Genomic DNA, 72,089 nt, shown 5'->3' on the forward strand with positions numbered 1-72,089 from the left:
AATAGTAAAGATAATAGTTTAAATCAATGAAATTGAAAACAGAATAATAAAGAAGATTCATAAGACATCAAGATGGTTCCTTGAAAAAACACCAATCATAATGACCAATCTCTAGCAAGACTGACCAAAAAAGAGAAAAAATGCAAATTAATAATACTAGGAATGAAAATTTAATATCTCATATCACTACAGATCCTGCAGACATCAAAAGAAAAATAAGAGAATATCAAACACTTGAATTTGAAAGCTTAGATAAAATGAACCAAATTCTCCAAAAACACAAACAACCCCAACTCAAAGAAGTAATCTGAATAGCCCTATAACTATTAAGGAAGTTAGATCTATAAGTTTAAAACTCCAGAAAAAGAAACCTCCAGGCTCATGTTGTTTCACTATAGAATTCTACCAAATATTTAAAGAAAAATTAGCACCAAGACTAATGCATTCTCTTCCCTATAACAGAAGAGGCAGAAATGCCTTTTATTATCATGAATATTAGAATATTATCCTGATATCAAAACCAGACGACAATACAACAAAAAGCAATAAAGAAAAAGAAAACTACAGTCTAATATCCCTTATGAATATAAATCAACAACCGTTAACAAATTATTAGCAAATACATTTTACCACTATGTCAGCACAGGATAACATGCCATAATATACTGATGTTTATTCCTGGATACAAGGCTAGTTCAATATTTAAAAATCAATGTAACCTATCATATTAACAGGCTAAAAAAGAAAGATCACATCATTCTATCAATTGATGCAGAAAAGTGCTTAACAAAATTCAATACCCATAAAAATTCTCAGAAAACTAGGAATGAGGGGAACTTCCTTAAATGGACAAAGAAAAATAAACCTGTAGGTAATATCATACTCACAATGAAAGACTGAATGCTTTCCCTCTACTATCAGGTACAAAGCAAGGAAGCCCCACCTCATCCTTGCTAATCAACATAATACTCGGAAGTTTTAGCCAGCACAATAAGGCAGGAAAAAATGAAATAGGAAAAATTAAAACTCCCTATTTGCAGATGACATGACTCTCTAAATGAAGATAAATAAATCCCAAGGAATCTTAAAACAAACAAAAAACCTTCTAGAACAAATAAGTGAGTGTACCAAGGTCGTAGAATATAAGCTCAGCATATAAAAATCAACGAAATGTCTATAAACTAGCAGAGAGTACATTTAAACAAATTGAAAATATAATACTATATGCATTGAGGCAACAAAGTGAAACACTTAGGTATAAATCTAAATATGCTCAGACCTTATACACTAAAACTATAAAATGCTAAGGAAAGAAATCAAATAAGATCTAAATAAGTGCAGAGACATACTATGTTCATACACTGGGAGACCCTACATGATATTCAGTAACACAATTCCTACCGAAATCCCAGAATGGCTTAAAAATGTGCAACAGTAAAAACAATGGAGGAACCAGTCCACTCAATTTCAATGGTCATTATATAGCCACAGTTATCATGATAAGGCTGTATTTATCAAGAGATGAATATGTAGATCAAAAGAACAAAATAGAAAAGTCTCAACTAGACCCCCACAAATACTGCCAGCTGATATTTGCAAAGGTACAAAAGCAATTCAATGGAGGAAGAATAGTCCTTATCAACAAATTGGGATATCTACACGTGAAAAAAAAAAGTATAATCTAAACTTCACACTTATATAAAAGCTCAAAATGGATCATAGCCTTAAATGTAAAACCATGAAACTTTTAGGAAAAAAGCAAAGGAGTAAATCTTCAGGACCTAGGAGTTGGTAGAAAATTCTTAGACATGGCACCAAAAGCATGATCCATAAAATAAAAAACTGAACATTTGGATTTCATCTATCTTGTTAACAGAATGAAAAGATTGGGATGAATTACTTGCAAACCACATGTCTGATAAAGGACTCATCTAAAATTCATAAAGTCTCAATACTCAACGGTAACAAAAAACAATCCAGTAAGAAAATGGGCAAAAGACATGAAGAGCTATTTCACTGAAGAGGATATGTGGATGACAAATAACAAAATTAAAACATCACTAGTCATTAGGACAATGCAAATTAATACCATGGTGAGATATCACTACACACCTATCAGAACAGTTAAAATTAAAAATGTTGGCAAAGATGGTAGAAACTGGCTCTCTCATGCATTGCTATTGGGGAAAGTAAAATAGGATAGCAAATCTGGAAAACGGTTTGACAGTTTCTTAAAAAACTAACCATACACTTACCATATGAGCTAGCAATCACACTTCTGAGCATTTATCCCAGAGAAATAAAAACTTATGTCCACACAGAAACCTGTACACGAATATTTGCAGCAGCTTTATTTGTCATAGCCCGCAAAAGGGAAACAACCAGCATGCCCTACAATAGGTGAATAATTAAAAAACTGTGGTATATTCATAGGATGAAATCATTGCAGTAATAAAAAATAAACTATTGATACATGCAACAATTTGTACAGATTTCAAGGGCATTGCGCTAAGCGAAAAAAAGCCAATTTCAAAAGGTCACAAGCTTGCAAGAATCAATTTACATAACACTCTCAAAATGACAAATAGAGATGGAGAATAGATTAGTGGCTGCCAAGGGTTGGGATGGTATGTGTGGTGGGGAAAGGGGCAGGTGTGATGATCGTGATGATTATAAAGAGATTACATGAGGAAGATCTTTGTGGTGTTGGGACAGTTCTGTGTGTTGACAGTGCACAGGTTTCAAGAAATCTACATGTGATGAGATCACAGAATTATAGAAACACTTTATAGCAATGCCAATTTCCTGATTTTATCCTACTACAGTTATGTAAAATGTAACCAGTGGTGGATACAAAGTAAAGGATATGAGACCTCTACTATGTTGCAACTTCCTGTGAATCTATAATTTAAAATAAAAAGGTTAAAAAAATAGACACCTGGCCACAACCCAGACCAAGGAAATAAAATCTCTACAGAAGGAACCTAACCAACCACATTTTTTTAAAGTTCACAAGATACTTCTAAATTGTGGCTAGGGTTCCAAACCACTGGCAGCTAGTACTGTTACTGACACTACAGGTGAGTGGCACACCTTGTAAGTGCAGTGCAAGGTAGAAGAGGAAAACTAAACATTCAAATCAAACCTATTTTAGGTCTCTTGAGGGTTTTTCCTCCCCTAATGTTGAAATCTAGCATTTATATGAATGCAGACAATGAGGATGGGATGATTAATCAGTCATCATTATGTTATAGACCATTTTACACAAAATGTTAACCCTGACAGACTGTTCTTTGGGTTCTAAAGCATTTGGCATCGGTGTTATAATTTTAAAATGCTAAGGAACAATTACAATCACATTTAAATATGTAGCAGTTTTAGAAAATTAATGTTTCATCGAGTCCTCATTTTTGATGGGTAACAAAATAAGTTCGAGGGTTTAAAAAAGAAATTAACAAACTGCTGACTAGCAGTTTCCCAGCAGTATCCCTGGAAAACATGTGAATGGTAAATATTCCTCTCTCAACCATGTATTCTAATGTATTAGTTATTTTTATTAATGATCATCAACTACTATCTAGTAATGTCTCTTTTTATTGAACTGTTCAAGTGTGTTGAAGATGTATAAGCCAGGGATTATTATAAATCGATAAATGATAACTCGACCAACTAAATACTTTGGTTATTAATCATTCCGTAGCACCACCATCAAGATACTCACTGTTCATCTATTCAGATGGGCCAGAAGACTTTAAGTTTAAGGGAAGAGTCCTTTTCTGCCTTCAAGGGTTTTAGGTCTGCTTGAGGACAGGACAAATATATGGACAGTAAATAACAAATCAGAAAAAGGACACGCTGAAATGTGGACCAGTAGAAAAGGGCCAAAGTGCTTGTTTTCATGGAGGTATTTTTGCAAGAGCTGGAAAGGGAGTTTGCATCATCTGGGCTCATTGATCCTGCAGATGAGCAGTGTCAACAATGCAGATTTATGCTATCCATGGGAGGGTTTCGCCTAGTTCTCAGTTGTGGACTTACATCCAAAAATGCAGCTGTTTTGAAGCAAGAGATTTGGCAAAAATATGAGATGATGCGTACGGAATTACCTCCCAACAAACTCTAATCAATGGCTATGTTTTCTTTTCCCCTCACTTCCAGGGCTTCAAGATCTTTAGATGGGGGTGAGGAGAGGGTGGGAAGGGGTCGCGTTCTGCATTTTTGCCCTAGTAGGGAAAAAAACCTCCAATCAGTACGGTCTCTCTTCTCGCCCCTCCCATTTCCTTTCCCTCTCTCCGACTGTGATCCTCACACACTCTATTCTAATTTACAAAGTAACTTCCCAGATTTGTTTTGTTCTAGAAAGATTTATCCGTTTAGAAGCGTTAAATTCCCAAGTATCGTGAAAAGCAAAATAAAAACCACCGCGTTTTAACGGGATGGTGCGAATTCTTTTAAAGAAAGTTTTGTGATTGTGGGAGGTAATCAACACCTACTCAGACATTCTTCTCTAAGACAGCTGAGGTTTACCATTTTCGCTATTATGGCAATGAATTTTTCCTCCTCTGCTTTACGCCTTTTGGCAGGAGCCTCGACTCCGCAGGTGTTAGCGCTGCAAGGGCTGAACCCAACTGCCAGTAGGCCTGCCGAGCCCAGCATGGGATGCTGCCCAGCAAAACACAGAGCCCGGGAGCCCGCGACCGAGGAAGGGCGCCTACAAGCACGCTTCACAAGAGGCCGGGACCAGAGCCCCAGAAAACTAGAGAGAGTACATTTCCCGGCAGGGGGAACCCACAGGAGCCTGAAAGAAAGAAAGACAAGACAGGAAAGCAACCCACCCCCAAGCTCTTAAACCCAGCGCGAGCAAGCGAAAGCGAGGGCAGGCGAGCTGCTCCAGCTGGAAGTCATTGTGCCGGCTGGCGTCTGCGTTGTCAGGGCGACCGCCCGGCCGGCGCCAGCGGAGGGGGAGGGCGGGCTGGGTGAATGGGTGACGTCACGCGGCCGGCGCCAGGCAGTCTGGGCGGCCGAGCCAATGAATCAGCTGTCGGGGGAGGGAGCGCGGGGCGCGGGGCGCCGAGCGCGGGAGGAGGGCGCAGGAATGCGCCGCGAGCCGCGCGGCCCGGCGGGCGGGCTGGAGGCGCCTCCGCCCCGCCCTGCCCGTCCCTGGAAGGCGGGCGCGATCTTGGCACAGTCGGGCTGGGGATCGCCACTCCTCCTACTCGGGATGTGGCTCAGCCTCGCGGTCCTTGCGTTCTGCCAGTTACCCCACGGGCGTCCACTCTACTGGGAGGCCCGGGACCGGGTCGTGGTTCACTTTGAGAGGGAGGGCTTTTCATTTATTGCGACTATGCAACTTAAACATTTAAAAAAAGGAAAACAAAACTTGTTTCTGTAGATAAGGTGGACTTTGAAAGTGCTGAATTAATTCACAGCGGCCTTACTGTGTGCTCTGCATTGTGCTGGTATCACGCACACAAAGGAATCAGGGCTTGAAAAAGCTCAAAACTACTGGAAAGAAAGAAATGTAATGAACATATGATGCGGTCATTTTATTCCATTATTCCAGTGTGCTGTACTGCACAGTGCTTTTAAGAGTCTAGAATCCAAAAAACTTCAATTTTATTGCTTTATGTTTTGATTTGTTGTTTTTTCCTTTGTCCTGTCTTGCTGTCTCTTAGACCGTGACCTCCAGAAAACCAAGCACTTAGATCATGGCCATTTCGGTATCTCTGGCATTTACCGCCCTCTCAGGCACGTGTTTAAGGACCCTAAAATATGACGGGTAATCTACAATGCAAAAGCAATCTTTGCGTGAAGACTTGCGTAAAATAAAAGTAAACATACTTGGATCCCTAAGCGTCAATTTTTGGTTGCTTCGTCATTTTTTTTTTTTTTTTTTTTGGTGGGGGTAGGGAGAGTCAGTGTTCCAGATACGCCCTAGCCACTGAGTCCCAGTTGCAGTGCCACACCAAAAGGTTTCCGTGTCAGGGCACATACCTAGGTGAGTAGTTCCAGGAGCGTGGGTATTGGAGGCAACGAATGGATGTTCCTTTATCTTTCTCCTCTCCCCCATACCACCTCTGTACAATCAATAAACATATCCTCAGGTGAGGATTAGAAAAAAAAAAAAGATTGGCGATGCATTGTTACTAAAACTGGAAAACATGAAGATTACAGACATCAAGTGTACCCTCCCTGCTGCAGTCATTTCCCTCTCTGGGCCTCCCTTTCCTTCATTTGTAAAAGGAAACTTGGTGAGATGTTCTCTTAAGACCACTAAAATTCTATAAAGCCATCATTATATTTCTCAACCTTTAAAACTAAATTTTGAGTTTATTATTTCTATGATTGTATTTGGTGAACGCAATGATCATTTATGCAACAAACAGTTCATGTGAACTGTTATGTGAACAGGAAATACTAGAAATTTTAGTTATTTTTTAAATTAGAAATAGGATGCCTAACTTGGAAACCTTTAAAGATATATAAGTAAGGAATAAACTAGAAAAATTAAAGAAGATGCTAATAAACTATTATTGGCCATGGCCTCTCAAAGTTTGATGTGCACCTGGTTGAAATATAGACTTGGTGAGGGCTGGGATTAGGGATGTATAACAAGTGATTCTGACCCTGGACCAGACCTTAAGTGAGAGGCTACACTACAAAGTAATAAGGAAATATAGTAAGAATATGATGGATGTAAAGTGGTTTCATTTCCTGAAATCCTGTAGAAGAAATCTCTGTAGAGGTGAGCTTGAGCCAGGTGACTGGGGATACATACGCTAGGCTAAGGGAGAGCAAACAGCATAAATGAACAGCACTGGAGGGAAAAGGACCAAGAAATAAGGAGGGTACTGGAGACGATTTTGTTTGACTTCAGAAAATATTTGGAGGAACTACAGAAAACAAGATTGGATCTTTACTGGTGGGGCGGGTAATATGACAACCAGGGAACACAACATTTTTGAGTTGAAAAGTACCTTAGAAATTACCAGTCCCACCACTTTGAAGTCAATTAGGAAACTGAAGAGAAAAATGATTTCATTAGGCAATGACAGAGCTCAGAGTGGGAACCACGCTGAGAAATTTAGATTGCATACATTCTGTAGATAGCAGAGTAGTTGATAGAAAGAAAACATTTGGTACTGTTACGCAAGGTAGAAACATGAAGGATGAAAGCCAGAGAAACTGAACTATAGGGAATAATTGAATAGTCCAAGCATGGAGTTTTGGGTAAGGTCTGGGTTAGGGAGATTAGAAGTAAAGGGCAGGGCTTAATCTAAAATTTTTTATTTCTGAATATGTTATAATGGCTGGAACAAGCTGATTAAGTCATTTTTCCTGTGATATAATTCCCTCCATCCTTCTCATATTCTAATTCAGTGTTTTTCAACCCTGACTCCACATCAGCATCACCAAAAAAATAGCAATGCTCAGACTCCACCCCTCACAAATTTAATCAGAGTCTCTGGGAGTGCAGAGCCCTGGCATCAGTATTTTTAAAAGCTCCCCAGGTGATTATAATGTGCAGCCAGTGTTGAAAATCACTAATTTAATATATAGTCACCAGCTCATTCCATAGACTGCATTTCTGCCCCTGAACATTCCCCCTAGTGTTAACTATTACACTAGCACTAGGTCATTTTTAATACTTGGTCTCCTTTGTGGTGGATTTTGATGGTTTATAGCACATATTCTAAGCTCATTGTCTTCTATCCCTCATTAACTGTCATGGCTGAGTTGTGAACATATCCTGATATCCCTCATTGGCAAGAATTGGCAAGAGAAGGAAAAAAGATTTGGCTCATTATTGGATGGAAATGATAAGCCTGGTTTATGAACCTATGTGGTACCATAGTGGAGCAGTCTGTTGCCTTGCAGTTATTTCACTTGATTTTATCTTAGCTTTAATAATCTCTATGAATAGGCTCCTTAGGATTAGAGCTGGTAAGAGTTAAGTATTTAAAATAGCACTTGGACCGCTGGAACTTGTATTTTCAATCTTGTCTCAAAAATCATTTCACTTTTTAATGTAAAAAAATTCTATAAGTGAGAATTCCTTATGGCTTTTTTTCCTTGGTGACTAACTTAGCTTTTAAACCTTCACTGATTTATTCATTTCTCTAAAATTGAGTACCTATTATGTGTCAGGTACTTTTTTTATGTGAGAATGCCAAGAAAAGAAAAACATTTTTTCCGTTCTCAAAGAGGAAAGATAAGCACAGTTAATTTCAGGATATTGTATTTATTCAGTTTGGACATTTAAAAAGCAGTTGGGGTACTGTTGCTTGGACACAGCTCAGTGGCTGGTCACAGAATAAAGGACAGATGGATCAGAAAAAATAAATAAAATGAAAAGTACTTGGTTTATACACTACCTTATAACTGCATTCTGTGAATATTATTTAAAATTCAATTCACTCATTTTTTATAAAATAATATATTCACATGTTCAAAAACCAAATAAAAGAGAATATTCTTCCTTTTATTCTTGCTCCACATCTCCCTAATTTCCCACTCATACCCCGCAGAAGTCCTACTCTTCATTTCTTGGGTACCCTTTCAGAGCACTTTAAAATAAATACTATATAAGCAAATAAAAATACATTCCCATTTCCCCCATTTTATGCTATTTTATATCTTTAAATTTAAACATTAAATTTTAATATTTTTCTATATAATCACATTCTTTTTCACTTTGTTATTCTTCCACAATATCCTGTTGACGGTGACCTAGGTTGCCTCCAATCTCTTATTACAAAGCTGAAAAAAATAACCCCACTTCTGTCATTTTACATGTGAGAGGTTTTTTTTGTAGGTTAAATTCCTACCAGTGAAATTACTAGATCTTTAAAGAGTATATGTTCATATTACTGACTGCTTCTAAGCATGGGATTGCTAGGTTGAAAGTTATAAATATTCTTAAGGTTTTGCTATGTACTGACAAATTACCATTTACAGAGTTTGTACTGACTAATTTTCTCATGTGCATAGCATATAAGCACCCATTTAGCTGAAAACTTGCCAGCACTGGAAACTGTCATTTTTCTTTTTTTATAGTTCTTTGTTTATGTGGTAGGTAACAATATATGTATAAATGATAAATATAAGTATATGTTTATAGAAGTGAATGTGTTTATTTATATTATATAAACCAATATATTTATTTATATTATATTTTATAAGTATATAAAATACATTTATTTATATATGCACATACATTCATAAATTGTATACACAGAAATAATTTTAACATGCATGTCTACAACCACTATTAAATAGTTTGAACTTGAGTCCATATGTTTATTATCCATTCATGACAAGGAAATTGTTCGTTCATTTTGATTGTCCAACTTTGAAAAATTTTTTTTCTTACCAATTTGCAAAAAATAGATTATATCTATTAATATAAATAATAATGACATATTTATTACATCCCTTTCTTGTTACGAGCACTGTGCTAAACATTTTAAATTGGTTCTGAATATTGTAAACATTTTATCTGAGTTTGGTGTCTGTCTTTAATCCTTACTGAAACAGTATTTCCACTTTAAACCTTATAGAGGCTTTAAAAATTATGGGATAAAATTAATTAATTTATTTTATTTATTAGCTTTAGATATTCAAAAAGTCTATGCCACTCTAGAGTCAGACTAGCATTTATCTTTTTTCCTAGCTCCTATAGGATATTAAATATTTTAATAGCCAAATCAATCATATACACATATATAAATATAAGTATTTATGATTGGCTAGCTACCTACAATATAACTATCTTTTCTGTTTTAAAAAATGTGTATCCTTTTATAACAATTTATTTTAAATATATAGATAACTAAAAAATGGGAGCAGGGGCCAGGATTACCCACAATCCCACCAACCTGAGACAATCCCTATTAACATTAGAGAATTCCAGCCCTGGCTGGTGTAGCTCAGTGGATTGAGCATGGGCTGTGAACCAAAGGCTTCCAGTTTGATTCCCAGTCAGGAAACAAGCTTGGGTTGTAGGCCAGGTCCCTGGTGGGGGCCACATGAGAAGCAACCACATACTGATGTTTTTTTTCTCTACCTTTCTTTCTCCTTCCCTTCCCCTCTCTCTAAAAAGTAAATAGATAAAATCTTTTAACAAAAATTAGAGCATTCCAGATTATATTCTATATATAAATATGTAACATGTTTTTATACAAAAATAGCATTATACTATGCATCTCTTTTGTAACCTCTCCCCACGCTTTAGCTACAGGGAGTGAATTTCTTTCTATGTGGGCACTCTATATTCTCATCATTAGTCATTCATTTGGATGGAGGAGACATCACTAATGAAATACTTTCACTTCCCAGAGAAGGAAACCTCTACTGAATCATTCCAGGAAAAATCTCACCTGCCTGTTTGATGTTCATCTGGTCAGAATTTCCTAAGGCAATTTAATCTCATTATTTCTCAAAGATTTTTCCCTTTCTTCGAGAGCCTGCCAGGGGAAAAAAAAATGAAGAAAAAAAAAAGAAGAAAAGAAAGAAAAAAGGCTATCTAGTGGTCAGTCATTAGCCTGCCCCAACAAGAAAACAACTCAGAAACAAAATTAAAATCACTTTCTTAGCAAGGCATGGTTCAAAATATTCTTCTAAATTAGGTTTCCTTAATTTGCTTTCCCTATTCTTTCCCACACCTCATTCTCTTTCCCCTACCCATTCTGCATGCAGGTCTCCTTTCTTTAGATAATTTTCAACGTGCGCCCCTTATATATTTCTCAACAAATACAGTGATATGATTTGCTCTCTCAGATACCTGACCTTAGTTAGGTCTGTTGTAGCTGCAACACTAGTACAGGCCATTCCATCCATTATGAATGCATTCATGTGTGTGCCGGCAACAGTAGGCCGGTGGTAATGTTACCTTATTCTGGAGACTTACCTTTATGAATAAATAATGATATGTTTCTGTAAAATGACTTTAGCAAAAGCAGAGAAACCATTTCTTCTCAAAAGACTGAACAGTTTCAAAAATAAAAATTGATACCAAAGGTTTATTAATAGGATAGACACCATTTATGTGGAAAAGAAAAAAGACAAAGAAAGAAAGAAATGAATTGGAAACTCTATAATGCTTAATTGTGTAGCTGGAGTTCTTCAGATGGCAAGTGCAAAATCTAAAAGAACAGATAAAAGAGCCTAAAATAGATTCTTGCATATGCAAGGACACTTATCTCTCTATCTCCAAACATTGTGAAAAATAATTAGTTTACTACTCTTAAAAATCTTTGATAAAGATATATTTCTATCTATTAAGATAATATTGAAAAGCTGTAATAAATAATGTCAATGAGAGTGATAATAACAGTATTATATATGATAGATTTTTATTATTTAACATTATCTTTTTTTTCTGTCTTAACGAATTCACATTAGACTTGTGTATTAAGCTAGATATTCAAGTCTTGGTACTAATTTAAATAGCTTCATGCAGTATAGTGAGCTTCTTGAGATGATCCATTCTGTACTGTATAATCTAGTCCAATTTCCAGCAATGTAGAAAGTGCTTTGTGGTTGCCACTAGAGGGCAAATAGCCTTCTGGACTTCTCTTTGACCAAAGAGCGTCTCAGTCCAGGCAGCCAAAGTTTTAAGGTCTCATATACCTAGTCTTAAACCTTGGATTGACAACTCCTAGTCAACCCACAGGCTCAGCAGGCTAAGAACATTTAAAGTGAAGATTTAAATGTGCTCTTTTACCATTTTACCAAATGGTCCATTTGGGATGATAGACATCTTCCCGGTGTGTACTAACTCCTGACCTTCTAATCCTACCTAGCCTTTCTGATCTAGATCTTAAATCCCACCACACTGCCAGCAAAATTATCTAACCTCACAGCATTCAACAGAATTCTTAGAACTTAGAGTGACATAAAAAGTACTTTCCAACCTCATTAATTTCTACTTACATTTCCGGTCTCACCTCCTACCACTCTCATATTCCCTCTACTCTGCATTACTTCCTTGCAGTTCCTTAAATATTATGTTATTTTAGGTACCCTGTCTTTGCTCCATCTATTACTTCTATCTGAGATGCCGGCACTACCCACAATACATTATTGAAGACACAGTTCAGATATTAGCTGCGAGAAGCCTTCTGGCCGATCCTGATTTCTTTCTTGCCCCTCTTCCTGTTCCTAAGCAATAGATTCAGTTTCTCCCTTCTCTGTGCTCCTCCAGCATTTTATACACACCCATTTACAATGCTAACTCTGGTACTGTGATTATGTCTAGCAGAATAGGAACATTCAATCTGTTTTGAAATGTAAACTCAACTGTTTTGTCTTTTTTTTTTCCCTGCATTAGATATTGTTAGTTCTGGAAGAAGGATGGAATGCAAACAACTCCTTTCCACGCCAGGATGCAGAGAGCAGGCAGTTGTGGTATTTGAAGACTGACTTCTCACTGCCCTTGAGTAAGCAGGTACAAGACTTCCACAAATAATAAGTTGGACTTCACTGCTAGTTAAAAGAAGCAAGTAGGACTTTAGGCATAAAGAAATATCTGGAATCTGGAGAGACCAGGTAGACCAGAAAAGGGTTGGAAAGGCCAAACATCACTGCCCAGGGTCAGGAAAGTCGTCTGAAATAGGGCTGCTGCCTGGAGGTGCCCCTGAGTGGGCTCCAAGCAGAGCCCTGGGGGAGGCTCCATTGTAGTGCTCAGGGGCTGTGCCCTCAGCACAGGACCATCTCAGTCGATGGAAGTCCTGCCCCAACTGGGTGAATGATCATGAGGTATGATTCTCACCCTGTGATAAAATCTTCTTGTCATTTTTAGAGAACAACAAACTACTCCTTAAAACTATCAAAGAGCATTAAAAATAAGGTGAGCCTGAGAAACTGTCACAGCCAGGAGGAACCTAAGGAGACACGGCAACTAAATGTAGTGTGGTGTTCTGGAAGGGATGCTTTAATAGATAGAAATGGACATTAGGCGAAAACTAAAGGGATCAGAATGCAGTGTAGACTACTCAATACAGCGTGTCAGGATTGGTTCATTCATTATAATTATATATTTATCCCACCAAGGTAAAATATTAGTAATAGTGGAAGCTGCATGTGCCATATATGGAATCTCTCTACTATTCCCAATGATTCTGTAAATATAAAACTGTTCTAAAGGCAAAAGTTTATTAAAAAGAAAGAGAAGGAGGAGTAGAAGAAGGAGAGGAGAAAAAGAACCACAAACAAACTAACCTGCGAAAATACCTCCTTCCAAGTCCTCAGGACACTGGAAGTGCCCAGGGCACAGGGACCGCTCAGCACACAGGGACTGATGACACTGATCAATATCCTCAAGTGCCTGGTTTTTTAATGTCACTAAATACGTACTTGGGGGATTAAAATTTCTTTCCAATAAAGAAGTAACAAAAGGTAGTAAAACATGTTGTTCTTCTGAGTATGTATATATACATAAACATATACATATATATAGTTTTCTTCTAAATACATATAAAGAGGTGTGTTTTTTTGCTTAAATTGCAAAAAATGTTATTGGAGTTCAACAGAGTTTAGCTTAGCATTTAAAAGCATGCTGTGAGATAAACTGTTATCTTAGTGCACAAAATAATGCAAACTCCATTCTTTAATAATATTGCCACTTTTCTGATGTTAACCTGGAGGTAAACCATCTTTATAATAATGAGATGTTAAAAGTGAGGCAGAAAATACTTAAGGAGACATCATGTCGAAAATCATGTCTAAATAGTTTTAAGTAAAGAAAAAAGGTTCAATTACTTTTTTATATAAAAAAGAAGCAAATGTATTACAATTCTCCTAAGTATTAATATTTAAAGTACATAGTCTAAAAATAAAAGGTGCTCTTCTAATGAATTTTTAATATAAAAATTATTCTCTATTTTTTTTAGTTTACTGAAAGTCTCTTGGTAAATGATATTTATCAAATAGCATTTTATCCATGAGGGGTATTTCAAAATAATTTGAAATACAGACATTGTACTTTTGAATCTTGCATAGTTCGGGATATTTGTCTTTCAAAATGGTAAGGTATGGTAGGAACTTACACTTAAAAGAAGAAGATGTCAAAGAAAGGAAAGATGACCCGAATATAAAGGCTTCAGATAATGAATTTAAAAGCTTTTCCTCTGCCGGCGTCCTGTGCATTGACCAAAGCAGCTGGGGGTCTTGCTGATGACTCAGAACTCTGCTAAACCATCTTGCTTATCACAAGGGAGGCTATCAACCACACAAATATAAAGCTGTAGCCCACTCTCTTTTTAGTTTGAACAGACAATTCATACTGATATTTTATTCTGGACATATTGTGAGAAATGTAAAAAGGTCATTTTTGATACTTTCAGAATAAATTTAAATTAATGCTGTTCTAAAATATACTCACTATCAGATATATATTTAAATGTATTCCAGATAACATATTAAAATGTATTAATACCAGATGGTGGTAATTAATTACAGGGAATAGGCCCTCTGTTTCTTTCTCAAAATAAAGTACGAGGAATGAATACAAGGAAAGAGTGAGGAAGTGTATGTGGTTGGAGGCAACAGGGTGGGAAGAGCTCTAGGTGATGTACAGAGTTGAGAAGACTGGGTGGAAACCCTCTCTGCGCCGACAACTCTACGGGTGAGCATCCATGCCTACTCTAGGAGCCTACTGTGCTTAGAAACTTGATGCGGCATTTTCTAATTTTAAAAACTTCAACAAATCAACTATGCATATTTCAGAACTCAGGACTCTGATGTTCAGAGAGTTTGGTAACTGGTCCAAGGTCATCTACCCAGTAGAAGCAGACCCAAGTATCAAGCCTAGATTATTGGATTCTGTAGACCTGCTGTACTATCACTTGGCATATCCCTGTCAAAAAAATTTATACCTGATTTTGGATTGGAGATTTTGGTAGGTTAATTCATCCCTGTAGGAGCTACTAAAGGTCAAGCTCATTGTTGAGGCTAATTGAACCTCATCAATTTTCTCAACTTCTTTTTTGATATCTATAATCTTTGCTCTCTTTTGTGGACCATAAAAAAGGATATCACTGCTTTTGCCAAATGCTTTATGCTGTACTACGAACCAGGACAATACTGCACCGGTGCCCCTATGCTACATCTGCACTCAGAATGTCTAGAGCAGGGTTGGAAATCTGATAACCTGCATATGTATTTTTATGGCCCAGTAGTGCTTTAATTATATAAATTGGGGGGGGGGGCTCATTATTATTGTTTCTAGTTCTCTGTAGACATTTTCCACCTTGTCTTTTGATTTTTTTAAATATAAGTGGTGGGGGTTTTAAAGTCTGTGTCTGAAATCTCCATTATCTGGATTACCTGTGAGTCTGTTCTTTTGTCTGTTCTCTTTTTTGTTTGTCTTCTGGATTTTGGCCACATCCTGTCTCCTTGTTTGCCTGATCGTTATTGATTACCAGACATTATATGGAAATTTTCAAGGGACTCTGTATAGTTTCATACACCCCCAGAGAGAATGTAGGTAGGCTTGGATCAGGCAACTAGGTTAGGGGCCCTATAACGCCTAAACACCTTGACAGAATCAGCAAATGGAGATTATCTGAGGTTGGCTTTCAGTCCTGTGAAAACTGATCCATTTCCAGTTCACTGTTATTGCTAACTATAAGCCTCCCCCGGGGCAAACTGACTGCCCGAGGTATGCACCAAGATCCTTACACTTTGGCAAACACTGACCTCCAATTTTCAGTGTCCCGCCTCCATGAGTCTGTCCACGGGTCTCTTGGTTTTCATCCTCTCAACCACATCTTTCAGAACCTGCCATGACCTTCAGGAGAAAAGTGGACCCAAATATCAGGTTCACCTCATCCTCTCTCAGATCTTGACCGTACAATTCTTCACAGCTGTGCTGGCTTTGCATGACTTTACATTTTTATTTTTTTAATATTTAGTCCAGTTCCTCTAGCCTCCCTCAGCTGGTCCAAAACAACCTAGGCTGTTAATGCTGAGAGAGCACTCATACATATCAGTTATTTTTAAATTTATCTCACTATAAAAATACGGTTTCCATAAAAAACTGAGATATTTGACTTCTCATAAAAAAAATTATGCCCTGGCTGGTGTGGCTCAATAGATTGAGAGCCAGCCTACAAAGAAAGGGGTCGCTGATTCAATTCCCAGTCAGGCCACAAGCCTGGGTTGCAGGCCAGGTCCCTGGTAGGGGAGGTGTGAGAGGCAACCACATATCGATGTTTCTCTCCCTCTCTTTCTCCTTCCCTTCCCCTCTAAAAGTAAATAAATAAAATCTTAAAAAAAAATTAGATATCAGGGCATACTGACCCCAAGTTTCTCCATGTCAGCCATCTGTTGAATCAGAGTAAGGGCTGTCACTTTCAGATAATGTCAGGCATGATTCTAGTTCACAAGTTTTTCTAATGTCCCAGTTTATCATACCAGTTGTCTTTGTTCATTTCTGCTACTTGCCTGGCCCCTATAGCCATTTGCTTTTGTGACCCCTAGTTCAAATGACTACAAGTTAGGCAACAAAAATCCAAATAAGCTGAACTGAGTTAACACCCAGCAGCAACAGAGAATTTGCTTATTCTGATTGACAACCCTCGGAACTAAAGAAATTCCTGTACACATAATACAGTGGAGGTAAGTCACAAAACATCATTATTTACATTCTGCAATGAGTTTTTATCTATAAGCATTTCTCATTTTTACTTGCTAACTCACAAGTTTTGATTATCCAATCATGACCAAGCAATTCTTATCTATAGCAATTGCTTAAAGACTTATAGTTTCTTCCTTAATTGAATCTCATTTCCTTGTTTCCTCAATTGAAATAATTAAATGATTGTCCATGGAATTTTGCAAAAATTAATTTGAGTAATAATGAATATTCAGTTTTGGGGGAGAGGTTAACTTTCTCATGCATTACATCCATGACTGGAAGATGCTCATTTTGTCTCTCACTTGCCGAATATTTAAGCAGACACCCTGTGTCAGGCACTATCCTAAATGCTGAAGATGCCAAGATGAATAAGGCACAGGCCCTGACCTAGAGAAGCTCACTGTAGTAGGGAAACAGACACGAAAAACTGTCCTTACAACAATTCATAGTGAATAATGTTAATTGAGTTATGAACAAAGAACAACAGAAGTGGTTAGGTATGTCTCGGGAGTAGAAAAGAAAGGCTTTCAGAAGGAAGAGTATTTCCACTTGCTCTTAAGAAGATGATTTAGTTGTTGGTCAAGTAAAAAAGAGGAAGAATGTCTTTTTGGTGTCTTGAGTAAACATTAGTTCCCCCAAACTCCCTCTAGTTTCCCTGCCTCAAATTCTTTCCTCTCTACAACAATTGTTTGAAAGCAAAATCTGATCATTGGTGTCCCTCCTCTTCATGATGAATTTAGACCCCTCAGCTGAGGCCTTTGTCATTCTGACAAAGACATCCTACCCCACTTCCTGTCCTGGTTCCCGGGCAGGGTATGAACACTCAAAAGAACATGTAACTTCGTGTGGGGGCAACTTTTCCCACGTGTCCCCCCAGCCACCACGGATGAGAGTAAACATGACAGAGACATGATGTGAGCTGCTTGGGGAGGAAAGGTGGCAGATCCCTCAAAGGGGAAAGGCCAAGAGCCCCCTGCTCAAGAGGCTTTTATTGGGTTCATTTGCACAAGAATACAGGTAAGGATCAAACAATAGATAGCATTCAAAGAACTATCAGGGCTTATTCTCAGTCAGGGTCAGATAGCTAACAAGCCATAAAACTTTGAGGAACAAACTTCTTGCTTGGACCCTTATCATTTAAATGACAGCATTCTAAACAAAGCAGGTTTCACAGGATTTTTACATAGTCTTTCTTATGCCTGATTTACTCCATACCTGCCCTTTCCAGCATAGAGCTGCACCGCCCTCCCCATCATAGGGTTTTAGGCTTAAGTGGATTAGAGCCAGGCAGCACTTCTCCCAGACTGAAATGGGGATTCGGACTACGTCACAATAGCCAGGGGGATGAGGGTCCGTTGCTCCCTCTTTGTCGTAGCCCCCCAAGTCCTTCCATGATGGCCTCCCAAGTGATTATGTCTGGCCTAGTGATACAGGGTGCAGCCAAGGCGGGGGGGGCAAAAAAAAGATTTGGAATGGTGTCCAGAATTCAAAGTGTATAGGAATATTGGAGAGACATATAAGATGTCCTCAACCCCCCCCCCCCACCAGCAGGGGGAAGTGGAGCAGGGCCATTGAGAGCTGTTTTGCATAGCAACAGTTTTGAAGCTAACCTCTGGAATGGCCATTTAACATATCTATAACCTTTAACTGGTTTCATAGATATGTTAAATAGCTGTGACCATGCTCTGTGCCAGAAAGAAGGGAGTGGCTTCTACCCAAGATGTAACTAGGGGGGCAGGTCCCCCTAGTTACAGCACCTGCGTGAGAGCTTGGAATTGATTGACTCCAGGACATGGGGTGATGGCCCATTAGTCCTGCCCAGACTAATGATGGCAGCCCAGTAAAGCTGGGAGGGTATGAGAGTCCTGGCAGGTGTAACTGATTGTAGGAGGATTCGGAAATGGGGCAGCAAAGGAGGATGGGTGCGGAGATTTAAACCGAGGTGCGGCAGCCATTGGAGGAGCGAGTCACAGGGTCTCAGTTGAGTTAAGATCCCCTGTTGCCGAGGTGAAGAGGAGAGAGAACCGTGTGGTTTTGGCCAGAGTGCAGACCCCTGCGGCCAGATGCAAGGGAGAGCTACCCGGTTTCAGCGGAGTAAGGATCCCCTCTTGGCCAGGTGAAGAGGGAGCCATGTGGTTTTGGCAGAGTGCAGACCCATTCTTTCCCAGGTGAAAGGGAAAACCATGCAGCTTTGCCAGAATGGAGATCCCTGCAGCCAGGTGAAGAAGAAAGCCACATGCTTTTGGTGGAGTGTGGACCCCTGCAGCTTTGGTAGAAGAGGCCCACGCAGCTTTGGGGTGCTCCCGTTTGGCCGCGTGGCCTGGAAAGCAAGAGAGACTTTGACTGGAACTGGGTACAAAGGACTCTTGCCAGTGGACCGTGAGAGGGTACCACAGTACTTTGGATTAACTAGAGAGAGATCCTGCCTGCAAGGTGACACAGGTGACGGTGCCAGCGGCCTGCAACACAGACATGTGCTCTTTTCCTGATTTACGGTACCCAGAGTTTGGACAGTGGGAGAAGGGAGCGCTGTGGGGGTGTAGGAGTATACCCTAAAGGACTTTGCTATTTTAGTGGTGGTGTTAGGCCTGAATAGCATTAAATAAACATTTTCTTTCCTTTTCACAAATCTCTGGCATTGAGAGATGTCTTTCCAATTGGTGGCAGACAGAAGAGCCCAGTAGATTTTAGTATTCTGTCCTTGGGAGGGGCCCCTGTTGTGTAGCAGTTTTGGTATCCCTAGATGGGCCAAATATTATATTGCCCCCTCCCCTTGGACCTCTTGTTCGGTAACGATAACACTACAACCCTTATGCCTTCAGCACCCCCAAAAGGCAGAGCACTGATGACTTCCTGTGTAAAACCTCCTGCTGCGCTACACTCAGCTCCCAGACTGACTGAATTCTATATGTGTATTTGTATTCTAGAAAAAATTCACATGAATCTTCGATTTTATGTTTATTGTCTTGAACCAGAACTGAAATTCCTAGGATCCCTTATGAAGCTAGAAAAGTTGCTAGGAAGTAATTTTTATTCTTTTCAATAACAACATTAAACAAAAAAACAGTTAAACTAGAAATTCTTTGGTTGTGTGTTTTCTTTTTTCCTTCCTTCATTCCTTTTTGTACCAATAATTCATGTTTATTGTAGAAAATTTAGGAATACAAAAATCTTCTTACTTTTATTGTTGTAAATCTGATTCTCAACTGAGGTGTCACAAGAATTTTTGAAACTTGCAATACCTTACTGTTTAGTCAGGGGCACTGACTTCTTTTTCCTTAACTTGTCCATTAAAAACTGATAATAGCCAACGTAACAATAGTTGTCTGATGTAAGGCTCTGCCTTGAGTCACACATACATAGGTCATATAACAGAGTTGCATCTTTTTGTTCCCATCACATAATAAAGATACATCTGATTGGTTAATTCTTTGTATCAGAAATCCTTACACACAAGTATAGGCGCCTGATTTTTTTAGAAAATCCCTCTGGAGCAGAAAGGCTACATAATTACTACTACTATTATTGTTGCAAATCAATAAAAATTATACCCCTTTTTGTCAGATTTGCAAAAATATATTTTCGTTGTGCTGCAGAATTTTAGTAGTTAGTTTACTTGTGCCACAAGATGAAAAAAGTTAAAAATTGCCATTAGAAATTAATACTTAATATGATAAAAAAAGGAGTAAGAGAAACATTCAATAAATTTTCATTTCATGACATTAAATGTGACTGGAAACAGTGAAATTCTATTTTATGTTATGATAAACATGTTTCTAGGTAATGTCAGTTAACTGTAACAGTTTAACAAAGCAGGAAGCATGTTTTACCAGCTACTTCTATGGTTTGCAGCTATACAAACACAATCTACACAATTAACCAAAATTTTAAAATATCCATTGACTTTAAATATCAGATAAATAGGAAAACTAGCTGCATACTTTATACTATAGAGAATCTAAATTTAATAATAAAATTGTTAAGCAATTCACTCTTCTGCAAGACCACAGGCCAGTAAAGGGGCCTCTTCTCCCCAAAGCCACCAAGAACAGTGCTCTCTCTGAGAATGTGAGAGATATCATGGGTACAAATACGATTCTGAAATCCATAGGCAACAAGGATCAAACAGAGGAGAGACCAGAGGGCATGACCTAACTGGGAAAAATTTGCTTGACTCTCACAAAGCAACTGGGCACATGAGGAGACCAGACTCATAACCAGAATTTCTGGGTAGCTGTCAGAGCCATTTCCTGCTAACGACTGAGTGTAAAAATACAGGTTGACCTCACAGACCACCTGATCTGGGGTAGTCAGAGCTGAAAAGAGAGTAGCAGATAAGAGGTATTCTGCCTGACAGTTATTAGTGTCAAAGTATGCTGGCTGAAGAGAGTGCTCGGAGAGCCGTGGGCATGCCCCCAATATCTGCAAATGAACAAATGCGTTAATGAAGGAATGAATGAATTAGAAGCATGAGTTGGTGGAGTTCAGCAGAACCTCATAGACCAATCAGTTCCAGATGCTCATTGCATTGACAGGCAGGGAAGCTGCAAAGAAGATCGCACTAGATTTACCCAGTCAATGGCAGAGGTGAAGACAGATTAGGATGCACAACTCATCACTTCTCCAGACCTGGGATTGAAAAGTTTTTTAGAATATCTTAAAAATGAGACATAATGCAGATTACGTCACATTTTCCCCAGAGCAGATGATTTTTTTTCTGTATGTTTAATGTATACAACTTTATGAGTTTGGTGATAAACATATATCCTTGAAACCATTACCTTCAAATGTTTATTCCTGCTTTATTTATTTATTCAATCATTCATTTGTTCATTTATCTTTGATAAAAACACTTAAGATCTACCCTCTTAGCAACATTTTAAGTATTCAATACAATGTTATTAACTAAGGGCTCTATGCTGTAGGTTACCCACAGGTCTCTAGAATTTATTCATCTTGCACAACTGAAACTTTATACCTTTTGATTTTATCTTCACATGGCCTAATTACAGAAGCTACATAGTTCATAAAAGGATATGTTTTATGTAACTTCAGCTTTAAAATAAAACATGAGAATTAACAATGTTTTTCATGACTTGTAATTCTGTTGAATCTTCAGATCTTTGTTAGGGAGTGAGCTCATGTTGCTCTAACCCCACTCTGTGGAGTCTTCATTGTCAGAAGCTGGGCTCCACCCTCCCCTTTGCTGGATGTGATACACACTAGTGCCAAGCCTGCCGTGGTGGTTACACTGCACTGGGAGTTCTCCAACGTGAAACTTGGCTGAGTGACTCTGCTTCTCCTTTTACTCCTGAGAGTCTGTATTTGGAGAACCAGTTTACCCTGCTCATCTTGGTTTTTCTGCCTTTATTTGTTGACAGTATCTCCCTCTAAACCTCCCTGGCTTGATTCAAAGTTTGAAAATATAGTATCTACATTAACACTAGGATTTAGTGATTAGTGATTAGACTTCTGAAAGTGAATTTATATGTATACTTAGAGGCAGAGATATTGATATAGATTATTAATCTCTACATCTGATTTATTTCTTTTACTCTGTTACAGTTCTTCATCTACATTTCCTCTGCCTATTGCAACTGCTAATTTCACTCAGTCCTTCATTTTTAGATGATGCCTCTGAGGACTGAGAAAATTAAATGATGTACATCTAAAATGTGGAGCCATTTCACAGTGCCTGGTCACAGTTCAGTTCATGGTAGCTACTACAAGCTGACACTCCATCATCGTCAACATCTTTCCCCACTATGTTCCCTCCCCAATTCATTCCCATTCCTAGTACATCAGCTCTTGAAATTTCTGTACAAATAACTCTCCAAAAAAAACCTTTCTTGAATCATCTACCTTTACCTATAGGCTCAATGAAATTCCATATGCATAGTGTTTCCTTTTAAAATTTATTATACTTACTGTTGATTAGACCAGTATTTTTAAAAATGTGGCCTTTGAATCACTGCATTCGAATCACCTGAAGCAAAATAACAGGGTGGGTACCAGATATCTGTATTTTAAGCAAGTACACGGAAGATTGTTTTGCACACCAAGATTTGGAAACCAGTGTTAGTCTATTTCCAATCCTTACCATTTTATCAATGCCATCACTTTTGGCATGGTTTTTAATATAGTGAAAGAGAGATTTATTTTACTACCTTCTTAAAGTAACCCATATTTGCAGAGTATACTTCTCTAGAATTTGTTGGGCAGAATAAATAAATATATATAACAATTATTATAAAGATTTAAATCTCCAGAGGAAATAGAAGGACCTAGGACAAATTGGTAGATAATGAATGAACCATAATACAATGGAGTCAAGCCTCCTCTGGGTTTAAGTATCTTAGGTATTTGAAGAGAGGAATGAGTGAATGCAAACGCTACCCCAAATTGCAAGCATCAGGTAATGTAGTTACAGGGGAACTGGCTATTTATTTCCCTTCTTTAATTGAAAGATTGAGTTTGACAGTGCACTGTTGCATAGGAGGTGAGCTGTCGCAAATTCTTTTTAGAACTATATAGACTCCACTTCCGAGAAAAAAAGTCAATAAAAATGTAGAAGATGACCAGAATTTATCTGTGCAATAAGACTATTGCATAATGTGACTAGTTTTCTTGGATGACTCAGGGAAATCAGAATTGATAATTTACAGCCATACTTTATATTTCAAAAACACAGCCACTACATGAATATAAATATTTTCTGAGTTCTAGATGAGTTGGAGATGAGACTCTTGTGTTAGATGGTAACGTACAGGGCATGCACAAAGCAAATGAGATGCTTTAAAATAAGTGCTGAATCTCTTGCAAGATGAAATATTAGCATTATTGACATAGACCAAGTACCTTCATCACCAAAGTGCTGGTTCAACAGTGCAAAGTTTCAGAAGAAAGATAACCTTTTTTTAAGCTATTTAAGTCAGAAGGAAGTGATGCAGACATCGGCCCACAGTGTCTGCATCATTATGGATGAAATGAGACATTCACATGGACTACCGAGTCCGGTGGAAGAAAAGGGACAGCATGGCTTTTTCTCTCAAGGGGAGCAAAAGCCACAGCCCTCACCATGACAGACCTTTATTGGGTTTCTCGGCACATTACATGATGGTCCTCACTTACTATGCATAGGTTGCTTTAGGTGGTTACCTTTTACAGAAAACAAAGGAGCCAATGCCACTAATTACATTACAGAAGAGGGATGTTTGTAAATGAAAAGGTGAAAGTGGTTGAACCGGGTTACACTTGTCCTTGGAAGGTTTAGCATGGATTTTAGGAAGTTCCTTTGCAGTAAATGTTTGCCACTGGGGACCGGGCCCACGTAGAATAGTGTCCTACATGCCCCCCCTTGTTTTATAGTTAGGACCGCTATGAATCTCACAAAACTTGCTACTTGCTGGTCTCTCACAGGACCCTGGGAAAATAATTCGCAAATGCGTCAAAGTACACAGAACATTATTACAATCCATGAGCAACCAGTGGTTCCAAAGACCCACATTCTCAGAAAAAGCCCATCGATCATTGTCAGGCAGTAATGATCAAATGCATAACATTTAAAGAACTCTGAGGGCCTATTTTTAGTCAGGGTCAAATAGCTAAAGGGCCATAAAACTTTAGGGAAACAAACTCATTTCAGGTTTGGACCCTTATCATTTAAATTGAGGATATTAGCAAAGTAGGTTTCATAGGATTTAATGCTTTCTCTCTTAGGCCTGATTGCCCCAAGGAACCTACCCTTTCCAGCACAGGGCCCCACCCACCTCTGGCATTGTTTCAGGCTTAGGTTGAGTAGGGAAAGTAAGGCAGCCAAGAGATTAGGAGACGCCTTGCAAACAGGAAAAGGACTCAGGCTATGTCAGAGCTGAGGGGCGAGGGTCCATGACGCTCTTTTTCTACAGCCCCCCAAGTCCTTCCCTGAAGGCCTCCACGTGATCGTGCCTGTCTTAGGTCACCCCTCCCTTGAGGGATCTTAACTGTCATTGATTAACCAACCAAGCACTGGGGGCCAGGCAGGGTGAAGTAAAGCGGGCAGAGGCAGTGCTCCTGTCAGGAAGATAGGCTTGTCTCCTTAGTGGTTCAGGTCCTCATGGCAGAACAGACCCAGATGAAGCAGGTCCCTTGGGCTCAGCTTTAGCCATGGTGGGTTATAGCTCCTGAAACCAGGCAGGGAGGTTCCCAACATCTAATCTCCCTCCTTTTTTCTATTGTAAATGCAATTGTAGCTGTTAAGCCTGTGAAACCTATGTGCTGTTCCTCAATGCGATCTCAAGAAAACATCCTCCATATATATATCATAAAGCACAAATAAGGGTTAAGACAAAGGGGCATCCAAGGGCTGCCAAGACCCAAACTCATAAATTCAGTCCATTGAAACAGTTTTTAGGGTTCAACCATTCAACACTATGGGGCACCGAGGAGTTGTTACCCTCTGCAGCAGGCATTTGAGCCTTGGCCCCTGTCTTCGGGGCAGGCTCCATCCTTCTCCGTTGGCAGACCCAGCCTGTGGGTGATGGTGCGAGTGTCCCTTTTCCTTCTGGTCGTTCAGGGTCAGCTGGGCCATCTGGTCTGTCAGTCGATTGGTTCTTGGCTTCAGGTAGCAGAGCTTGGTGACTGTCCCGCTCATGATAAGGCTTTACTCTTTTGGCTGGTACCCAGACAGGACCTGTAGGGATGGAAACACACACACACCCTCTTCCCCAAGTTAAGAGGTCTACAGGGCCTTGCCAAGAGCCATCTCCCAGCGAATCTCTATATAAAACCTGAGGATAAGATGACTTTGGCTCTTTCTTCTGAAAATGTTTCTTAATTGGAGTACAAAGTGATTCATCACAATTTAGAAAATTATAGGTAAATAGGTCTAACATAATCAAATTTTCTGGGGGGAGGACTCATGACTCCCCTTTTTCTGTTTTTTAAGAAGATTTCTAAAAGTATAATGAGCCCATTCTACAATTGCCTGACCAGTTGGAATTTAAGGTATTCCTGCTTTATGTTGGATATTCCAGTGCTGAGGAAAAACCTGATTAGAATGGGCAAGGTATCCAGGGCCATTATGAGTTTTAATTTGCGGAGGCCGTCCTAAATGACTAAAGGCCTCAAGCCAATGGGCTTGTATATTTTTAGTAGATTCTCATGTTAAAGCAGATGTATGTAGGGCATCAGAGTAAGTATCAATGGAAATATGATCGGATTTGAATTTTCCAAAGGGAGAGTAATGAGCGACACCTGTTTGCCAAATTATTTGAGAAGTTAGTTCTTGAGGATTAACTCCTGTAAATGGGGGTGCCTTGCTAAGGGCTTGAAAAGACAGCCCCCCTGCTGTTTCTGCAAGCTGCAATGAGTTTAAGCAGCAAGTTAATGGTCCTGCTGTTCTCAGAACATAGTAGCTCCTAGGTTCAGAGTTTTCAAAAAAAGTGGGAAAGATGTGGGGGATGTGCTCTGAAAAAATATGTCTTAGACAAAAATAGTTGCACGCCAAGGGCCTTTTGTGACTCGATTGACTAACCATTCCCTCTGGGAGAATAGCCAGTTCTTCCCCAAAGAAACGATCAGTGTTTATAGGCACTGAGTTAAAAAAATTGTACTTTGACTTCCGTGGAGAAGGGCTAGTTCTCCCCGGGAGACAATATACCTATATTTCATTTTTACAATAAAGGTCATGGCTCTGGCATAAACAAGGAGTACTCTTAATATTTCTTTAATACATCACACCCCCCCGTTGCACTTACAGCACGCTTTAGATGGACAAACATGAACACATCCACAACTTTCAGAAAGTTTTTTCTCTATTGGCAAATACATTTACTTTTGTAAAATTGGAGTTTTGACCTTCTCTGTTTCCTACCTGGGCCGGTTACCCCTCATTAGGCGACCTGGTGAACCCCCACTTTTGGGAAGTCACCATATGGATGCCGAACTTAGTGTGGGCACCCAATCGCATAGCGCACTGCAGCCCAGAACTCCTGGGCTCAAGCGATCCTCCTGCCTCGACCTCCCAAGTAACTGGGACTACAGGCTCTCGCCACTGCAACCAGCCAATTGCAACTGTGCCGGCATGTCTGGGACTGCACCCAGCGCTGGGCACAGGGAAGGGTCTGCCCCAGCACACACTGAGGAGAAAGGGTGGTGAGGGCAACCAATCTTCCCTCCGCGCCCCTGCCAGTCCCCCACACAGAGACCCAGCCTCCACTCAACTCACCTGGACCGTGCACACTCCAGCGGCTGCAGCCCTGCTACAAGCAAATGCACACCGGCGCCGCTGTTGATCTCGCCCGGCTGGCCATGAGACTTGGGGCCTCTGGTGGGAACCACCAGAAGGGCCTAGGTAGTGCGCATGGGTCCTTTCTGTTCCATATTTCCAAAACTAAAGATACCTAATCTAAGAGACATTCAGCAGCCCCAGAATGCTGCTGAACCCAAAACACTACTCTTGTTCTTTAGAGAGCCCGTTCCCCATAATTGAGGATTCGAAGAAACCTTCAAAGAAATTTTTTAACAAATAAAAGAACCTTTTTCTGAAATTCCCCCCAACAAAAGCACAGTGATTACAAAACCAGTCTCGATTTTGCTTTTTCTCCATGTGCACCTTTAAATCCTTATGCAGGCAGATGGAAGGAAAGGCAAAATTGGAGGGGCCACAAGAAGCGGCTTAAAAGAAAGAATTTGCTGAGAAGCCTGTAAACTGTCCTGTAACTAGTTGATGTTTTTAAAGCTGATTAAAGGGAAAATATTTGCTCTTTCTCCCAAGCGCAGACCTAGTTTGGGGTTGCCTCCGGCAAAAGCTTGGGAGAGGGAGCAAGGCTCCTGCTTACTAAAGAAGATAAAGTTGCAAAGCAGTCACAAGAGAGAGCGACCTAGGAAGAAAACTCTTTTCCAACACACCCTACGACATTCCTGAAAAGCATTCCCAGTCCTCGGCCCTCATCTGAGCTGATGCCCCCATACTCCAACCAAGTTGGTGTGTTGCCCAAAACGATGACGGCTCATACCTCTGGGTCCCTGTTCCTGGACGCCAGCTGATGGGGACACCAGCCACAGTGTCCCCATGAATCATGATGGATGAAATGAGACATTCACATGGACTACCGAGTCCAGTAGAGGAAAAGGGACAGCATGGCTTTTTCCTCTCAAGGGGAGCAAAAGCCAAAGCCCTCGCCATGACAGGCCTTTATTGGGTTTCTTGGCACATTACATGATGGTCCTCACTTCCTATGCAGGATACTTACTATGCAGGACTACTATGCAGGTTGCTTTAGGTGGTTACCTTTTACAGAAAACAAAGGAGCCAATGCTGCTAATCACATCACAGAAGAGGGATATTTGCAAATGAAAAGGCAAAAGTGGCTGAACCAGTTACACTTGTCCTTGGAAGGTTTAGCATGGATTTTAGGAAGTTACTTTGCAGTAAATGTTTGCCAGGGGGGGCTGGGCCCACGCCATTCAGAATGGTCTGCTACAAGGAAAAAAGAGCCCCCTTATAAATCTGTGGTAAAGATCTTAGAACTGCTGTTTTAATAAAACGACACCCACTCTCGTTTAGTTCAGCAGGACAACATAAGCCGTGGGAGCCTGGGGCTCAGGACACTCACTGTGTCAGGACGAAGGAGGAGTGCAACGCTGATGTTATTTCACGTCCTTTCAGAAATTAAATAATGGATTTCTGAACACCTGGATAATAGAACTGCTGTCTCATTAACAACAAATTAAAACATTAATCACATTCCAATTGAGGCAAAATGAAGAATCATTGTTACACTAACAACATTTTTATTCTAAGATGAAATTTGCCAAGATAAATAAGCAATATTGGTCACATTATTATAATAGCAATTTCTAAATTCATATTGTTGAATGGGACCCTTCCTTGTACCAACTTACCTTACATAGTGTTTGGCTGTTCCACAACATAAATCAGCACCTGACTCTCCACAAAGAAAGTTGGTAAAAATGGACTTTTCTATTGACTTACTTCTTGTTTACAGTTTTATCAACAGGACAGATAGTTTACTTTTGCCTTTGGTGGTCACTCCATACTTCCAAGGAAAACTGGCTTGACCTACAAGAATAAAAAGATTTGGGTCAATGTGGGTGAATATAATGATTAGTTGTGTGCAGAGGGGACAAAAACTTCATTGTCATAACAACATGTGACTGTATTTAAATTCCGATGGTAGAAAATGATTGAGAAAGAAAATTTAGAGTTGGAAAAGAGAAAAGGGAGGTTCAACTTGGAGGTGAACCCTGGGCAGAGTGAGAACCAGCAGGAGCCGTGGAAGCATGGACGCAACCCAACTCACCAGGTCCATAACAGTTCATCATTCTGGCTCACACAGGCCCTGTGACCTCTCCTTCCCACCACTCTCCTCACTGGAGAAAACACCAGCAAGTTTGTAAATAAGTTACAGGTTTAGCGATTTTCCCTTAAGCTTTTTGCTGAGTAGACTAGAACTTTCCTGGAATGTTAGCTGACCTGGCAGACACCCCACCACCTCCAACCCTTCTTCCCAGTCTTCAGGTCACCTGTAAACAGCTCTCCATCAGCCTGTCATCCTAGCAGATTGTGCCAACCCTCCCGAGTAGCCATGGGAGCACTTACTATGTGGATAGTTCTCTCGCTGACCCATGAAAAGTAACAAAAGACAACAAAGAGCTGGCCTTGCTTCTCAGCTGCTTTTGAGTTAGTTGAAGATCTAAAACACACACGTCAACAAATGTATACTGCCATGTAATATTGAGATGAAATAAGCGAATCAGCTGTGATGAAACTACACATTAAAAAAGAAGATAATAAAAACATTTATAATTAAGAATTTGTTAAATAAGTTATGGCAAATCCACGTAACAGAATACCATGTAACCACAAAAATTATGACAAAGACAAGTGACTTTGAATATAGAAATATGTACATACCATATAAAGTGAAAAATTAAATTTCCAAGAAGTATGTATTGCACATTGAAGTCTTTGTTCAAGAAATAATACCTATATGCATGGGGGAAATATGCATAATAAAATGGTGATGGCCATTATTTCTAGGTATGTGTTTGTATATGACCTTTATTTTCATCTTTATGTTTTTCCTGTACTTTCTGAATTGCTTTTTGCAATATACACATATATTTTTGATACAGGGTGCAGCCAGGGGGCCCCCCAAAAAAAGATTTAGAAAGGTGTCCAGAATTCAAAGTGTATAGAAATATTGGAGAGACATATAGGATGTCCTCACCGCACCCCCCCCCCCCAAGGGATGAATGGATCCAGGCCATTGAGAGCTATTTTGCATAGCAACAGTTTTGGAGCTAACCTCTGGAGGAATGGTTATTTAACATATCTATAACCTTTAACTGGTTTCATAGATATGTTAAATAGCAGTGGCCAAGTTTGGAGCAGAAGGGAGAAGAGAGAAGGAACTAGCGGGGACTGAGGATAGAACTTGGGGGACTCAAGGGGAACTAAGGGCTACTCTCCGGAGTGAGAAGGGCTTGGACTCAGAATGTAACTAGGGGCTGCGCTCCTGAGTGAGAAGGGTTTGGACTCAGGAGGATGTAACTAGGGGCTGCGCTCCTGAGTGAGAAGGCCTGTGTGAGAGCTTGAAAAAGACTGGCTCCAGGACATGAAGGGTCCCCGCTTGGCCAGATGAGAGAGAGAGCCACACGGTTTCAGCAGAGTGAGGACCTCCTCTAGGTGAGGTGAAAGAGGGAGCCACATGGTTTTGGCAGGGTGCGGACCCCCTCTTTCCCAGGTGAAAGGGAAAAACCACGCAGCTTTGCCAGAATGGAGATCCCTGCAGCCAGGTGAAGAAGAAAGCCACATGCTTTTGGTGGAGTGCGGACTCCTGCAGCTTTGGTAGAAGAGGCCCACGCGGCTTTGGGGTGCCCCCTTTGGCTGCGGGGCCTGAAAAGCAAGAGAGACTTTGACTGGAACTGGGTACAAAGGACTCTTGCCAGTGGACCATGAGAGGGTACCACAGTACTTTGGATTAACTCGAGATCCTGCACAGTGACACAGCTGACGGTGCCAGTAGCCTGCAACACAGAGGTGTGCTCTTTTCCTGATTTACGGTACCCGGAGTTGGGACAGTGGGAGAAGGGAGCGCTGTGTGGGTGTAGGTGTACAACCTAAAGGACTTTGATATTTTAGTGGTGGTATTAGGCCTGAATAGCATTAAATAAACATTTTGTTTCCTTTTCACAAATCTCTGGCATTGAGAGATGTCTTTCCAATTGGCGGCGGACAGAAGGGCCCAGTAGATTTTAGTATTTTGGTTTTTTGGGGGAGGGGCCCCTGTTGTATAGCAGTTTTGGGCATCCCTAAGTGGGCCAAATATTGTATTGCCCCTCCCTCGGACCTCCTCTTGTTCGGTAACATTTTCATTATAAAACAGAACATCAGTAGAGTTACTTTTAAATAATTAGAGTTAGGGAATTAATGATAGATGGCTTCCTCCTGGGTGAGGGAGCTGTTTTGCATTAAGTTCAACAATGTTTTTTGAAATACTTAGTGGCTGTGGATTGGAAGAAAGGAGAGTGCACAATGGTTTAGATGGGAAGACCATCATGAGATGAGGGAGAAACATACCAGTTGGATATAAGCAGATGAAAGTTTAAGCAACGAGAACAACAAGGGAGATCCTTGCAACTTCACCCCACTGAGCTTCTGTACATGCTGTTCTCACTTCTAGGAAAGCTATTCGTGCATAAGGAAGTCATCTTGCAAGATTCAGCTCAAATGACTCTTTTTCTTTAAGCTTCCTTTGACTCAGGCTTTTTTTTTTTTTTTTCCCACCACGGTGCCCCATACATTCCTGCAGTGTTACATAGAACACGTTGTATTCCATCAAGTAATCTTCTGTTTATTTAAACCATTTCCTGAGCAGCAAGATCCATGAAGGTAAGGGTCCTCACTGATATTTCCTTGAACATCATCTTGTCATATAATAGATGTACAATACAAGTTTACATAGGTCTGACTTGAATTGAGTTGAAACTGTTTTATAGAGTGATCAATTAACAGAGAGTCTCAAAAGTGCGGATAAAGAGGTAGGTTTGATTTCATAACACAGAGGTTTGACACATTTATCTCTGTGGTATAAGAAAATGCTTTTCCTAGAAATTGGATAAAAAGAAGGCATTGCCATTCTTCCAACCATGTTCACCAGAGATTATTAGAGTTGGCAGTGCTGGGAAGACTGTTATTAGACAATGTGGGAAGGTGTGGAGAATGCCCATCTAATAATCTGCCAAAGGGCAAAATCATTTTATGTATTATAGGTTGTAGATTCCTGATAAAGACAGAACAATGGCTTCATGGCTGATGTTAAAGCTTTTCCAACAAGTTACTTTGATGTTATATAGCTCCCATCTTATGCCCAGAAGCCTCAGTGATAATATATGTAGCTTTTTTACAATGTTATTACAGTAATGGTCTTATTCTTCCCAGAAACATGTGTTTTACTCATTTTTAGCACATAATGTACACCAAGAAAATCATACATTAATGTTAACTTAATGAACAAGATGTTTTTAAAATGGCAAATATGGTTCCATCAGATGCAGTATTATCTAATTAATGCATTATCAACTTTTATATTATTCTGTCAATTATGTTTTAAGAAAAATATGTCTTTAAGGTTTGTAGTCTTTAAAGATTATAAATATCATTTAATTCTATTCAAAGGAAAATAGTTCTACCTCTAATCCCTTCCAAAGGATGGTTTTGTTTAACCTGGACTATTTTCATATACTGTATTTTTCAGACTATAAGATACATCTAAGTTTTAGAGGAGGAAAATAGGAAAAAAATTTGAAGCAAATAAATGCGGTAAAATACAATGGAATTATATGCAGCAGAGAGAAAGAAGGTGCTCCTACCCTTCCACAACAGCATGGATGGAACTGGAAAGCATTATGCTAAGTGAAATAAGCCAGGCGGTAAAAGACAAATACCATATGATCTCACCTTTAACAATAACCTAATCAACAAAACAAACAAACAAGCAAAATATAACCAAAGACACTAAAATTGAGAACAGGCTGACAGTGACCAGAGGGGAAAGGGAAGGGAATTTCAGGGGGAAAGGGGAAGGGTTTTCAGGAACAAGTACAAAGGATACAATGGACAATAACAAGGGGGAGGGGTGAAAACGGGAGGGAGGTTGGAAGGGCTGGGGGGGTGGGCTGGGATGAGGGGAAGAGGCCCCAAACTGTACTTGAACAGCAATTAAAATAAAAAATATTTAAAAAATAAAAATTCGAAAAAAATGTGGTAAAATATTTAATAACCTGTGGCCCCGCTCCACCCCCACCTCCACCCCCACCCCCACCCACAGGGAGCCAGGTAAGCTACATTCAGACTATAAGACACACACCCCTTTTCCTCGAAGATTTGGGGGGGGAGTGAATCTTACAGTCCGAAAAATATGTATATGAAAATAGTCCAGGTTATGTTGAAAAAGTTAAAGTCAACTCAGTCCTTTTTCCTTTAGTTCTGCATTTTTAATTCTTAAATGTTTTGCTATACATGGTTTGCTGATAGAGAAATGTACTAGTTTCATTATTTCACATGTAAGTGGGTTTTCATGCTGTTCATCCACTTTCCGCAGTCATTCTCCACTGCAGGCACACAGTCCATTCACATTGCCAGCCGTCCAACAACCAGTGACAACTGTGTGAGAGCTACAAAAGTGTCTCAAAAACTCTCTTCAGAGAAAAAAATGCAACTGTTTCTTGAACATTGTATTTTTTTCCTGGGAACCATGACCTACATATCAACAAACTGGGAAAGTGTTTTCTCTTGGCAAAGGCAGCTTTACTGTGATGGATCCATACAGTATTCAGTTCAAGATGTGAAACAACTGCTGTTTATTTAAACATCTTTCTTCAAAGTAAGAAAAATACATTTAATTATACTTTTTCTATATTTGAGGATTATTTTATATTCACTTTAAAAGAAAGGGAAATATAACTAAAATCCCTTTGGTGTAAATCTACCAACAGTTTATGCATGAGTATAAAAGTTCTTAGCAATGACTTCCCTTGTGGTACTACCTGCCCGAAGAAAGAATGCAACAGACAGCCCTGGCTGGCATAGCTCAGTGGATTGAGCACGGGCCTGCAAACCAGAGTATCGCGGTTTGATTCCCAGTCAGGGCACATGCCTGGGTTGCAGGCCAGTTCCTGGCAGGGGACGCATGAGAGGCAACCACACATTGATGTTTCTCTCCCACTCTTTCTCCTTCCCTTCCCCTCTCTCAAAAAATAAATAAAGAAAATATTTAAAAAAAAAAAAGAATGCAACAGACAGGTATATATATATATAGAGAGAGAGAGAGAGAGAGAGAGAGAGAGATTTATTAAGATAATATTTTTTAAATTTAATTTTTATTTTTAAAAGATTTATTTATTTATTTTTAGATAGAGGGGAAGAGAGGGAGAAAAGCATCAATACGTGGTTGTCCCTTGCACACCCCCTTACTGGAGACCCAGCCCACAACCCAGTCATGTGCCGGGACCAGGAATTGAACCAGTGACCTTTGGTTTGCAGGCCAGCACTCAATCCACTGAGCCACACCATCCAGGGCTACAATAATATTTTAAATAATAAACAAACAAATATTTATTCTTGTCTTGAATTTCTCTACTAAAGAATAATGATAATTTAAAGCAAGAACTTGGGCTCTTTTGACATCTTAATAACGATTTTACCTATTACAAATCCTTGTAAATAGAGGCATAGATATCAGTGGACACCAAATAGTCATTATACACAAGTATACTGCCCCGTGTTGTTTAGTAACTGCCTCTTTCCTGGGCTTTCAAAGCAGTTAACCTGTACTCCATTCTTTTAAATCCTTCCTTAACTTACCAGATGGACAATCTGATTTTATAGCAATTAAGCCCTAGGCTTTTAAAAGCAAAAATATGGTACCAATTGGGAATTTTTAATCCCCGCTCTCGAAGTTAGAGTAAAAAGTACTTAATCTTGGTAGATTGTTTACTTTCTTGAGAAGGAAAGGGTAGAAAAAAATAACTGGTACGTCATCCTGAATATAGAATGATGAGCCTTCTTATCTTCTCCACCCAGTGTCTGTTTGCTGCCAGGCACCTGTTAATGTGGGGCAATTGAGGCAGCAGATGCTACAACAGGGTGAAGCACAGAGATGAGAATCCAGAACACAGCCTTAGTTTTTGCTCAAGGGACAAATGATTTCAAATTATCAGGTTGGGTCCTCATTGGAAACTCAGATCTGTATCAGAGCAATATAAAACAGAGAAGAGTAGATGTGGTCCATTACCAGCAAGTGACTGAATACGTAAATGGATACAATGACAACTGAAAATATTAAATAGGTGTATGTCTCATGCCTGCTTTGAGTATATCACCAGCATTCAGTTAATATTATGATACTTGACTGAAAACTATATTATATGGACTTTAGAAATGACAGAGAGAACAGCTAACATCATACAAAAGGATGAAAGGCTAAAAGCATTTTCTTTGAGACCAGAAATAAGACAGCATTGGCCATTTTCTCCGCTTTTATTAAAGATTGTACTGGAAGTCTTAGCCACAGAAATCAGACAAGAAAAAGTAATAAAGGGCATCCAAATTGTAAAGAAAGAAGTAAAACTGTCATTATTTGAAGATGGCATGATAGAGAACCTTAAAGATTCCACCAAGAAAATACTAGAACTAATAAATGAATTCAGCAAAGTAGCAGGATACAAAATTAATACTCAAAAATTTGTTGCATTTTATACACTAATAATAAACTATCAGAGAGAGAAATTAAGGAACCATCCCATTACAACTGCATCAAAAAAATAGAATGCCTATGAAAAAAATTTAACCAAGGAAATAAGAGACTTGTACTCAGAAAATTATAAGACATTGAAGAAAGAAATTGAGAAAGCTACAAATAAATGGAAGCATAAACCATGTTCGTGAATAGGAAGAATTAACATAATTAAAATGTCCATACTACCCAAAGCAATTTATAGATTCAATGCAAACCCTATAAAAATACCAACAGCATTTTTTTACAGAATTAGAACAAGTAATTCAAGATTTATATGGAACCACAAAAGACCTCGAATAGCCACAGCAATCTTGAGAAAGAAGAACAAAGTTAGAGGTATTATACTACCTGATATCAAACTATACTTACAAGATTATAGTAATCAAAACAGTATAGTACTGGCATAAAAATAGATACATAGATCCATGGAAAAGAATAAGGAGCCCAGAAATAAACCTACACCTATATGCTTGATTAATATATGACAGAGGAAGCAACGACATACAATGGGGTAATGACAGTCTTTTCAATAAATGGTGTTGAGAAAATTGGATAGGTATATGAAAAAAAAAGAAGAAACTAGACTACCTTCTCACACCACATAGAAGAATATACTCAAAATGGATTACAGACTTAAATATAGACTTGAAATCATAAAACTTTTAGAAGAAAACATAGACAGTAAACTCTGACATTTCTCTTGGTAATCTTTTTTCTGGTATATATCCTCAGGCAAGGGAAACAAAAGAAAAAATAAACAAATGAGACTAAAAAGTTTTGCACAGCAAAAGAAACGTTTGTTGAAACATTTCATTTCAACAAAATGAAAAGACAACCCACTAAATGGGAGAACATATTCACCAATGAAATATCTGATAATTGGTCAATATCCAACATTTATAAAGAACTTGTACAACTCAACACCAAAAAAACCCACAAAAAACAACCCAATTTAAAAATGGGCAGAGGACCTGAATGGACACTTCTCTAAAGAGGATATTCAGATGGCCAATAGACATATGAAAAGATACTCAATGTCACTAATTATCAGAGAGATGCAAATTAAAACCACAGTGAGAAATCACTTCATACCTGTCAGAATGGCTATCATCAGTAAATCCACAAACAAGTGCTGGTTAGAATGTGGAGAAAAGGAAACCCTCATGCATTACTGGTGGGAAGGCAGATTGGGGCAGCCACTACAGAAAACAATATGGCGGTTTCCTAAAAAAATGAAAATAGAACTACCTTATGATTCAGCAATTCTTCTGGGTACATCTCCAGAGAAATCCAAAACACTAATTCAAAATGATATATGCACCCTTATGTCCATTGCAGCACTTTTTTTACAATATATAAAAGCAACCCAATAGCCAATATATAAAAGCAACCCAAGTGCCTGCCCATCAACAAACAAGTGGATAAAAAAGAGTTGGTACATATATACAAATGAATATTGTATATATGTATAGCTTGGCTATAAAAATAAGTAAATCTTACCGTATGTGAGAGCACAGATGAAACTAGAGGGTATTAGACTAAGTGAAATAAGTTAATCAGAGAAAGACAAATACCATATGATTTTAATTATACGTAGAATATAAAGAACAAAATAAACAAACATATAAAACAGAAACAAACTCTTAGATACAGAGAGCTGAAGGTTGCCAGATGGGAAGTAGTTTTGGGGGACTGGGTAAAAAAATGTGAAAGGATTAAGAAATACAGATTGAGAGTTACAAAACAGTCATGGGATTGTAAAGTACAGCATAGGGAATATAACCAAAAATATTGTAAAACTATGTCTGGTGGCAAGTGGGTACTAGAATTATCAGGGGGACCACTTTGTAAATTATCTAATTGTCTAAGTGTACATGTGAATCTAATATAAAATAACATTGAATGTCAACTCTAATTGAAAAATTTAAAGAAATTCAAAAATAAAAAGAGAAAGACTATAAAATGCCTACTTATGGAATTTATAGACAGGTTCTGGTAGTTTCAGGGAAGGAACTCTTCTGAACTACAATAGTTAATTTTTAAAATTAATACTTTTAACAGCTTTATGGAGATATATAATTGGCATGTAATAAGCCACTTATTGTCTATGTATAATACACATATTGCATGGCTTGATAAGAGTTGACATTATTTGCCCATGAAACCATTGCCGCAATCAAGATAATAAACATATTCGTCATTCTCATGCCCCTTCATTTCCTCTGGCCCTTTGTGGCTCTTGGAAATACGATTTTATTTCTCTGGGATAGATGCCTAGCAGTAGAATGAATAGGTCATACGGTATGTCTATGTTTAACATTTTAAAAAGCTGTTAAACTGTTTTCCAAAGTGGTTTTCCTCCATTTACATTTCCGTCAGCAGTGCGGAGAGTTCCAGTTGTTCCGCATCCTCACCAATATGTAGTACGGTTAGTCTTTTTTTTTATTTTAGCATTTCTGGCAGATATATAGTGATATCTCATTGTAGTTTTGAAACATGTTCCAAATGACTAGTGATGCTGAGCATCTTTTCATGTGCTCCTTTGTCATTTTTATATCTTATTTAGTGGTCAAGTCTTTTGTCCATGTTTTAATCAGGCATATCTGTGTGTATGTGTGTGTGTGTGTATACACACAGACATACATATAAAATTGTTCAATTACAGTTGTCCCGATTCCCCCCCATTTCTCTTCCCCTGCCCTACCTCCCCACATTCAATCTTTGCCCTCCCCCAACCTGTAGTCTATGCCCAAGAGTCCTTTATACAGGTTCCTTGTGACCTTTCCCCTTCTTCCCACTGTTATACCCCTCCCTGTTTGTTTTCTTATTAAGTTTTGAGTGTGTGTATACTCTGGATATATGTTTTTATATATTTTGGATACCAGTTCTTTTTTAAATTAAATTTATTGGGTTAATAACATTATATAAGTTTTAAATGTACAATGCTGTATTACAGCATCTGTCTATTGCATTTGTGCTCACCACCCAAAGTTAGTCTCCTGTCGCCATGTATTTCACCTCTTTCCCTACAAGTTCTTTTTTGAAGAAATTCACAAACTGACTAATATTTATATGAAATGTAAAATGCCCAGAATAACCGATACAACTCCAAAAAAGAGAAACACACCTGGAGTCAACAACATTACCTGATTTCAAGATTTATTGTAAAGCTACAGTAACCAAGACAGTATGGTTGTGGCATGAAAACAGAAAAATAGACCAATGGAGTAGAACTCAGAGTCCAGAAAAGACTCAGACACATACACAAACAACTTTGAACAAAGATAAAGCCAAAGCAATGAAAAAAAAGGTAGTTTTTTCTACAAAGAATGCTGGAATGATTGCGTGTACATTTTCATTTTCTATTTCTTTTTCTTCTTTGGCTTTTTTTTAGTTTATTAGTAAGGCAAATTAAACTTTTAATCTTTAACCAATGCTGCCTTCTTGGGTCACAAACTTCACTTGATCATGGTGCATCATACTTTTTAAAAAAAATTTACTGTTATTCTCCTACAGCTGTCCAAATGTTTCCCATTTTGCCTTCCTCCCCCCAGCCTACCGTCCCCCCGCTCTCACAGTCAATCCCCACACTGTTGTCCATAACCATGGGCCATTCATACATGTTCTTTGATTAGTCCCTTCCCCTTCTTTCCATCACTCAAAAATATTAACTTCAATCCAAATACTGAATCATATACAAAAATAACCCCAAAGTGGATCATAGACCAAAACATAAAACGTAGAACCAGTACTGGCTACATAATTTTCAGGCCCAGTACAAAATGAAAATGCCATTGTTCAAAAATTACTGAAAATTTCAAGATGGTTGACAGCAGAGCATTAAACCAAGCATGGACCCTTTAAGCACGGGACCCCATGTGACCACATAAGGTGCATGCCCATGAAACCAACCAAGCTCCCCAAATTATAAGACATCTAGATGAAAACATAGAACACCTTTGTTACCTTGGGTTATGCAAAGATTTCTTAGATAAACACAATACCAAAAATATAATCTGTAGGAAAACAAATTGATAAATTAAAAATCAAAATGGAAAAATTCTGCTCTTAAAAGATTAAGTGAATAAAAAGCCAAGCCACAGACTTGAGATATTTGCCAAAAAATAACAATGAATTTGAACATTGTTTAACACTTATCATGTGCTAGACCCTGTTGTAAGAAATTTATATAAGTCCTTGTTATGTATGGGAACACCTTATAAGGTAGATACAATTTTTATCCTTATTTCATATACATGAAAGGCATGTATTTAAGAATCCAGGAGATTTAAGAAATTTAAGAATCCAGCTTAAAGATAAAAAACTCGGAGCCAAAATTGGAGCCCAGAATGCCTGAGCTTTGAGCCCATACTCTTTGCATCTCCTAAGGTAAAAAGTGACACCTCTTTTATTTTTCTGTCCTTAATCTGCCTGAGGAGGGCTTTTTAAAAATCACCTATTTCTTACTTCAACAGACTACCTTTTAGACCTCCTGACGTAGGCATTTTTGCTGGACACATTTGCCTTGCTATGTTCAATACATGAGCATCTCCTTCTTATAAGCCTTTTCCAAGACCGGGCTAACCAAGAGGTTATCAGTGCTTCCAGGATCAGCAATCCAAGGGTAGCGCAAGTAAGTTTGTAACGCTTACGTGCCCGATAAAGCAACCTTGAGCTTGAATTGCCACATTGCCTGGTTTTCTCTTTTGGAGCAAGGGAGATTCTTGCTACAGAGTACATAGTGGTTTTGTATGCCCTGAAAGAATGGCTGTGCCTCCTTCAGTGACCACATGCATAGAGAGAGACACCAAGGCATGGGAACGCTCATGTTTATCTGTGTGTCTGAGCCCACCCACTGTTTCACTGCCAGCCATGGAGAAAGAAGTATCAAGTCCTAAAAAGGCATTTGCACTGAATAGCACAATATGCTTGGATACCCTTACTTCATGTAAACACAGGGCGATTGTGAATTCTGAGAGCCTGGGTGTTACAGTTCAGCGAGGGTCTGATTAGCCTCTAGAATGCATCCCCAGAAAGGGCCGCAGACCTCTTTGTCTGGAGGAGGGATGTACACATGACTCTGGTCACCAGGGCTTCCTCGCAATTCTATGAATATTTCATCCCAGCTTCACATAGAGGAACATTCTGGTAGTCTCTAGCACTTTCGTGGCAAAGGGCTTTTGGCTAGCCCAGCTTATTTTTACAAGTGCGAGGGAAGCATTTTGATGTAAAAGGAAGAGTCGTGGGAAACTAAATTTCCCTCTTTGCACAGTAGAAATGATTTAGCTTGTAAGGTTTTTCCAAAAGCTGGTAATTGCTGAGTAAACTCTATTTTGAGCTGTCAGTGCCAATAGTCTTTTGTGACTTCAGCTTTGACGTCATGTCTAAGAATTGAAAGTACACATTGTGTAGCCCCTAATAGTCTCTGGTTTCAGGGACCCCAAAGCACAGGATATTATTCTTTATTTCCATTGTACAATATTTTACATAGCACTTTAATTTTTAATGTCATCGTCCCTTCCAACCTTCAAAAAGAATAATATAATACCTGGTTTTGCCCACTCCACTGGCAAGATTTGGGGATCACATTTTTCCTGGATGCTCTTATTCACATGGCCCGTGTACTTGCCTTTGAATTTATCTCCCACAGTAACTCAGCCTTTCTGATTTTAAGCCAGTCACCAAGAGCACCTCTAACAAAACCTGAAACTGAGGCATTTGGCACTTGCCACACATCCAGGGCATGGCCCTCTGAGATTTAGCAAAGTACAAAGAGATGAATAGCATTGTCCCTATGTGTCACATATTTAAAAATTAAATTTTAATTTCAATTAAGTTAGGATATATAGTTTTGAAATGCATATTAGCATAGTTCAATTTTTCCAAACAGAGAAAAATCTTGGGTTTTAAGTTTTGGAGCTGCTTTTATACTCTAGAAAAAAGAAAAACTGATGGAACAAAATGTCTGTACATATATGCATGTATTATCATCATCTGTGCTGATATGACAGGCTCTGAGATAACAGCTTACCACTACCAGTGCTCCTTCAACCAACTTCTTTTTTTTACTTTTTAAAGCACTTTTATTGAAATGACTTGTGCATTTTCTATAAACAGACCACTATATTTATGGTACTTCCAAAGTCTTTTTTCCCTCTTTAATCAACCAACTTTTTATCTAAAATGACAATATTCTCTGTGTGTTTATACTAACCCAAGAATATATAAAACTATGACAATATTTGGGGGGAACCTATCTTTGGGGTTTTATACTTACTCTTGGTAAGTGTGCACACAGACCATTTATATATGCATGTAAGTAAAAGAGAATGTCACTTGTTTCCAAACAACTATTAGAGGCAGTAATGTATAAGGGGAGAGGAGGGTTGCTGCATCCACTTATGAAACCAGCATTAAATAATTACTCCTCATTTCATCAGGAAAAAGGAATGTGCTCTGGGGAAATACTAGTAGTGCAATAGTCATAAAGTACCCACGTGGCTAAACAAAACACCTGCCCGCTGCAAGTATGTCAGCTGTGGGAAAGGAGAGAGGTTTCCTAACAGAGGAAGGACAGGAAGAGAGGAGGTCCACGCCCCATTCAATTATCTTTAAAAATGAAGGTGCCAATCCATATCATGAACATGAATGAAGATAACTCGAGTTAATTCATCTCTTAGCTTGTCTAAAGATGGGAGGTTTGCAGAGTGAAGGCACTCAAAATTTATGTCCCCGCTGACTGCGAGTTTTTATGCTCATTTCTCATCTGAAGGGCTCAATTTTTACTTTTTTAAAAAGTTTATTGATTATGCTATTACAGTTTTCCCAATATTTTTTCTCCCTTTTCTCCCCCTCTGCCCTGAGCCCTCCACCCTCCAGCATTCCCCCCTTAGTTCATGTAAGCTCTTTGACTTTACACAAGGTGCTATCAAAGTACATTGTGCAATTTTGTTTTGAACCCTTGAAGAACAGCTTTTCCATGAGAAATCTAACAGAACCATCCTTAATTAGCACACTTTGGGCACGGTGGGACCCAAGCAGGACTCCATGGACTGGAAGTGTAAGTTTTAATGCTTTGTTGCAAAAGGAGACTCTACATAGTCTCAGCATCTTATTTAAAGCGGTGCATTAATGGCCTACATTGAGTTACAGGTATGAATTTTACATAAAACGGATTAATACTATACGTCATGGTAGAATTTTAAATACTCTGTCCATGCATTTTTAATATTTACATGCTCAAATGTAATACTCAAGGCAATTACATTTCTTGAGACCACTTTTGCACCTAGATGGGCAAAAGAAAAAACCTGACGTTTTCGTTTTATCTATATCTCCTTTCACCAAAAAACTGCATTCTGCATTCTTTCTTCCCCCACCCCCAAGCTTTAAACCTTTTCATAAAAGAAAACGAAAGGGCTACACATTCCATTCCATCATTATGGTTTAGGCAATTGTGAAAAGGCAAATAATGAAACGGAGAGGGAAAAATAGAGAACAGAAGGAACGTGCCTTCTTGAGCAGTGTCTCTTAAGGCATTGGAATCCCAGGTATGGAGTGATGATGGGTGGCGGGCGGAGGGTCCCTATGCACCGCGCTACTCGGAGTGGCAGGAGATTCTCGATCCGGGAAGGCTCAGCGCTGCTTCAGCAGCTTAAGCTGAGGGAGAATGAATTCCAGCCGTACATTCCCGCAGTTCTACACAGGAACTTCTCTCTCTCTTCCCACTCCCCAGGGTACACACCAGCCTGGCCAGGCTCCCACCCGGCTCTTTTCTCAGAGCTCCGACCTACGGCTTTGACGAAACGGAGTACCCATCCCATTGGCCCAGGCATCATTCCCTGAGGTGGCACCGTCTGCCTGATTGGCTGACCACTCCCGACCCTCCGCCCACCCCTCTGCCGGGTTGCCCAGCTCCCCGCCCCCTCAGCGATGCCCAGAGCCCCCGCCCTCCCCGGCTCCCTCCACACGCCCAGCCCAGCGCCAAACCGCTCACGCGGGGACCCAGCCTGCGCTCTGGCCCCGCCCCTAGGGCTCGGGGCTCTATAAATACAGCTGCGCGAGGGCCCACTGAAAGCAGCGAGGAGGTGCGTTTGTGAGTCAGTTCTGGGAGCGGGGGAACCGCGGACGTGCGGGAGCACGGCGGCGGAGGCTAGGCAGTAGTCGGAGCTCCGAGGGGAGCGACTAGGGGCCCCGGTGGGCAGCTTTCCTTCTGGTGCTTTTGATTTTTCTTGCCTTTTGGTCCCAGGCGAGTGTCGCCCACTGACCAGAGATCCCCTCGCAAAACCCGGAGCGACCCTAGTCAATTGTTGGGCGCAAGATCGTTGGGAGCTTCGCGGTGCCTGGAGCGCGGACCGAGCGCGCCGGTCGCGAAGGAAAAGAGCGTGAAGCCTGCCACGGGCAGGGGCCCGGCGCTTGCCTGCCTGTTTTGTTCGCCCTAGCGGGTCCTCGCACAGGGCGCGCGCGATGAAGGCGGTGAGCCCGGTGCGCCCCTCGGGCCGCAAGGCGCCGTCGGGCTGCGGCGGCGGGGAGCTGGCGCTGCGCTGCCTGGCGGAGCACAGCCACAGCCTGGGCGGCTCGGCGGCTGCGGCGGCGGCTGCTGCGGCCGCTCGCTGCAAGGCGGCGGAGGCGGCGGCGGAGGAGCCAGCGCTGTGCCTGCAGTGCGATATGAACGACTGCTATAGTCGCCTACGAAGGTTGGTGCCTACCATCCCGCCCAACAAGAAAGTCAGCAAAGTGGAGATTCTGCAGCACGTTATCGACTACATCCTGGACCTGCAGCTGGCCCTGGAGACGCACCCGGCGCTGCTGAGGCAGCCGCCCCCGCCGGCGCCGCCGCACCACTCAGCCGGGACCTGTCCGGCAGCTCCGCCGAGGACTCCGCTCACCGCACTCAACACCGACCCGGTGAGAGGCCGGGCGCCGGCCCGAGCGAACGCCGCGGGGGTCCGGGAGGGCGGTGACTGGGTGGCCGGAGACGGCGCTCCCATTCCTGGGTCCCGGGCACTCGAGAATGACAGCACCCGCGACCCCCTTCTCCGGGCGCCCGAGGCCGCCTGTAGCCGGCTGGGCGCAAGTAGCGCGGGTTAGGGTGAGCGGGCAGGGTGGGACTGGGGTTGGGCGCACCCTGGCCTGTCAAGTCCAGCCTGTTCCCCGGCCGCGGGGGAGGGGAGGGGGGGTCCCCAGGGCTGCAGGCTGGGGTGGGAGAATCCGAGCGCCAGCCTGGTTTCCCGGACCGAATCCAGGACAGTGACGAGTGCGGGGTTCGTGCCTGCTTCTAACCTTTCCCTTGCTGTTCCGTTGCTGTTCCAGGCCGGCGCGGTGAACAAACAGGGCGACAGCATTCTGTGCCGCTGAGCCGCGCTGTCCAGGTGAGCGCGCCTTTCCCGTCTCCCGTGGCGGATCCCCGGAGACGCGAGTGCTCCAGGGCTTCCGGTGCCAGGCACCGCAGTGTTCTTTGCCCCCGGCATTTCGGAGGGCGAACTCCCGAGGAGGCGGGCAGCCCCTCCCCCTCCCCACCTCTGTGCCAGCCAGTTAGCGAGGGAATCCGCAACTTCGCTTTAGTAACTGGGACTTCGCCCTAAATGGGGACGCAGCAGCTCTTGGCCCTGCCACCCGCGGGCTTCCTCTAGTGACTGCGGGCTCTAACTGCCCTCCTCCCTGCTGAGGGCGTGGGAACTGCCCGTGTGTCCCCGCGCAGCAGTCTAACACCCAGGAAGGGGGATGCGGACAGGGCCCGTGAGCGTGACCCCTCTCCCGCCTTCCCGGGGGCCCGCAGTTGTCCGATCGGCGCCTGGCCGGCCGCGGGCTGCGGGTGCTGTCCGACCTGGTGGTTTGTTTTGGGTTGTTGATCAAGCATGTCTTGAGTTTGGTCGGTGGCGCCAGTTAGTCTGCAACGGGAAGGTTCCCACACCCCCTCTATTCATTCCTCTTCCACAGGTGTGCGGTCGCCTGAGCCCGAGCCAGGAGACTAGAGAGGGAGGGGGAAACAGCAGAACTTAGAGAAAAAAATGGCACCGGAGGAAAGGAGAAAACATCAGCAAATCCTAGAAACGTTTTCACCCGTCATTCCAAGAGCGAGAGGAAAGAAAAATAAAACTTTCATCTTTTTCTTTTTGCACGTTCATAAACAGTCTACATCCGTATTCTCTTTTGTCTCTTCATTTATAACCGCTGTGAATTGTACATTTCTGTGTTTTTTGAGGTGCAGTTAAACTTTTAAGCGTAAGTGTAACAGGACTGATAAATAGAAGATCGAGAGTTAAATACGACTTTAGAAGCCTACATGTGACCAAGGAGCTCAATTTTTGTTTCGAAGCTTTACTAATATAACAGAGCATTGTAGATAATTTTTTTTAACATCTATTGTTTAAAATAGATGATTAAAACCGGGCAGGGAGCTTTCTTTTCCCTGCAAGAATGTTACATATTGTATAGATAACTGAGTGACATTTCATACGTGTATATATAGAGATGTTCTATAAGTGTGAGAAAGTATATGCTTTAATAGACTACTGTAATTAAGATATTTTTAATTAAATATTTTTTGTAAATATTGTATGTCTTTTTTAAATCTATGGAATTATTTCTTTTGAAAAATTATTTTTCAGCTCAACCTGCAGAGCTCTTGATATCTTGAATGTCTTTTCTGTTTGGCTTGGCTTTTAATTTGTTTTTGTTTTGCAAAGTACCGTGTAGAATCGGAAGTCACAGTTATAGCTAGAGGCCCTGCATGACTGCATGAAATGTGTAATCACAAAATAAACTTGTCCTGAGTCCATTCAAATGTCTTTTCTTTAACCTAGGTGGAAATCTTTGTATTTGAAGCATACATGTTGGGAAAATACTTTATCAGTTTTTAAGTACAGGATTTGATGGTGTAATGCATAAAGAGTCAGTGAATGTTTTTGATTGAAGTCAATGTGGATTCTGAATGATTTTGCATATGGGACGGGGAAATGCTTGGATCCTTAAGGAGTTTATGAAATCTGCTGTTTTATCAAAGTGGAAAAAAATGCTTATCACGTTTCATCTTACACTAAAGCTTAATGTTACTGAAGTTTCATGTGTGTACAGATTATTTAAAATCATAGAAATGAAAAATGTTCTCTGCTTGCTACCAAAGGACAACCTCTTGGAAATGAACACTTTCTGCTTTCCTTCCTCCAAAGAATATTAATAGGCAACGGTGAGAGAAAAAAAATTAAAAAGGAATAATGGCAAATCCTTCAAGCAGGGATAAAAGTCGATCTTCAAACATTAACCTAAGTAGACCAAAAATTCTGATGACCACAGCTAGATTATTTTTTTATAAAAAGGATTTTCACGATAGCTATGTTAGTTCCTGGTAAACTACTGTCCAACTCTTGTGATGTGTAACTTTTACATGTGAATATTAAAGTAGGTTTATCTGTCTTGTACTGTGATTTCTGGTCTCATTTCTTAAAACCTTACACTCTGAAGACTTTCTTTTGTAAGGAAGGTAATATTTTCTAGGTTAGGTAGGACTGTCGGGGCTTGTGAACATTGTGCATTTAATGTGAGGAGTACATACCAGTTAGATGGAATTTTTACAGAGAGAGAGAGAATTAAGTAGGATTTAATTGGGTGCTTTGTAAATAGTCAACTGTGTGTATAACGTGGTCTGTTTGATTTTTAAAAGGAAAGGATTTGTTTCAGATTATACAAGAATAAAAGTATTATAGACCCAAGGGACTTTTTACGAGGTCAAAGTCAAATATGTATAGGAATATGAAATATTATGGCCCCTACTAGTCAGTGGAAATGGTAGTGTCTCAACAGAAATGAACAAAGTTAACATAGTAGGTTTAAATAAATTAAACGGTTTAAAAAATCTGTCCTATTCCAATTATATTATCCCCTCAGCTTTGACATTTCACTGGTCTTAGGTATTTTTAGAATTTGTTGTATTGGATGTTGAGCCTTATAAAGTCAAAGGACTGCTTGGTTTTGGGGGTTTTTTGAGGTTTATTTTTGACATTATTCATTCGTGTTACACTTAAAGAGCAAAACACAAGAACACTGCTGGAATTTCAAATCTGAAGAATTCTAATGACCGCATTCTTTGTTATTAAACAGGGGACAATTCTTCCTTTTTATCTGGCAGTTTAATTTCAGTAGGAAGCACGTCACGTGTGCTGTTGGTTGGAGTTAGTCGTCTGACGGGCTGACTGCTGAACCTGCCTAAGCCTTTGGCCTCATTTTAAACTTAGGCTGCAAAGATTCAGAACCTCAAAATACGTAGATAAATACTTCTGGTCTTGCTCTTTCATTTTATATTTTGGACATGAAAAACCCTAAAAGGGAAGAAAAATGTTACGGATCACGACATTTTAGAGAGTATTTTCCCCTTAGGCTCTTAAAGCAGTATTAGATGTCTCTAAAAAAACTAAATCATTGTTTAAATGCTATGCAGTAGTAGTACAAATTATTACATTCTATCAAAATGTTGGAAGTGTCCTAACCAAGCAACCAGATAGCAAACATTTTGAGTCACTTACCTAGCAAGTTCTAATTGTTCAGGTGTTTGGTTGGATACAGGAAAATATCCTGATTTCTCTCATTTCATTTTTCTACTTTTCATTTATAGTCATAACCAAAGAGTAAGAATCATTTAAAATCTTCACGGGGAAAAAAAAAGGTATCCCACAGTGGGATGTTTCAAAAGGAGTTATAAAATCCCAAATGTGTCAGACATCTTGTGCTAAAGAAAGAAAAAAATTCATCCTTTTCATTTCAAAGAACTAATACAGTTTGATATTCTGTAAATATTATTACTCAAGGTCACTGTCAAGCTTTAACTGAATTTTTAGAACTTAAAAAAATTTTGAGCCCCAAAATCTATTGTATTAAATGCCGTCTATAATAATAAATCTTCCCTGAGCAAAGGGTTCTGAAGTTTGTGGTTTTTAATTGACTTCTACTGAGTTATGCAATTTTTCATGATCAAGAATGGGGCTCTTGATGGATCACCTCAATTATTTACAGTGTTTCTTACCATGTGATGGAAAATGTGGCTTAAAATGGTGATATGAACAGAAAGAAAATCTAGTTGGAATGCTGGGGAGAGCCCGTCTACTGTTTGGGGTTGGCTAGGAGAGGAAGCAGTAACCCTGAAGAAGACAGCAGTATGATGCCCAGGGAGACCAGACCTCCTACTTTCAATGCGCACACACACACATGAGTAAATAATGCAGACATCAATTACTTCACAGTAGTACAGAACCAGATAAAACTGGCTCTGCCTTTCTAGCTGGTATACGTTAACTTCATACACGTTAATCAGCCCAGATAGCCCTTGGATCTCAACAGGGGCCAAACACCAAAACCTCCAGGTTTATAAGGAAGAAAACCTTTTGGCTGCTTTGCAAGTCCAGGAAATTATATTTACTCAGAATTATTCTTAATAGGGCTACCCACAGGAGGTATTCTTTAGACCCAGATGATTTCTTTCAATTACAACCCATGATATTTTTCTAAAATATGGATTATATTAACTAGAACTATTAACCAAAATGTTTTAGGATTGTAATTTTACTTAGCTTCATCTTGAGCACTAATAAAATCAATACTTTAAAAAAGAAAATCGTGAAAAAGGGAGATGAACTGCAGTCATATACCCTTAACTGAAAAAGCTTTCAAATGTTCAGTGAATTTTTAAAAAGTATGTTTTGTGTTCAAATGCTCCCTGCATATTGATTCATATCCTGGCCTGCTCTAAAAAAGTTTCCCCTAAGTGCTAAAACTCAGGTCTGAACCACATTGCCAAAAGTTTTCTATACTCGCCCAAGCAAAGCAATTCAGAAGGAAGGCTGCTAAAGTTAGTTCCATCATTCATCAGTCTCCACAATAAATTCACACATGGGATATGAAAAGAAGGCCGTAAAAATTGAAGTTAATTTAAAAAGTCCCTCTGAGTCCATAAAAGAATAAACACATCAGTTTCTGGGAAAAGAAGAACAAAATGTGTTACCTGCATTCCACTGACTAAAATGTAACTAAAGAGGAGTCGAACTTAAATTTTTTAAAAATTAATCAAGAGACTCAAGATAAAGTCTGTGAATCTAGCTAGTAAATCTCATGCTTTAGAAAAGAATCTTCTATGAGATTACATTAAATATTGGCAAAATATGCAAATTCCTGGTAAACTGAGACCGCATTCTTTGCCTTAAATTACTGTTCCTCAATGCTTTATGATCAAAAGTTCATTTCAGCACTTTCAGAATGCATATTAAACTCGAATTGTAATATTTCATTATTTATTTCAAAGTTTAATTTCCAAAAGCAAGTATTGCATCGTACAGCTAGTTCTTTACACAAGTTCATGTATTTTAGAATGTTTCTTAAATATTTATTGAAATGTTTTAAATATTTTCTTGAATATTTTAAGCATTTAAAAAAATATTTACTACACCCTTCATAAGCTCGTAGCCATGTGCATGCATGTGTGTATTTACCTAAAAATAGTTAACCAAAAAAGGAGAAAACGATCTTTCAAAATTAAGGAAAAAAGAAAGAAGGAAAGAGGAATGTACTTAGGTCAAACCTCAGAGAAAGCCAGGGAAACAGACCTAAACTCATAAACATAAATTTTACACCTTACTTCAACTATAATTCTTGGAAACACTTTTCATACATGTTGAACCTAAGTCCATGGCCGTAATAAAAACACTCCTTAAGGTATGGGCATGATTTTTCTTTGCATGTGCTACAGTACCTAACCAGGGCCTGGAAGAATATTGGTTAAACAGAATGAGGAATGTCCCCTTACTACATACAGTATCTATCCCCTCATCAACACTGAATCACAATTAAGCTTCAGAGCGATATGTCTAACTGCCTTCTGGTCCTCTCTGCCTATGAAATGCAGTAGGTTTGAATCAGGATTTTATGATCTGCAAACCTGCCACTCTTTTCAGGATTCCTTATTGTCTGTGTCAGTTTGGGCTGCTATAGTAAAGTACCACAGACTGGGTGGCTGAAATGACAAACATTTATTTCTCACAGTTCTGGAGTCTGGGAAGTCCAAGATCAAGGTGCCAGCTGACTTGGTTCCTAGAAGTCACTGCCATTGCTGGATGAGCATAGCAATTCACATGCCTCCTTCAGTTCCCCATAGTCACACCTGGCACTAGGCTTACTTGTTAGAGATGCACCACACCATTCAAAAAGAACCCAGCGCCTGGACATAAGGATCCTTCAACCATCATTTGCCACTGGTCTTTTCTCCCCTGCACTCCTGGCTGCCTTCAAACACATTCAGTGCTTCAGCTACACCTAAGCTCTTGTCCTGCATGTGCTCAGTGGCAGACCATGCTTATCTCTCTAATCTAGACACTGTGACTGATTCCCTAAGGGTTAAGAAGAGGGCAGGCTCAGAAGGATACACAGGATGCAGGGAGGGGGCACCTGTCCCGCCAGCCAAACCAGCTAAGTCAACTTGCCCTTCTGTGGGCAAGGGCTGACCTAGACACCATCCAAACAGGTACACACTCTCAAGCTTCCCTTTCTTTGCACATGGTGTTGCTCTTCCTGCCTCCCATAACCTTCACTGCCAGTCCGGGCTATTGCTGCACTTCTCACCATCCTTCACGATCCAACTGTCACCTCTTATGCAAAAATTATATAATGTTTCTCCTCCTCATTCCGAAAACAGCCACCCCCACCCATGCTATATATACTATAGTTATTTTCATGTGACTTCATTCCTGTATATTCCTGACCCTCCAGGGAATCCAGACCGCAAAGTGCTAGAAGAACATTCCTGTAACTCCCTGTGCCAGCAAATCTCACAAATTCTTTGAAACTCAAAATTGCAGTCGAGAGATTGTCCTTATCTTTAAAAGCCTTTTGGCTGCCTTACACATAGAAAAAAGATAATCTGTGTGTTCTTGAGAGCCAAGGAGTGTGGTCAGCCTCGGGCAAAGAGAATTGGGAGAAGAGGCTGAGAAGGAGAGGCATGAGGCAGATCAGATCCTGTATCCTGAAGGAAGAAAGGACCATTGCTGACCCAAGTTGGGAGTAAACAAAGGCACCTCAGTGCCAGAGGTGAAAATGTGGGGCAGGGACATGATGAGTCGGGGTGGAAAGGGCAGCCAGGAACACTGACCAGGTATCTGCATCTATGTCTTAAGCCTCTGTTCTCACGAGCTGGTAGTGACTTGGGATAGATCAGCCATGATAAATGGAGTGACTTTTCACAAATCACCTCTGAAAAAAACAATCATGCTGCATAAATGGAAAAATCTTTTACAGTTAGAAGTTTCATTACCCCTACTGTGAGCTAGAAGTAGATTCATACATTTAGTAACCTGAAATGTCTTGCAACTTTCCTCTCATTTTTCAGTGAAGGAGACAGAAATCCGAACGTGAAGCAGTGGAGTCAGGCCTAGAACCTGGTTTCTCTCTAATCCTGAACCACAGAACTCAGTATCGATGGGTCCTATTCCAATTCACTCACCAGTGGTTTATCTCAGTCCGTATTCTAATCTACAAATCATTCACGTTCTTTCCTAAGAAGATGGGGTTCAAAGCGTAAGTAAATAATTATTAAATGCAGGACTGATCTGGATGCCTTTTAAAAAAGAAAATAGGGGTAAAGTACTTTTATAATAAGAATCCAGTATTTCAAAGTTCTTTGACAAAGGAGCATAGGCAAATCTATGGAGAAAGAATAGTCTTTTCAACAAATGATGCAGGAGCAGCGAGATGTCCATATGCAAATAAATAAATAAATAAATAAACAAACTTAGACACAGACTTTACACATTTCACAAAATAGCTCAAGAGGGATCATGAACCTACATGTAAAGTACAAAAGTAGAAAACACAAATTCTCATTTGTGTGACTTTGGGTTCAGTGATGAGTTTTTAGGATTGACAGCAAAACATGGAAGACTTTCGACCCTGTGTTATCTTTTACAATGATACCCGCCACCCCTGTGTGTAGGGACCTGCCCTACAGTCCAGGAGGGCAGAGCGGTCGGTGTGGGGAAAAGCCACAGGCTGTCCGGAAACCGAAAGAGTTGGGTGCTACTCAGAGCTCCGCAACTAATTAGCTGTGTCCCTTCACACAAGTGAGTCTTCCAAGTTTCAACTGCCAAGTCTATAAAATGGGTATGTGATAATAATCACCTAGCACAGAAGGTTCTTGAAAGATACAGAAAAGGTAACATATATGAAAATATTGTGAAGGACAATGGTTATAATTTTACATATATGTCATCCAGAGAGATTTCTAAATCTTATATTCCTGAGTTTCACCCATCTCTCCCTCCCTCCCACCACTGAGATTCTCATACATCAGGTGCAGGGTAAGAACCAGGAATCTGAATTTTACCTTTTCTCTCGTGAATCTGGGGCAAGTCTCCCAAGAACCCCATTTTGAGAAACAGTATTGTAATCATAAAATTTTACATAGGTTTAAGCAATTATTGCTATGCCACACATGGTGTATTTCTCCTTTTCTTTTTTTTTTGACCCCGCTTTCCAATCTTCCAGGAGCTCTAATCAAGTAAAGAGGAGAGGTTAATACAGTATCAACAGCAGGTAACAGCAATAATACCCAGTGTGAGGAGGGAAGTGGTACTAGCAGGAAAGGCCCAGGAAGGGAGCTGCTTCAAAAGTGATACTGGGGTTGGGGTGGGAGGGGCGGGGCAGGCCTGGGACATGTCAGTGGTTAGGATGCTGAGTCCTCCATACCCTTGTTTCCCATTCCAATCTTTCTCTGAGTCAGAACATTTGTAATAACCTACTTTGCTTTACCTATCCCATTCAATCTTATATTTCCTAAGGAAAAACATAAAAGAAGAGGGTATTTGCTACCATCTTATGTGCCATTACCTCTTATAGGACATTATCTCATACATATGTGATGGCCTAAAAAATGTTTGGAAAAGTTGCATCTGCACCAGCAGCTATGAGCAGTGTTACTTTAAGAGATTTTTCTGGATAAACAATTTTTTAAATGTATTTCATTTCCCCTAGTATATTACATGATCCTAGGGATTGCCTTTAAAATGATGTAGAAAAATAGTCCAACTGGTCTTGCCCAAACTGTTGTGTTTGCCTTAGAACTGTCCTAAGTTTGATTTAATTCAAGGCCATCAAATGTTAAAATAATGTGTGTGTGAAATAGGGATATGGTACAATTAATTGTGACTTAATTTGATTTCTTCTTAGTAAAATTGTATGTGGATTTTTATACATTTAAAGCAGTGAATAGAACAACTTCAATTTTTCTAAAAGTACATAAGAACTTTATAAAAAGCAACATCAGAAAGTTCATGGAATTAGGTTGTGAATCTGCCACTTACTGTGTGACCTAGGACAAGGTACTTAACCTCTCTGTGCCTTATTTAAACTGTTCTTTATAATGGGATCACAATACTTAGCAGTAAGAGTCTTTTTGAGGATTTTGTGTGCAAAGCCCTATGAAAGCTCCAGGCACATGAAGTATTTAGTATATCTTAATTCTTTTTCTCCAATCATTTTGGCCCCTTTTCATCTTCTATGAGTTAAAAATATGCTTGCCTTCTTCCCATAAGAAAATGGGCTTAACAAGAATAAGTAAGGAGTGTATGTGCAATTGGGTCCTCAATCTGGGGAAAGCATTTTTCAAACCTGCACAAACATTTCAGGCGGACCAAGATTTTAAACCTTCTAAGTGCAGAAGCTATTTTCTGTCATTTCTTTCTCTCCAGAATAACCCATAGGTAATCCATACACGGAAGACATAAATGGCGTAAATGTTGATGGAAGGGAAAAGATTTGAGGAAAAATGAGAGTCTGAGGAACAAGAAGAAATGGCAGTGGTGAGAAGATGGAGGGAAGTAGGTGATGGCTCACAGGAAATTAAAACGGTGGCCTTAGTATCTGTTGCTTCTGCTGTTAGCGTGGTCAGACAGTATGCTCGTTTGCTTTTTGATCTATTTTCTGATAGATTGCTAAGGGTGATGGGGCTGAGACAGGTGCTGAGGTTAGGGCAGAAGGAGGAACTTTGCACATAAACACCTGGATTCAGGGCTAACTACTCTGGTGCCCTCGTAATATTCCCCTGGCAGAGAAGCAGTTTTAAAAACCAGACCTAACACAAGACGGGTACACAATATACCAAGTGGTATTTAACAAAAAGACTAAAGTGGAAAACAGCATAAAATTTGTGTATTTCATCATGGCTTAAAAAAACATACCTTTTAGAGTGTATATTTCTAATGTATTGATTATTTCTGGTAGTCACGTTTTGCCACAAACTAAAGCTGAGGTTCCTTCAGCAGCAGAGTAAACAGACCAGTGTTGGGGAGTTTATTGTGTCAACTGCAGTACTTCAGTGAATCCTAAAATAAGATTTTAAAAATCAATTCATGTTCTCTTATTTTATTGCTAAGGAAACTGAGGCTTTGAAATGCGCCTTTTGTAAAATGGCTGAAAGTAGGGTCAGAGCTGCCAGCAAAACTGAGGCCTTCCAACTTGCAGTCCGTCGAGGAGACTTACTTAAGGCCAGTAGACAGCAGAGCTATACGATGTCAGGTTCCGATTTGTTCTGACGCATGTTTTCTCCTCTTACAAAAATTCTGTAACCACAGTTTTTGGGCTTTTTTGCATTTGTAGTTTGATAACTGATTGGGGTCATCGCTGAGAGGTCTGAGTTCCTTAGAGAACAAACTACTATTTTTGAAACTCTAGAGATGACTGCTCTGGAAATAAGAAATGCACCTTTTCTTTTAGAGTCCATTTTGAGCTGAAAGATCTCTCGATCACTCTGGATTGTATTATTCTATAAGTAGAATCCAAAAGATCTACTTACGAATGCCTCATACATCTTTAATGACCCTTCGGAGCACTACAGATCCTATCAGTTTTTTAAATAAGTTTGTAGCTCTAATTTCGTAAGATGTGAAACACCATAAAAAATAATCTCCTGCCTCAGTATTTTGGAGAATACTAAGAAACACACAATCACTGAGCCCAGTTAGCTCCTGCCAAGTCTGGTTTTTATTATTACACATATGAAGGGAATCCTCTGTTCATCAACATCTATAAAGGGGCTGATTTCCTCAACTCTGCAGTAATTGTTTAATGTTACATCAGTCCAAAATTTTAGGGCATGTTTCTCAGAAATTCTTTGTCCAGCATCAGGTGTGTATCTAGACAATATAGCAGCTGTTAATTTTTAGGTTACCAAAAAAAAAAAAAAAACCGTGCATTTTCATGCATGTTTCCAAGTCTTAATACAAACTTTTTACATTTGAAATATTCTGACTTGTTGATGGAGTAGAAAAAAATTTTCATTCTTTCTAGAAATCAAAAATATGATCAAAATGAACAGGGGGTGTTCAACTTTGTAAGAGTCAATATCTTCTAGATTTCTTTTGCAGGCTGATGTTCTCTTGGTAGATTGAAATAATTTTAAAATGCTCTTAATGAAAAATCAAGAGTAAAAGTAATTACTTAAAACCAAGCCACCTAAAAATAAGCCTTGCAATGTAGTTTCAGGGTTTATTTGAAAACTAAGATGTTCTTTTTGTTTACTGTTCCTCCCTGCCAAAAAAAAAAAACAACCCAAAAACCCACAGAACTCTGTGAAACAGTGTTCGGGGTCAACACTTGATTACCACACTTTTAGCAAACAGGATCATAAAGAGGTCCATTTGGTCATCCTAGGGATGAAATCTTAATATCCTAACTTAGCAGGATTGAGTTGAGAACCATGGTTTCAATCCAAGTGCTTTATGCTGCTTCCCCTTCAGCAATTTTTCCTCTTCACCCCACCCGTACCCCCAGCCTGCTGAAATCCCAAACTCCAGGGAGTTGGGGCCTGTGCTTCTTAACACAACCTTCTCCTGGAAGCACTGGAAGATCTCCCAGAGAACTGCCTGTCTCTCCCATTCTGGGTCTCACGCCCTGTGGAATTTACCAGGTAAGAAGGGACTGGTCCTGTTCATTTCAATCAGCAAAAGCACTTAGAAGCCAGCAGAAGCATACAGGCAGCAGTCTCTGCACCACACTCTGCATGGCTGTTTTTCTTATTCTCAGGCCCTGATTTTGCCCACATTGCCATGGTAAGTTTTGAAGGGTTTTGTGTGTTTTTTTTTTTAATCACTAAATAACGTGGCATGAGGCTGCCATGATGGGCAATAGGCCTATACTTGCCCTCTACATCACCAAAGCTCATTAGATCCCAATAATCAAATATTTGCTTTTATATTAAACACACAGTTCTAGAAACACAAATTTCTGGCACAGCTAATCCTTGCATGACGTGAGTTTTGATAAACCCACAAATTTTCCTGCTGGCATTCCTCAGGTTACATGCTTTCCTGGTGCTGCAGGCAGTGTCGGTTCTCTGCTGCCCTCTTTTGAATTTTAGGGCACACTGCACTCATAAACGGGGCTGACTGCCTGCAGGAGCCTCTTCTCCCTGCCTGGCTTAGTTTTCTGATAGCCAGCAAGGGTTAGTCCAGTGCTGCTACAATAGAAGCACTTTAACTCCTCCTTTGCCTACTACTTTCTCTGCTGGTGTTCCTCTTGTCAAAAGCAAAACCCGTTTTCTATAACAATAAAGCAGAAAATAATTTATAAGGTTTGCTTCCCCCCCCCTTTCACTGTAACCAAATTTATCACCCAGATCACTGCCCTCTCAAGCCCAATCTATTAATTCCCCTAAAGTGCATGCATACATTTTTGGTGATAAGGATACTGAAAGGAAGAAGTATGCCTGAACATAGAGAGGTGTGGACCTGTCTAGCTAAACATGTCTGTCCTTCTATGACAATAGCCAGGTTGAGGTGCTCACAGAGGCCACAGGGTCACAGAGGAACCAGAAGGTCTTACAGGAAGTTAGACCTGCTGCACTGGGTACAGCTCATTCACACCCCTTTCTTCCTGTCCTCCTGCCCACCTCCACCTGCTGCTCTCGGCTGTGATGACATCATTCCCCCAGAACATCTGTTTGAGGGCTCCTTCCCCCACTCCTCCCTGATAGCAATCTCACCACTCTACCGGGTCATCTCTCCTGCTTCCTTGTAACAAACAAACATAAAGGAAAAGGTGAGAATATGTTCATTTAAAATTAAACACAAGAAACCATTGTCATGTTTCCATCACAATCACAGGAGTTCTTTGGGGAACAAGAAGACCGCAGCACTGTGGTGCTCAGAACAATCATGAGACTATACCTGAGTGTGTGAGTTCTATAGGCAGTCAATTTCTGTCAGTTCCATGGCAAGCTCTGTCCACCTTTCTCATGCTTCTTTGAGCTCTACCCCCTACACATCACTTTTTCATACTTGATCATACAACATCATTTTCCTTCAGCCTGTCTCTTTGCCATAGCATTAGAATGGTCGCTCTCTGACCATGGACATGGGAGAAGAGAAGAAGCGGTCCCACTGCAGCTCCTGTGGCGCTGTCCTCCTCTGAGCAGAAGAAAGGCTGCACTTGTCTGACAGCTGTCAGGCCACTGGAAGATGAAAGTACACTGAAAATACAGATGGCCTCACAAACCGCTGGGCAGATGTGCCTCAGGCTGGCTTCCTGGGTGTGCCGCCTGTAGAGTTAGTTGCTCAGGGCCCTATAGATAGAAGAGCCTGCCCTTAGTTTAATGTTCTGCTACCACTGTCTTGAATTCTTCAGATGTTTTGAACAAGGGGCCTGGGTTTGCTTCTTGCACTTCCCACTGCACAACCGCCCCCCTCTCCCAATTACAAAGCTGATCCTGAACAGCAGTCAGGGACAGCCCAGTGCTAAGGCACCCTATTTGCTTCTGAAATGGTGGGTTTATAAATGTTTACGGATTTGGGGGTGGGGAGTAACATGTGATTTGCCTTGTACCTGTTTCTGTTCTCTTAGCTAGAATGCTTGTCTGTGAGGGTGGTGCTGCGTGGCTGACTGGCAGTTATACTCCCAGGAACTGCAGGCTCGGTCAATTACAGAAAGAGAAAGTTTCCATGGAGAGCTGTGCATGGTGCCTGGAAGGAATCATCACGGCAGGTAGAAAGAGGCTGAAAAATTCTGCACGTGGGCAGGGGGTGGGGGAGATAGTTCAGAAAAAAGGGAGGTTCACAAGGGACTCCCAGGAGTAATCCTGTTGTGTCTAGGAGGCAGAGACGAGAGAGAGAGAGAGAGAGAGAGAGAGAGAGAGAGAGCTGTTTTTTTTCCAGATTCTTCCTTTCAGCTAAAGCCACAAGACCCTGGTGCATACTCAGATGATGTGTTTTATGTCTCCTACCGCTACTCTAAATTCTCCCTGAGCTGTAACAGAGAAGCACTACATCAACACAATTTATTTTATTACGACGCCATGTCATATCATGTATCTCCTGTTCACATTATGTTGATATGGCACCACGTTTGTGTATGAGCATATATGGATACATATTATCACAATCACTGCAGAATAGCATTTATTGAGTGTACACTACTGTATTAGATGCTACAAGCAGAAATGTGAGGGCACATATAATGATTTAATAACAGGAAAAGGAGAATACTCTTCCTATTTAATTCAACTTGCTGAAAAACAAAGCAAAGCCAAAAAAATAAAAAACTCCTTGATATTTCCCCCCCCATGCCTGCTGAATGGTGGCAAGAAAGGCCTCTAAAGCACATAAAGCTCTTATCTTTGTTCATTCCCCAAAGAATAATAGATCAGTCAGAGCTCTGAAGCTGTTTTAATAATGTACAATTTACAATTCATTGGTTACCAAGCACTCACAGTATAATTAATTTTACACACCTGTTCAGCAAATCCACATGGTTTTGTAAAATATGGGGGGAAGGGGCCATGGCACTGGGGGAGGGGAGGGTAAAGGGAGAGAGCCATCTTCTCGCCTCTTTCACTTCAAAGCTGCACCAGCTGGGCAGACTGACAGGCAACTGTCATGGCTGGAGGAGACACTGAGTTTGATGCACGAATATCTCCCCAGCAAAAAGTTCTGTACCAGCAAAACCTCAGTCCTCACAGGTGCCAGAGTCAGTCTCCTGGGAAGCCGCTTCCTAAGGAAGCCGGGAAACTGCATCCCAGAGCTGCATCAAGCATCGGTTCCTTTAGAAAGAAAGCTCCTGCAACTGTACCTGAACAACAATAAAATAATTTTAAAAATTTTTTAAATGATAAAAAATGTGTTTATTGTTGTTGAAGTACAGTCATCTCTAATATTATGAGTCTTTTACTATGCAAGTGTCGCTTACTTAAAGATGGAAAGTAAAATAAACTTGAAAATAAAAGGTTCAAGAAAAAAGAAAAGAAAGGAAGCTCCTTCCCTCCCCTTCTTAACTGTACTCTTCCACAAATAAATTTAAGTTGCACACAGCTACTCTCTCTGTCCATCCCAAAAGTGTGTAAAAACTGTGCAAAGCAGGGTTTACCAACTGTGCTGGGATGAGGGAAGAGAGACCAAGCTCCCCAGTCTGCTTCCATCCCCCTTCAACATGCCATCATCTACTTGTGGGGGCCTCTGAAAATCCCCGGAGAATTCTCCAAGCCCGACATCATTCCCATGAAATGTGTCTAAGAACATTTCTGATTCATGACCTACTTTGTTTTAAAATCTCTATTCAGAACTTTTTGGATTTCCCAAATATAGACATAATGTTTAAGCTTAGAATTAGTTTGTCTGAAAAGGAGAATCTGCTGTATTATTTATTGCTATCCTTAGAAACAGAACATGAAAAGAAGGTGCGAATGGACTCAGCATACATCTGTTTACTCCTAAGGTGTGTTTTTCCTTTTTATGGTTTCTAAGATCCTCAGAATGGGACTTCAGACCCATTGAGTTCTTGAGTTTCTTCACCAATAAAAGTAATGTAGAAAACCTCTACTTCACAGATGTTGAGGGAGGAATGGAGATCATTTGTATAAAGTGGTCAGCATAATGCTTTGTTTTTTGGGGGGTGTACATAGTAAATTATTTTGTTGATATTATGCAACCTTGATGAGTCATGTTGTATGCTTACTTTTTGCTCTTTTTAGCAGCCAGCATTGCTCCATTACAAGCTGGGATAATTGATGCAATAACCATGCTTTCTAGTCTTCCACTAGGTCAAATGAGAGAGGAGAAAGTCTTTGCTCCTGTTGAGGGTAGAGCTACCCACAATTATCCCTCTCGGAGTATCCTGAACTTCCCTTCATTGGAATTCCAAATGCATTGGTTACCAAAGGTGGAACATTGTTTTTAGAAACTCAGAGATAAAATGGACTCCTCTCCATTAGCACATCAAGTACCTTCCAGACATTAGAAATGTAATACAAGGCAAGTTCAGCAGTGGAAAGAGGAAGTAGTCAGCACAATGAGGGTGTTAGGTCAAAGACATGAGACCAACCATAAAGGTACATCTTCACCTTTAGTGGGGCATCCAACTTAGGGAGGGACGTGGGAGCATTTATGAAAAGAATGGAAGTCCTATGAGTAAGGGACCTGGAACACAACTGCTAACAGATATATTTAATATTCCCCGATACTCTTCTAAATGAGTTGTACGTGTTCATTCACTTAATCTCTCATCATCATGGTTACAGTCCCCATTTTATAGGTAAGGAATGTGAGATACAGGGAAGATAAGTCCAAGGGGACATGAACTTTTTTCCCCCTTAAACTCAGGAGTTAGCTCTGCAGCTACCTGAGTCACTGTCCAAGACCATTTGGACAGGTGCTCTACTTGGGACTGGGGCTGAAATTAACAATGGCTTAAAATGTTCTTTGAGATTATAAATTATAGCAACCTATAGTTAGAAGCCTGGGGTGAACCAGCAGGATGTCAACACTCCAGGAAGACAGTGGGAGGGGCATTCTGAAGAAGTAGAGAGCAGACAGCACCCGAGAAGATGCTCTGAGCCCCATGGTAGCACTCTGGGTTTGTCAGTGTGGTGACCCACTAAGGGTGCTGAGAAGAAGCAGGGGTTTTTCTCATATGCCCAAATACTAGTAGCCCTTCCCACTGAGAACCACAAACTGTGCCCTTCTGTTTTGGTTGGATGCTTGTGGGTAAGGCAACACTGACCCACTCAGAACACAAGAAGAGGGGACAGAGTGTTGCTGTAAAGATACAAACCCACAGACTGGAACTGGACCACAAACTGCAAAGCACTTTACAAATCAACACAGCTCCAGGGACCAGCTACTTTTCCTCTCAAAGGCACATTATCTCTTTCTTTCCACATTTCTTCATTTCTCAGCATATCTCTGCCATTTTCTTCTCCATCATTAGCTACCTTTGTGTCATCAATGATTCTAATCCCTGGTGACCCACCATGGCCTCTCCTGCCCAGCTCTACCCCAAACAGTTCCTCTTCCTACCATTTAAACATATTTGTTAAAATATCTTAGTTCGCATTTCCAAGACAGAAAATCTCATTGGCTCAGTTGATCTCTTTCTGAATGGAGTGTAGATGCTGTCCAGCCTGAGGGCTTTCTACACCTCAGGGAGATCCCCATTCCTATCCCAGTGGGCAGTAACACAAGGACATGCGGTCACATGGTTCAAACACGGGCTGGGGGCTGCTCCTTCTGCAGTGGCTTGGAGAGAGGCAGCCTGCACCCAGAGACTCTGTCCAAGGCAGGCACTGCAAACTGACTGGTGCACATGCAGATCCAAGTCTGGATCTCGCAGTAGGGCCATGCTTCTTAGGTGGTGCACGGGGCTTGGGAGGAGGCTTTGATTTAGCAGAAAGCTGTCCAGTGAAACAGGGGTATCCAACCTACAGCCCATGGGCCTGCATGTGGTCCAGGATGGCTATGAATGTGTGGCTATGAATGTGGCTCAACATGAAGCTGTAAATTTACTTAAAACATATTGAGATTTTTTTTGTGATTGTATGTCACAATGTATTTAATGTGGGGCCCAAGACAATTCTTCTTCCATGAGGTCCAGAGATGTCAAAAGGTTGGACACCCTCTACAATTTCACTATGTATTTCCAACTTCTTCCTGTTTTACTTAGTCCTCAACTCCTGCTGATCCTCACTAGGGATTATCCTCAACACACACAGTCTTACACACATGAATACACACATGCGTGCACACATGTGCACACACAGGGCTTACCATCTCCCATTCCTAATCAGTCAGGGACCTCAGCCCAGCTCCTAACCTGCTCATACTCTTCTCCCTATGGGGTCCAGGTGCTTGCCCCACATATGACCTTGGCCAGCACTGTTTTTAGCTTAGTTACTCTCTTGTCAGGGCTTATAACTGGAAAGAAGTCTCATTCTCTGACCTGCACAATCTATGGCAGATGGACAAATACATTTTTCTCTCGGGGCACCCTGGGTCACAAATGATGTGGCGCTGATGCCTGTCAACTGCCTAGTATCAGGTCACTCCGCATTCCTCATCAGGGTGACCTCAGTGACTTCACTCAGAGGTACGGGCCCCTCCCGCCACTGCTACTCATGCACGTCGAGTTCATGGGGTTTGTTCTGGTGGAGGGTAATCAATCTAGCAATCAACCAATCAATACATAAATATGTTTTACAAAACTGAACTTATTTTGGTTTCATTGGATTCTTCCTAATATTTTCATTTCCAATCCATACAATCTTTTCATGGAATTTGTTTTTTTCTTTGACCATTTTTCTGATGCCCAACATCTCTCTCCCTTCAGTCTTCTGTCTCCTGATATTCATTTATTCCATGGCAACTCCCTGATTTACCCATCTGGCTCAGCAGAATACACTTTATTTTATTTTTTAAAATAAATTGCCTTCACTACTGCACAATTACATCTGACTATTTCCCCCTCAAGGCAACTTTCAAGGGCTTCCTTAGTGTCCCTGAAAAACAAGAGCCTAGTTTACACTGGGAGGAGAAAAATTTAGTCCCATGGGGGAGTGGGGTGTTTTGTCTGAGAAACAAAGCCTCACGGGTAGTCCTCTATGTGGGCACATTAGGACACTTGTGTCATTTATAGGGAGCTGGGATGACCCCCTGCTCCTCAAGAGATCCTTTTAAAGTAATTTGTAACTCAGCAATTCTCTACCACCCAAGGAAGTTTTAAAATTATGAATGCCAGACTCCTACCAAGACCAATGAAGTTGGGGTCCAGACATGGGTATATACATATGTTTTAATTCTCTTGGTGGCTTTAATATGCAGCCATGGGTTGAGAATCCTTTCTTACTTCAGTTGTTTATAAACTTGGCTGCCAACTGGAATCACTTGGGAGCTTTAAGCAATATTGATGCATGGGCTTCACCCTTGGAGGTTTTGATTTAATTAGTCTGGGCTTTGGCCTGGCCACTGAGGCTTTAAAAGCTCCCCAGGTTATTCTAATACACAGCCAAGATTGAGAACTAGTACCTCAACAAGCTTGGAGTTTCAACTTAGGCTATCCACCAAGTTTCTGATTGACACAAAAATGCACAAGCCCTTTGGAGAAAGATGATGCTTTTTCTTACACTTACACTTTAGTATGAATGTGTTCCCAGAGTAGGGTTACCAAGTCGAATACAGGACACCACGTTAAATTTGAATTTCAGATAAGCAACAAATAATTTTAGTATAAGTATAATCCACATAATATTTTCAAGATATTTATACTACAAAGTTATTGTCTGCTTCTCTGAAATTCAAATTTAACTGGACAGCCTATATTTTTATTTGCTAACATTGGTCAGTGCTATCCAGAAGACTTTCTGAGAGCAGGTCGTAGCAGTGTGGCAAGAGAAAAGCACAGAGATGGACAGCAAGACCCTGAGGGGAGGGCATGAGAAATACTGTAGAAAGAATATATGGAGCAAAACAGAGAAGGCCAAGAACCCAGTTATTCTACTATATATTTTTACTATATAGTTTACTATATAACTTATCAAACTCATCTAAGTACCATTCTGCCACATGCCTGTAAAAATCAACAGAATCTCCCCTGACTTATCAGCTTAGATGACAGAAGGGCCTGGGCATCCATTATCCCTCAAGCTTTGACCGTACCTTCCTCAGCAAGGCATCTTCAGTCCAGAATCCCGTTCCCACTGGGGAAGAGCAAGGCAGAAGTGTACTCCATGGCTAACTAACTGGTGTTCTAAATTTTTTTAATTTAGAAATCGTTATATTTATCATCAGAAATTTATGCCAATTCTAAATATAGAATTTCACTATACACAAAGGTTTCAAAATGTCTGGCTTTGACTTATTGATAAATATAACATGCCTCCAGAAAGTTAGGCAGAAAAAAAGTCTTCAAAATTAGGGAAAGAACATCGACATATAAGTAAACATGATAAAGGCTTCCAAAACTTCCCAGTAAACCTATACAAGGTCCTATAGTACTGTGTACTCTTATCCCATCCTCCACATAAACTCACCTGTCATCTTTTTAAAGGACATTTTTATTTCACTTTTCTTTTAAACTCGTCTTTTTACATTTGTAGAGACCCAGGGCATTTTCTTCCAACTGGTTTCCAAGTTGTCTAAACAGAATGTACTTACATCTGGTACCATGAAATGTCGTTGTACCTAGGAGAACAGGCTATGTACATCCAGAAATCCTTCATTAGCATCCTGAGATCCAACATATTTCAACCTATAAGGTTACCAGGATCTAGAAAACACAAGTTTATTTATTTATGAACATCTTTCATATCCCAGTTAAGAAGACTTTTAGATTGTTAAATCTGACTGAGCATGAACTCACTACCCTGGAAGAAAATGAGAGACATTTCTTTGACCCAAACAAGTTTTACAGAATACATGGGCACATAGTTCTTCTTAGTCCTTCCCCCATTCCCCTCCTTTCCCCACCTACCCCTCCTGCTGTTCACATTCCTCAGTTTTCTCTCAGCGTCACCTCATTGTCCCATCCCATAGCTCCATGGAACAGCACTTCACCTGTATCTTGGAGGTCTTTCAGCCCTAGTTCCAACTGCTGCTTGAGACAGGCAGAGCCCTGTAGCCAGCCCTTCCTTAATGCTTCTCCTAAAGCGGGAACGGCACTGCCTTTCCAAAGATCATTCAAACAAGAATATCAAAAAATGCTCTTTACTTTCCAGAAAAACTAAAGAGAGTGGTACTCTATTCTGTGGCAGTGCAACACACATTGTTACAATAAGACATTCTTCATCCCTTCCTTCTACACTGGGTGTGCCAAACCTCTCACTGACATTGTCCCATCCCCAGGGTGTAGCTCAGTAGACAGAAGCCACAGGTTTGCAATGAGAGCACCACATAACACTACTTTTCCGTTTGTTGATACTTCCCAAAGCAGCCTCTCCCAGGATCTCTTCTCATCTCTCCCTCTGCATAAAATTTAAACCACTGGAACATGGCATTGCTAAGCCAACCACCAGGAAGGTTGCATTTGGTCAAGTAAGGAACTGCCAATCATTTTAAGACCTGTTGGGCCAGCTTATCAGCTTCCCGATTTCTCCAGTAAGACATGCCCGGCTATTTCAATGACCGAGATAAGCACAGCTGTAATCTACCATGATCCAGAGCTTATTCACAGATCACAGCTGTGTAATTTCAGGTAACATGCTTCCCTTGTTTGGATTTGTTTAACATTGTTAAATATATAGTCAGACCATCTGCACAGTATTTTTTTTAAATTGGAAATTACAACCATAACTTCCTTTTTATATATCAATAAACTAAACAGCAAAATTTCAAAGGGATCCTTCTGCACCAAGCACTGAAGCAGAATGTCTGTCCCACGCCACACCACTGTCTAATTGCACACTAATTGGACAAACGTGATTAAATATTTCAAGATCTTTACTAATTGCCTCTATTTTAGCTTTAAAATTTGCTTGCCACCAACAAATTTAATGACACTGGTGTCTAGTCATCAGCAAAAAGCCCAAGAGTTGCTCTTTAAAATGTACCTAGTCAGAGTATTTACTGATTGTGCATTGTTTCCAATGTAGCTTAATTAGAAATCCAATCAGTTCGCTAAGTCTAATTATACTTGATTTGTAGATTCAGACTATGATACATAATGAAGCCAAGTAGCTAACAGTAAACGTGCCTGAAATGTAACAATAAGAGAAATTTTTTTAATGTACGTCTTGTCACTTTAGAAAATCAAGTAATACACACGATCTTACATAGCGGCGGTTTGGGAGGTTTCGGCTTTTCAAAGTTCCTATAATCTGGGTTCCAATTCTATCAGTAAAACCTTCTTTGAAAGATGATGGTCAGAAAGTATTTTTATATCTTCAAGAAAAGAGAAACAACAGCCTCCTTCATATTGACTGTGAGAAACTTTTGTGGCATTATTTCAGAGAAGTTGCCTTGATGAAACGGATATAGTTAAAATGGACACAGTCACATAATTCTTATTTAAAAAATTTGCTTTCCCAGAAACTTGGTTTATTATCTCAGAAAATGCCCTATGTAGAAACTAAAAACCACAATGTCTATATAAGAATATATTCAAATATGTGAGAGCATAATGTTGTGGACACACAAAATGTAATTTACCATAGGGAAATATTTCTAAATGTATTATTGCTTCTCTGGAATAATTTGCAACCAATTTCCGGTCTGTGAAAACAGGCTCAAAGAAGTAGAGACAAGAAAAAAAGCATTTAAAAAAATAATTAATGCAGACTTAGAGGACAGTTACCACTGCCCCAGTCACCTGGATGATTTGGGACCGTGGAGTTCGGAGTGCCCTGAGTGCCCGCCCCCCATGTCCCATGACCCAAGCATCTCCATGTTGGCACACACGCCGCAGAAGTGTCACAGTCACGAAATGGGCCTGGCGCTGAGAACTGTTCACCTCAGCTTGCAGTTGTCCTCTACCAAAAATGGCAGTGTCTTGGAACTGCTAGTGGTAATATTGGTTCTACACAAACCTCAAGAGCCGTGGTCATTTCACTTTCATTTTGAACACCGTGGGAAAAATCAATAGGTGGATCAGAGTGGAGGGGAATGGGTGAGGCAGAAATGTGATTTTTAAGCTTCGGGGATAATATTATAAACTTAATGGAAGATGATTCAAAAAATCTGAAACTCTAAATTAATTACTGTTGACTATTCAACAATAGACTATTACTTTAGCACAGTTATTTTTGCTTTAATGTAAAACTTATCTTTCTATGACAATGTAGCCTAAATGAAATATTGAACTATTCTTGGTTAAAGGACTCTGCAGAAGTGCAAAACATGAGCAGTTTTAATTTTTGCACTAAAAACCTATTACTTACATTTATTCTGGTGTTGCTTTTAAAAAGCATTGCAATAAAATCACTCCATGGTGAGTGTGTAAATGTGCAGATGTGTGTGTTTCAAAGACTCCATGACAAACACCTTATTTTTTTCTTTCTCTTTATTTTTTTTTCAAAATCATCTCATAGCATGTGCTAAGCCTGGAGTGTTTTCTTTTCTGTTCCTTGTCTTTTGATACAGTTCCGAATCAACACAGTCGCTATCCAAGACCCTTGTTCTCTTCTGTGTGCACCTCTGATTTTCCCTGTGCTCTGGTGCAGCTCTTAATTAATTTCTCAAAATTTAAGCAAAATGACAATGATGGAGTTATTTTTCTCCTATCAGGGTTCATCACATTGAATGATGGGTTAGCAGAGAAAGCCCTCGTTAGCCTTGTTTGGATGTGATGCTCTGGAAAGCCTCATCTTTACCTTCCTTTCCAAGGAAGCTAAAATCGGTGACTTTATATTTTAATCATTTAAAATTGTTATTCTATTATATTTGTCCCAGTTTTCCCTTCTTTGCCCTCCTCCACCCATCTTACCCTCTACTCCCACAGTCATTTCCCACGCTGTTGTCCATGTCTGTGGGTCATTCATACATGTTCTTTGGCTAGTCTCTTCCCCTTCTTTCCACCATTATCCGCTCCCCCTTCTCCTATGCTCACTTTCAGTCTGTTCCATGTTTCCATGCCTGTGGTTCTATTTTGTTTGTTAGCTTATTTTGTTCATTAGATTCCTTTTATAGGTGGAATCATACAGTATTTGTCTTTAACCAACTGGCTTATTTCACTTAGCATAGTATTTTCTAGTTCCATCTGTGCTGTCACAAAAGGCAGGAGTTCCTTCTTTCTTTCTGCTGCATAGTATTCCATTGTGTAAATGTACCTTAGTTTTTTGATCCACTTATTTACTAATGGGCACTTAGGCTGTTTCTAGCACTTGACCATTGTAAATAGCACTGCTGTGAACATACAGGAGCATAGGTTCTTTAGAATTGGTGACTCAGGATTCTTAGAGTATATTCTCAGCAGCAGAATCACTGGATCATAAGGCAGTTCCATCTTTAGTTTTCTAAGGAAATTCCATACTGTTTTCCACAGAGGCTGCACCAGTCTGCATTCCCACCAACAGTGCACTAGAGTTCCTTTTTCACCACATGCTCACCAGCACTTGCTGTTTGTTGATTTGTATTGCCACTCAGATTGTCAAACACAGTGATGCAGGGAAGCTAGGACACAGAGATCCTTTCATTTCTGTAGGCCAAACAGGTTAGTTCCGACCTTCATCAGCTGATTTTGGTGGAAGAAAGAGAAGACGTACAGTAAGTTCTTGCTTAACATCATCAGTAGGTTCTTGAAAACTTTGACTTTAAGTGAACTGATATAAGGAGATCAGTTTTACCTAGGCTAATTGATAGAAACAAGAGTTAGGTTCCGAGTGCACATTTCTGGTCACAAAAACATTATCAAACTTTGAAATAAAGACCCCAAAACACACCTCACAGTAAACATTGAAATAAATGTGAGCTATACATACTTTGAGGAACAGTTAATAAAAATAGCTAAGAGTTTTTTCCACCCTGCTGAGTCCAGTTCTGGGTTGCAAGGCCTGGAGCCTCTCCCAGCAGCTCAGGGCACAAGTAGGCGGGACCCACCCTGGACAGGACGCCCTTCCATTGCAGAGCCACTCACACCCACATCCACACCCACACCCACTCAGGTTGGGACAATGAAGACATGCCATTCACCTCACATGCACAGCTTTGGGATCTGGGAAGAAGCTGGAGCCCTGGAGACATGGGGAGAACGTGCGAACCACACAGACAGTGGACTCTGTCTGGAATCAATTGTTTTGTTTTTTCCTCATCAACGTTGCAATAAAACAATGTTGAATGAAATGAAAATATTCGAAGAACTGCTACAAATATAAAACCTGAAGTAAACTCAACTCCAGAACAGCTATTCAAAAACAGAAGTTGACAACCATATCACTATCACCCATTTAAATTATTTGACATTATTTGAAAAAATATATTCTTTACACACTGCAAAAAAAAATTACACATCTTCACAAACATCTAGGAAGCTAGGAAATCAGGAAGAAAAAGAATTACCCAGTTCAGTCTTTTCACTTTTAAATGCTGGAGAATTTTTCTAAGAATGTTTTGTTCCTTTTTTTCCTTGAAGCTCAGTTTTATCTTTTCTTATTATTAATAAGGCCTGGCCCCTCGTTAACATGCAGCCAGAGCCTAATGAGCCCTGCAGACTCCTGTAATTTCTTCACTGTTGAAAATGCCTGACACTAATTTATGCCATTTATACTAATAAGAAGTGGATCAGCTGATACTTGGTGCAATGAAAATATGCTAAATATACTTTATCGAATTGCACATAGTTAGTTCTTCCCAGTTCACTGTATTACAGCAACAGATGCACAATCATTACCTCTGCGCTCTACATGGAGCGAAACCTTTGGTTTGAATAAATGAGAGAAAGAGGAGTCAGACGTTTGCTATTTTAGCCTTCTTTTTTTTTAAATATTGACAATATTAACTTTAAAACTTCCACTTCAAAAGAGCCACTTTTTCCCATGACTTTCAAAGCACCAATACAGTGCTTCCCACTGAAAGGGCAATGAAATGAACCTAAAATACGACATTCTATATTAAGTGGACTTTAATGAATGCTAAATTTGAGTGGATTTTGCATAGAGCTTATTAATTACATCCATAAGGAAACCTAAAGAGCTCTTGGTGATTAGTAATTTTCTAATGAATGCTAATGAGTTTTTTTTACCAATTTTAATATACATTAAATGCCATATTATTATATTAGGCAAAACCATTTTTTAATTTTTGCATTGCCAGTCCAATTTTTTGGATGACTTTGCTGTATTGCCATGTGTTTCTCTTCCACATGACAATGGAAACTGGCTGCAAACATCAGTAAATGTTTCCAACACTGGGGTTGATACCTGTATTTGGCTCAGACTTTACAAGCCCAGAGGGTGCTTTTAGAAACCTTATTTAAAATCTATATATTTAGTCAAGACAGTCAGCTATCACTACATTCTCTGAGATGTGCTGGGAATAAGGTGGAGGCTTAAGGGTGCTGCACTATAACCCTTCCACCTGGGGACTCAATGCACGATAGCCTAAGGTCCCCCAGTAAGTGAGTTCAGCAGGAGAAGATCAGTTGACTATAGCATTGAAATTTCTCATTAGTTTTGCTCACATGTGACCAAGGACTTAGGAAGACAATAGCAGAGTGAATTGGGAGGTAAAAATGTCTAATGTCATCCAGAAGAACCTTGGTTTCCCCATCCACCTAGTTGTTTTTCTCATAGCAGGACTTGCATCAGACATTATGCCCAAACCAGTTGGTGGTGAAGAGAGAAGAATGTAATATGTACGACAATATTGCTTGAGCAGATTTTGACTATCTCTAATTCGTTAGCAAGCACTCTTGACTGTCTCTTGACCAATAGTTCCTCAGAACAGGTATTATGTTTGTTTTGTCCGTATATCTTGCACTTATCTGTGAGCATATTTCTTAGATTTCAAAATGTCCTTTGATTTATCCCCTAAGTGAATTACTGGTCCCTTCTATCTTTACTTCTTCCCCTGAACAATTGTTATATCTGTGCCTTCTAGAATCTCCTGCCTCTTAACCTTTGCTAGCCCAGGTGCAGTAACTCCCCAAAGATTAACAGTCTCGTTGTAGGTGTGATTGAAATTAGCTTGGCTTGCCTTTGGAATCCATCACCCTAGCTCACTAAATCACCTCCTATAATCTTGTGCACTTAGGCAAAGCAAACAAAATAATCTGCCAGGAAATACTAATGGGGCAGTGTCAACACATACTGTTTGTATTACCAGTCCCTTTATTTTTACCCTGCTCCTTAAAAATTCAATCGAACTTCACTTCCCACTCTGCAGGGTTGGATGCTAATTAGAAAGGATGTGTATTCGTATGCACTTATGTGTACACACATGCCTTTTCCCACATCTATCATGGACCCCTCATGCATACATGTATGTGCCCACGCAGATGTAGGTTCTCATTACTAATTAATTTAACTCGCAAGTGCTACCCTATGTTTCCAGTTTGTTGTTCCAACTCATAAAAGCATACACTCTGCGTGCGTGTCTTTTGCCCTGCGTCTCAACATTTTCCGACAGATGTTAGCTAATGTGGTTGTAGAAGGTTCACAGTGGATGCTGCAAGCCCAATAAATCTTCCTCTTAAATGCAGACATTCCACCTTCCTAGCATCTTATACCTATAATACATTTTGATTACTTGGCTATTCAAATTATACCAAATTAGATTTGCACAGAACAGTACCATGGTTTTCTCAATTTACATTTACTCCACCACAAACAGCATAAAACCAGCAAGTGCACTTTTATTTGAACTTGCAGAGAACTACTGAAGTCTGATACCTTGAAAATTATTAAGTGACAAAGATTACTAGCACTAAGG

General features: G+C 40.2%; 1 protein-coding gene and 1 long non-coding RNA gene across 3 annotated transcripts; one reads left to right on the top strand and one right to left on the bottom strand.

The window, feature by feature from the left end:
- Positions 1–18,975: 18,975 nt before the first annotated feature.
- On the bottom strand, positions 18,976–45,027 carry LOC119055417 (uncharacterized). 2 transcript variants are annotated; one of them, XR_008392194.1, is made up of 3 exons: positions 44,725–45,027; positions 28,523–28,700; positions 18,976–25,307 (listed from the first exon to the last, which is right to left on the bottom strand). It is a non-coding gene; the product is annotated as an uncharacterized LOC119055417 (long non-coding RNA). The 2 variants fall into 2 exon arrangements; XR_008392195.1 differs by lacking the exon at positions 44,725–45,027 and adding an exon at positions 28,942–29,017.
- On the top strand, positions 43,505–46,862 carry ID4 (inhibitor of DNA binding 4). The gene is made up of 3 exons (XM_037153626.2): positions 43,505–44,349; positions 44,755–44,813; positions 45,382–46,862. The coding sequence occupies exons 1-2, from the start codon at positions 43,909–43,911 to the stop codon at positions 44,797–44,799; spliced, it is 486 nt and encodes a 161-aa protein (XP_037009521.1). The 5' UTR covers positions 43,505–43,908; the 3' UTR covers positions 44,800–44,813; positions 45,382–46,862.
- Positions 46,863–72,089: the final 25,227 nt, after the last annotated feature.

Source organism: Artibeus jamaicensis, unplaced genomic scaffold, assembly GCF_021234435.1.
Source record: "Artibeus jamaicensis isolate MK-2021 breed Jamaican fruit bat unplaced genomic scaffold, CSHL_Jam_final contig_482, whole genome shotgun sequence".
In the NCBI taxonomy this organism is placed as follows: Eukaryota; Metazoa; Chordata; class Mammalia; order Chiroptera; family Phyllostomidae; genus Artibeus; species Artibeus jamaicensis.

Bases quoted from the DNA above. Each gene is read 5' to 3' on its own strand.
- ID4 (XM_037153626.2), top strand. From the start codon at position 43,909: ATGAAGGCGGTGAGCCCGGTGCGCCCCTCGGGCCGCAAGGCGCCGTCG. The intron at 44,350-44,754 runs GTGAGAGGCCGG...TTGCTGTTCCAG, and splicing joins CCGCACTCAACACCGACCCG to GCCGGCGCGGTGAACAAACA.